The 72,089-nt window shown below is 39.3% G+C and overlaps 1 protein-coding gene across 5 annotated transcripts; it reads left to right on the top strand.

Annotated features, from left to right (window-relative positions):
* Window positions 1-16,536: 16,536 nt before the first annotated feature.
* On the top strand, window positions 16,537-51,846 carry LOC131253473 (vacuolar cation/proton exchanger 3-like). Of its 5 annotated transcripts, XM_058254472.1 has the most exons (14): window positions 16,538-16,702; window positions 26,877-27,005; window positions 27,176-27,275; window positions 27,519-27,779; window positions 27,915-27,982; window positions 28,089-28,117; window positions 37,085-37,281; window positions 37,378-37,590; window positions 40,035-40,166; window positions 41,816-41,932; window positions 42,031-42,084; window positions 49,412-49,528; window positions 51,135-51,231; window positions 51,372-51,846. In XM_058254472.1, exons 3-14 carry the CDS (start codon window positions 27,222-27,224, stop codon window positions 51,386-51,388), a joined length of 1,356 nt encoding a protein of 451 aa, XP_058110455.1. In that variant the 5' UTR covers window positions 16,538-16,702; window positions 26,877-27,005; window positions 27,176-27,221; the 3' UTR covers window positions 51,389-51,846. The 5 variants fall into 5 exon arrangements, with proteins under 5 accessions (XP_058110458.1, XP_058110455.1, XP_058110456.1 ...); XM_058254475.1 differs by lacking the exon at window positions 49,412-49,528 and having other exon boundaries at window positions 16,537-16,702; window positions 27,143-27,275; XM_058254473.1 differs by lacking the exon at window positions 26,877-27,005 and having other exon boundaries at window positions 16,540-16,616.
* Window positions 51,847-72,089: the final 20,243 nt, after the last annotated feature.

Raw genomic sequence — 72,089 nt, forward strand, 5'->3', positions numbered from 1 at the left:
ATTCTAAAACTTTTTAGTAAGTTTGTTTTTAATTTTTCGTGATACACTCGAGGAATTATCTCCTTTGAGGAATACAGGGTAATTATCTCATTGTAAAAACGGTGATAGATCCCACCACGTCACATTCATTCTGCGTCCCATAGCTTCTCACTACAACTTCCATTGGCCTGGGAACAGGTAAGTCTACCAAAGGGTGCAGCCCTTTCCGTGGGGCCCACCTTGATGTATGTATTATGCATTGCTGTCCATCTTTTTTTCTGATCATTTTAGGGCAGTATAAAAGAAATGAAGCATATCCAATTATCAGGTGGACCATATCATAAGAAACAGTGGTGACTAACCGTCCTACCATTAAAAACTTCTTAGGGCGCACCTTAATGTTTTCATAGTTTTTATTTACCATCCAATCCGTTGATAAGCTCACATAATCTTGGATGAAGTGATAAAATATATCAGCTTGATCTAAAACTTTTGTGGACCATTAATGGTCAATTAACACTGTTTCTTATTGTATGGTCTACATGATAATTCGATCTGCTTCATTTTTAGTATAGTACCCTAAAATGATCTGTTAAAACGTATGGACGGTGTGGATACATAATTTATATATCAAGGTGGGCCCCACAGTAACCCCACCGTGTCACCTAATCCGCTCTCGTACCAGGCGGGAGTTGTTGACTTGTCCTCCAACCACGTCTTTTCCGCCTAAGAAGCCACCACGATATCTCGTGGGAAATCAAATCAGGTCGGTATTCTCATCAATGGCCCACAGTATTGGAATCATTGGAGAATCCAGAGCGTTAATCAACATAAACGTACGGCCCACCTGATGAGCGGACCGGATTGATTTTTGTTACTGCGGTCTTCATGGTCGGGCCTATCTTAGCAGTGTGGACATGGCTTCGGTGGATCTCTGACTATGGGGCCCACCTTGATGTATTTAACTTAAATCCACGCCGTCCATCCGTTTTGAAAGCTCATTTTAGGTACGATATAATAGACGAATCAGATAAAAATCTCAGGTGAACCACACCAGAGAAAAAAGTAGTTATCTACCATTAAAAACTTTGTGGGCCGAAAAAGTTTTGGATCAATCTGATATTGGTGTGGTCCGTACATCAGGTCTTTGCGACCATATCAACAGGTTGGATGGAAAATAAACATTCTGGTGGCCCGAAGAAATTTTTAATGGTGGGTATTCAATCAACACCGTTTCCTCTTGTGTGTTCCACCGAGATTTAGATCTGCTTCATTTTTAGGACTATGTACTAGGCATGAGCTGTCAAAACGGATGGATGGCGTGATTTAAGGCACATACATCAAGTGGGCCCCACGGTCAGGGATCCACCGCGTCCTAGCACGTTGGGGATGTTGGCGGGAATGACGTGGTAGGACCGCAAGTTGGTGGATTTCCGTGGTACCATAGCTGTTTTCTACCCCCCGGAAAAGGACATGCATCCTCAACAACAACGGTTGTACACAACACCCGAGCTCTGTGAAGTGCTCTTACTCATGTGTGTGATCCTCTCCATTCATCAGGTGTGTCTTATCACTTTCACCATAAAGATAAAAAATATCGGCCTGATATACGACTCAGGTGGGCCTCAGAATGGGGATAGTGTAAAATCACCAATAAAACCACTAACTTCTTGTTGTGTGGGACTTTGAGTCTTGGATCAGGATGATTTTTAGTACATATCTTCAAGAAATTGAGGATCACCTGATTAACGGTTTGTATTAAATATATATACCATGTTTGCCCTATACACAAACCTAGGTCGACGTCCACTTATCATTGTTCTTGTTTATTGTCCCAACTGGTTTTTGGAAAGGAAGTTCTTTTGAATTGAGATAGTATTATCATAGATACACCTGATGAACGGTGTGGATGTCACACAGCGAACAGTTTGGGCCACAGATTTCAGGCGTTGTACCCATTGTGTACGAGAGGATTTCGGTCTCTGGAAAACCAGCAGCGAACTCCGCAGATATTAAAAGAAATTGATTTCGTTTAGTGTCTGTCGCGACGTCGACATCCACCGTATGTCGCTGCCCACAGGGGCCAACTAGATCCCAACCGTCCCTCTTGAGAATCTACTCTGTAAAGCATATTATAAGAAATTTAAGGTGCATAGACAATTGTGACCATCACCATATCTAGATGAATTAGAGAGAGCTTTCATTGGATCACATTCAACTGTATAAAATCAGAGGCCAGTATCATCTCTGAAGAATGATTACAATATTGTAATAGCTTATTGTTGAACTAAATAGGAAATGAACGGTTTAAATCATCGGATCACGTCAAAATATAGGCCCCAGTGAGTGGCGACACACGCAAAATTCTCAGTCTCGACGGAGGTAAAACGAACTAAAGAAAATGGGAGCAGACGAGCAGTACGGCCCTCTTTCGGATGGCATGATCCAAAAACGAAGAAAATCTAAATCTAAGGTGGACCAACCCTTTCCATTAACAACTTCCCAGGGCCCAGCTTAATGTTTCTGTAATATTTATTTTCCAAAAAAAAAAATCAGCTTGATCCAAAAAAAATTGTGGTATATTAATGGTCAATCACCACTGTTTCCTATAGTGTGGTGCACCTGAGTAGTGGATCTTACTTAGTTTTGGGATTATAATCTGAAATTATCTTTAAAAACGGTTAGACGGTGTGGATGTAGAATAATTGAATCAAGGTGGGCCCCACGAAAGGGTCGTATGGTCTTGGTGAGGCGAGGGCCGCACCTAATCCGCTCGGTTTTTCCCGGGTAACACGTTAGTGGGTGTGAATTAACCTCGGCCCTACCTTTATTGATACGTTAAATATCCATGTTGTCCATCCATCATTTTTCTAGATCATTTGATCATGGACCCAGAACTTAAGCAAAGTATATCCAAATCTGAGGTGAACCATGCCACAATAAACAGTGGTGATTGAATTCCTACCATTAAAAATATCAAAGGTCCAACCTAGTGTTTATTTTTCATCCAAATTGTTGATAATACATGAAAGTAAAATACAAAGATCAAAATTTTATGGCCCACGATAAGTTTTTAATGGTCAATTACCATAATTCCTACTGTCGTGGTCTACCTGAGATTTGAATCTTCGTATGATTTTGGGAGTATAGTCCATTAATCAAGGTGACTCCCATTAGGTGAGAGTAACACTTACAAGGTTTGGATTTTTTATGGTAATGGATTCAAGTTACTATGGAATTTAGGTTTTGACCTTTCTCCTCTAAACCTTTGTTTAATGACCCTAAGGGTGCTTTTTACTTTTTTATAAGATAAAAATGTTCATTTGCCAGTTGCTCCCTTGTATAGTGGTAGCTTGTCTCGGAAAATGAAAAGGTTTTTTGAGGAAGGGATTGTAGGTCTCACTACACCATAAATGGGCCCACTCCTTGGCTAATCTGATCTATTTATCTTAATCAAACAATCGTCAACCACAAAAGGGTATTTTTCAGTTTTCAAAGAGAAGCTCTCTATGGCCTACAATGGCATTAATGTTATTCGTTAATTCTAAATATTTCCTCTGACGTGGTTTAACCCTACCCACAAACTTTGACTGATGACATGAAAGTAAAACCACTTTGATGTGCACAGGTTGGATTTGCTTTAAGACAAGATAGTGGGCCCCATATAAAATTGTTGATTGATACGTTAAATATGTAAATCAACAGGTCTGTCGATAACAGCCCAATGCCATCGAGCAGACATTGATGTCATCGAAGGTAGTTCGATGTCATTGAAATAATCCGAAAATCTCACAATTTATTGTTGGACACTTTAGGTGTCCTGCTCGATATCATCGAAAGAGGTTTGATGCCATCGATGAGCCGTCGATGCCATCAAAGTGCCATCGAGAAAATCTGAAAAATAAATGTTTAGTCGTTGTAACGTTTTGGTATTTAGTTCGATGACCTCAAAAAGATTCGATGTCATTGAAGGTTGTTCGATGTCATCGAAGTGTCATCGAATGATCGTACAGAGTTACACATAATTGCGGGATTTATTTTCTATTTCGATTGTGATTCTCTTAGATGTTATATATTGGTGTGATCGGGAATACGGGGTATCAAAGAGCTTTCCAATTCGTTCTTAGGATTTCAAGGGTGTAGCTTGGGTGATTCAAGGTTTGTTCGAATCGGGTCTCTCTTGTAATTTTCTACTTTCATAGTGCATATTTATCGCTTTGCGTCATAGTTATTTTCTGCAAGGGTTTTTTCGCATTAAATTCGGTGTCTTTGTGATTGAGCTTAATAATGCTAGTGTAATAATACTTTGCTTGATTCATTTATGTGTGCTTCCATAGTCCCCCAATAAGGCATACATATTAAAATATCTTCAAGGAAATATAAGTACATTGGTCATCAATGCACGATATTTAAAAATATACATTTCCATAATGTAAAAAAACAATCATAGTTAAGTAAGTGAAATTAGTAGTTGAACCAAAGCTAATTAAGCCAAATATATTTATGGTACAAAAGAAAATGTATGATGCCAGATAAAACAAATAAGGTTATAAAAAAAGGGGGGGCTTTCTTCATTAAAAAGATAAATCGGTTAGAAGATGAATGGAAGACTATATATATAAAAGAAAAGATATCTTAATATCTGAATTACGTCAATTTATCACCAACTCATATCAAGAGGTGCAGTCAACCATGGTTATAGCTAGGGGTGTAAATCTAGTCTGTCAGCCCATGGCACAGCATGGCCTGGGATGGTAAAACTAGCCCGTGGCACGGCCCTACACAACTGTTAGGCCCGACCTGGCCCGGTATGGTGAAATAATGGTTTGTACCAGGCTTCAATATCCTGGCCCATGGCACGACACAAAGCATGACCCGTTAGACCCATCAGGCATGACACGCAACACGACCCATTTAACACAATTAATGATTAGTCCAACATAGCACTCAAACGAATACTTTTTCTGAAATTGATAATTTTATCCCCCTCCCCCCTAAATAGCCATAAACAAGTAGTTTATGGGAAAAAGTGATCATTTGACATTTAAAAAAACTATAAAAGGGGATTATCCCCTTCTTCAAAGCTCTCTCTCTCTCTCTCTCTCTCTCTCTCTCTCTCTCTCTCACTATCAAATTCTCTCCCATCATTTGACATTTAGAAAAACTATAAAAGATGATTACCTCCTTCTTCAAAACTATCAACCCCCCCTCCTCAAATCTCTCGAGTTATTTAAATATTCAAGCTCTTAGGCTCTCAAGTGATTAAGTCCACGGGTCTCAATTTTATAAAGGTTTCAAGCTTCCCAAATCAAAAGCTCAAAAATTCTCAAGTTTTTAAGTTATCAATATCTTAATTTCTCCAATACCAAAATTTATTAAACTTTAGTAACTTTCTTATTTAATTTGTTTCTTTTATATTTAAATTATAATATTATATAATTAATTCTCATTATTTTCACCATTCTTATTGTACTTAAGATAAATTTTCTATATATTTTATTTAACATATATTAGATATACACTCTAGATTCTTTAACAATAAAGAATTATATTATATCAACTAAATAATTTATAGTTATAGATCCATGGCTTCCTCGCCTCTCCCCAACCCTAATTTAAATCAAGAAGTTGGAGAGGAAAAAAAACCCGTAAAATTATTAACTGGTTCGAAAAGAACTCGTACTTTAAAATTTTGAAAATATATGAAAGTAACTAATTTTAAAAATAATGAAGGTCAAATGGTGTATAAGGCCATTTGTATTTTATGAAAAAGCCAATATTATTCTAATTCCTCAAGTGGTACTAGCTACCTTAAACGTTATCTAGATAAATGTTTGCGAAAACATGAAAAAAGGATCCTACACAAACCCAAATTAATCAAGCCTTTGAGAGAAGCAACTTGTCTACATTTAGTTTTAGCCAAGCCAATGCTTGGCTAGAACTCATCAAATTTATAATTAAAATTGAACAACCATTTACTTTTGTAGAAAGTAAGGATTTCAAACAAATGGTTCAAAATTCATTTACCCCCCAAATTTCAAAATTTTTAAGAAATACTATTAGAAATGATGCTTTGAAACTATTTATTTAAAAAAGAAAAAGAAAAAAGAATGATACTTTAATTAAAGTTTTTATAGATATTTTTAGAAAAATAAGTTTAACTTCAGGCTTATGAACTTTCAGTCAAGATCTAGGTTATATATATGTACAACCGCTCATTGGATAGATTCAGATTGGAGATTATAGAAAAAGAATAACTAAATTTTCTTTACTTGAATCCCCTCACTCAGGACGCAAAATAAGTTCGACTATACTCAATAGCCTTAGAGAATATAGAATTTAGAATAATTTTTTTGTATAAATTTAAATAATGCTTCATCTAACGATTTAGTAGTTAGATTTCTAAAAAACCATATCCATCTTAATGTAGTGGAAAAAAATTTCAAATACGATGTGCTTGTCATATCATAAATTTGGTTGTGCAATATAACATTTATTAGACCTCATATAACATTTATTAGACCTCATATAAAATGTATTAGGCAATTAACAAGTTTTATTTTTTGCTTCTCCTAATAGATATAAAGACTTTAAAGTCATGTGCACAACAACAAGTAAAAATGCTATAAAATTTTCATTAGATGTTAAACACCAATTGAATTCCACCTTTTTTTTATGTTAGAGGCTTCATATGACTTTAAAGATATGATAACCGAGTTTTGCTTAAGCAAAGATTTTCAGTATTCGATAACTAATATAAATTAAGACATTGTAAAAATAATAAAAGAGTTTTTTATAAACCTTTTTTAATGCAACCACAGCTTTGTCTGGTATTTACTATCTAACATTTAATCAAACTATAAATTATTTATATAATATAAGTTTAATTTTTTCAAATTATCGAAATATAGTTGTTTTTCAAGAAATTTGTGTAATAATGGAAGAATTTTTTTAAAAAATATTGTAAAGATATTCCTATAATTTTTTGTTTAACTTCTATTATGGACTCTACAATAAAATTACATGATTTAGAAGTTTTACTTGAGGAATGTAGCAAAAATATAAATAATGATAATTTAATCCATACGTCCATTATTAGGACAACATTAAATGAACATTTTAAAGAATATCATAACCAGTTAGGTGTTAGGGTGGGAATAAATTCTACCCCTACCCCACCAATAATTTGATCTGATCTATCTTAGTTTATTCTTAATAGAAAAATAGGTAGATCATCTATTAATTTATCCTCTGAATTATATATTTATCCTGAAAATGAGCAACTCATTTTTCATACTCCGAATGAAGCCACTCATTTCGATGTTTTGGCCTGGTGGAGGGGACAGGAAGCTAGCTTTCTTGTTCTTTCCGCCATGGCCAGCGATCTACTAATGGTTTCAGTTTCTACAATTACATCTGAATTGACATTTAGCATATGTAATTATGTGTTGGATGACTATGGGAGCAGATTATCGGCAGATATGGTGGAGTATTGTGTGCGCTTGGGGGGTTGGTTTAAAGTAAAGAGTTGAGAATAAAGCTTGATCGATGAAGATGCTCTTAGAGATGAAATCAATAAAGTAAAAATTTAGCAGTTTGTTTAATTTAGCATTATATGTAATATTTTCTTCTTAGTTATAAATTTTTTTATTTAAAAAATCTTATAAAAAAATATTATTATTAAATAAATTTTCTTTTCTTCCTGTCGATAATCATAGGTGAGTGGGTGCCAACCTAGTTGGGATGTATTCAACCAATGATGAATTTTGTAACATTCATTTTAACATTTGATTTACATATTAAATAAAGTATGATTTTTTCTGTATATCAGTGTACTTGCTTTGATTTTGAATGGATGGATCGGCACGACCCGTTAGGTATGGCCCGGTACGGTACGACCAGTTAAGCACGCAGGGCATGTCAGGCGTCACTTTTCAAAAAAAATGGCATTGCACGTACGACTAGGGTTGTGCATCAAGTCGAGTCGAGTCAAGTCGAGGTGGGCCAAGCTTGGCTTAGCATGTCCGTGCTCTTCTCGAGTTTAAGCTCGGCGTTGAGCTTACTATTGAAGCTTGGCTTGTTTGCCAAAACTTTCGAGTCAACCTCGAGGCGTGCTAATGGATCGAGTCGAGGTGAGCTTACCTCGAGTCGAGTCGAGCTTCCTCCCAACCTGACCCAACCCGCAACCGGCACCTGACGTAACCCAGCAACCCGACCTAACCGACCCAACCCCCAAATCAAATATTTAATTAATAATACACACACACACATATAATATTAGATAAAACCATAGATGATACTTTGTTGTTGATACTCTGAGAGAGAGAGAGAGAGAGAGAGGAGCTCGAGCTTGGTGGGTTAGGTAAGGAAAGGAAATAGTATAAGAGAGATGGATGGGTATGATAGGGTTTATGTTTTAATTTTTAAATATAATATAATATACATTAATATATAATAACAATAATAATAATAATAATAATATATTCGAGTCGAGCCGAGCTCGAGCTCGAGTTTCGAGCCAAGTCAAGTTCAAAGCTCAAGTCGAGTCGAGTCAAACCCCACTATGTTTGACCTTAGCTTATTTTCAAAACAAGCTGGGTCATATAAAGCTTGGCTCACCTTGATTCATCGTTCGAGTCGAGTTAAGTCGAGCTAAATCAAGCCAAGTCGAGTGAGCTTTTCGAGCTAGCTTGGCTCGTGTACAGCCCTACGTACGACACAACATGTTATCTAGTACGGCATGGCAAGCTATGAGGCACAGTCATGACCGAACTGTTCAGGCTTGACATGGCACAACATGGCCCATTTACACTCCTAATTGCAACAGTCTTGGATAAATTCTCCCTCTAAGAAATTGTTTCGACCTCTTCTTGTTCATAGAAGGCAAGTACTTGTTGAGATGTGGAGCCACATCTGAACAATGCTGCTCGACTGGCCGAGTGGCCCTCTCGACCAGTCTAAGACTAACTCGAGTCAAAGTCCAGTGAGCGTCAGTTTTTTGGTTATGAGGTGCTCGACCGGTCGAGGCCCATGCTTGACCAGTCGAACAGCCTGCTCGACCAGTCGAGGTTATACAGATTCGTTTCCGGATTTTACATGGACTGTGAATTTTTGAGTCAGTTTTCGCAGATGTGCGAAAGGGAAGTTATCTAAACTATAAATAAGGATCCCTAGGGCTTTTTTAGGGCAATGAGAGTTATTCTAAAGTATGGACAAAAGGTTTTCTCTATTCATCTAAAGGAAAAAAGTTAGTATATTGCTTGTAATATCATTTTCTTCATAGTGGAAGTTTGCACCCACGGTTTTTTTACCCTTGTTTGGAGTTTTTCCACATATATCTTGTCTTGTGGTTTGTTTGGTATACTTTGATTCTACTTCTAAATTATATTTCCTTCTGTTTATCGTTTATGGGTGAGACCGCATATTGAATCTCAGTTCACTGCGTTGTTGGCGTGCTGCGCAACAACTGGTATCAGAGCTATTGGTTTAGTTCTATTGAGAGCGATGATGGAAGAAGGGAAGTCTAAAATTGAGAAGTTTGATGGTTCAAACTTTGCCTTCTGGAAGATGCAGATGGAGGACTATCTGTATCAAAAGGACTTCTATATTCCTCTAGGAGGAAAATAGAAAAAAATCAGAAAAGATGACAGATGATGAATGGTCTGTATTGGATTGGAAGGCTTTAGGAATAATCCGAATCTCTTTGTCTAAGAGCGTTGCCTTCAATATATCTAAGGTAAAGACTACAAAAGAATTAATGGAAGCCCTAGCTACGATGTATGAAAAACCCTCAGCGTCCAACAAGGTTCATCTTATGAAACAGCTATTTAACGTGAAGATGTCAAATGGTGGGAGAGTCGCTGAACATTTAAATGAGTTTAATACAGTCACGAGTTAGTTGGAATCCGTTGGCATTGTTTTTTAGGACGAGGTCGGGGCGTTATTGATCTTGTCCAGTTTTCCAGATAGTTGGGATGGTTTAGTGATTGCTGTGAGCAATTCTTCAGGGTCAACAAAGCTGAAATTTAATGATGTGGCTGGTCTAATTCTCACCGAAGAATCTAAAAGAAAGGCATCAGAAGTTTCAAGGGATTCAGGGAATGCTCTAAACTTTGAAGGAAAAGGAAGTTCGCTGAACAAAGGAGGTAATAAACACGGACGTTCTAAGTCGAGGAAGAAGTCTAAGGGACTGAAAGACAAAGACGGGTATTGACATTGTGGTAAAAATGGGCAAATGAAACGTGATTGCAAGACGCTTAAGAAACAAGAAGGAAGTTCTCAAGGCGGGAAAGATTTGGTGAATCTATCTGAGGAGAGTGACACAGAGGCGTTGATCTTGTCTCTTGATGCAAGGAATAAGTCTTGGGTCATAAACTCGAGTGCTTCGTTTCATGCCACTTCGTGTAAGGAAGTTCTGTATGATTATGTATCAGGTGACTTCGGGAGAGTCTACCTGGGTGATGATGAGCCGTGTAGTATTGTTAGAAAGGGAGATGTTCATATAAATCAGAAAGACGGAACGACTTTGAAATTGAAGGATGTCAGACATGTACTGAGTTTGAAACGAAATTTGATCTCAGTGGGGCAATTGACCGATACCGGATATGTAACGACATTTATTAGTGATTTCTATAAGATTACAAAAAGTGCCTTGGTGATATCTCGAGGCAAAAAGGAAGGTACTTTGTACGTGACTTTAGGATCGTATAGTTTACTTGCAGTTGCATCAACAGGAGTGAATGAGCAGTTATGACATCAAAGGTTGGGACATATGAGTGAGAAAAGAATGAAAGTGCTATTGTTAAAAGGGAATCTACCAGGGCTGAAGTCTATTAACTTGGAATTCTACAAAGACTACGTGTATGGTAAGCGGAAGAGTGTAAGTTTCAAGAAGACAGGATGTGCTTCAAAGACGCATCTGTTGAAGCTTGTACACACCGATGTGTGGGGACCGGCACAAGTATTATCTCTTGGTAGCTCAAGTTATTTTGTTTCTTTTATTGATGATGCGAATAGAAAACTGTGGGTCTATTTTGTAAAGTATAAATTTGATGTATTTGATGTATTTAAGAAATGAAAAGTTATGGTAGAAAATGAAACAGGTAAAATAGTAAAATGTCTCAGATCAGATAATAGAGGAGAATACTGTGATAAGAGATTTAAGGAGTATTGTGTAGAAAATGGAATCAAACATTAGAAAATGATTCTAGGGACATCGCAGCAGAACAATGTGGCTAAGCGCATTAATAGGACCATCCTTGAGTGTGCCAGGAGCATGAGGTTACATGCAGGGTTGCCCAAGACATTTTATGCAGATGTTGTGAATACTGCCGCATATCTCATCAATAGAAGTCCCTTGGCACTATTGGATGGTGGGCTACCAGAAGAAACTTGGACTGGCAAAGAATTGAACCTTGCACATTTTAGTGTTCAGTTACACTTCATATGTTCACATTGATGCAAAGCACAGAAACAAGTTGGATGTGAAGTCCAAGAGGTGCACGTTTATAGGCTACGGGTAGCATGATTTTGGCTACAGGTTTTGGGATACAGAAAATAAGAAAATAATCAGAAGCAAAGATGTAGTCTTCAATGAAAAAGTGATGCATAAGGACAGTGTGCAGCAAAATAAGGTCGATGAGAAAGAATTCGTAGAGTTGGAAGAGTTCCCGGACGCGGGGTTACAATGCCACAGGATGATCATGCAAATAAGCATTATGAGGCAGAGCCACAAACATCGATTGTGAGGAGGTCTACTCGGGAGAGGAGACCCACGATCCGATACTCACCCTCCTTACATTATCTACTGTTGATAGATAATAGTGAACCAGAGTGTTTTGAAGAGGCATTACAGTAAGATACATGGGTTAAGTGGGAGCAGGCCATAGATGATGAGATGGACTCTCTTGAGTCTAATCATACATGGGAGCTAGTCACTCTACCCAAGGGTAAGAAAGCTCTTCACAACAAGTGGGTTTACAAACTGAAGGAGGAACATGATGGTTCGAAACGATACAAGGCTAGATTGGTTGTAAAAGGGTTTCAACAAAAGGTAGGTATCGACTTCACTGAAATATTTTCACCAGTGATGAAAATGTCTATGATTCGTATGGTCTTGAGCATATTGGCTATAGAGGACTTACATCTAGAGTAGATGTTAAGACAACCTTTCTTCATTGGGACCTTGAAGAAGAGATATACATGTATCATTCGACAAGATACATGGCACCAGGAAAGGAGAATAAGGTGTGTAGACTGAAGACAAGTCTATATGGCCTGAAGCAGGCCCCGAGGCAGTGGTATAAGAAGTTCGATAGTTTCATGTCAGGAAACGGTTTAGGAAATGTCATATAGACTACTGTTGCTATTTGAAGAAGTTTGATATGTCGTACATCATCCTTCTTTTGTACATTGATGATATGCTTGTGGCCGAATGAAGCATGAAAGACATCTCAGATCTCAAAAGACAACTGTTTAGAGAATTGCCATGAAGGATTTAGGAGCTGCAAAACAAATCCTAAGCATGAGGATAAAGTGTATAGGGAAGATAGGAAACTAGTTTTATCACAGGCAGAGTATATAGCTAAGGTACTTGATCGATTCAGTATGGGAGGTGCTAAGTCGGTTAACACTCCATTAGCCAACCACTTCAAGCTTTCTAAGGAGTAAGGTGCAAAGACGCAGGAGGAACGAGACTATATGGCTAAAGTCCCATACACGTCAGCTATTGGGAGTCTCAGTTACAGAAGATAGTATCTATCAGTACAACGGAAATAAAATATGTTGCAGCTACAGAAGCGTGTAAGGAGATGGTGTGAATGTAAGGTTTCATGGAAGAGTTGGGTAAGAAGCAAGTAGATTGTAAGCTGTACAGTGATAGTTAGAGTATAATACACTTGGCTAAGAATTCAGCATTTCATTCAAGGACCAAATATATTGACATCATATATCACTTCATACGTTTGTTACTGGAAGATGGATCGATTGCTCTAGAGAAGATTCATACAAGTGAGAATCCTACGGATATGTTAACCAATGCGGTCACACGGGAGAAGCTGAAGCTCTGTTCAGCTTTGATTGGTCTTCAGGCTTGAAAACGGGGAGGTGGTGCACTCCGGATGTAGAAGACGAAGGTTTATGGTAATGTGTCTTCAAGTGGGAGATTGTTGAGATATGAAGCCACATCTGAACAGTGCTGCTCGACCAGTCGAGTGCCCTGCTCAACTGGTCGAGTGGCCCTTTCGACTAGTCGAGGACTGGCTCGACTCAAAGTCCAGCGAGCGTTAGTTTATTGGTTCCAAGGTGCTCAACCGGTTGAGGCCTATGCTCGACCAGTCGAGGTTACACAGATTCGTTTTTAGATTTTGCATAGACTGCGGATTTTTGAGTCGGTTTTCACAGAGGTGCGAAAAGGAAGTTGCCTAAACTATAAATAAGGGTCCCTAGGGCTTTTCTAGGGCAATGTGAGTTATTTTAAAGTATGGGCAAATGGTTTTCTCTATACTTTTAAAGGTAAAAAGGTTAGTATATTGCTTATAATCTCGTTTTCTCCCATAACAGTACTATCATATGGATCTCTAATTCCATTATTAAGACTCAACTTCTTCCAAAGTTTCAATCATTAATAATGTTATGTGTTAGGTTGATTGAAGCACAATTCTAACTTCATGAAGATGACTTTTTAGTTATATAAGATAATATTTTCTTCTAACTTGACGTCTTAAATTGTTTTTAAGCTTAGAGAGCCGTTAGACAGAGTGCTGGGTATTATGGTCATCATGCGGAGGGCATCTGCAATGTCTTGGTGGGCGTTACTGTCTTCTTGCATTTATCTAAGATGTTCTCGATGAGCTTAATGATTATGAAGCTGTTGTGTTATCAAAATTTAAAAGTGTTGGGCCTTGTAGAATTCTACAAAAATGGCTCAAAAAATTCATAAAATGATGGCCATTTCCTGTGCAAAGGCATCTATAATTTCAAAAGGTTGGAGTTGTTAGAGATGTGCAACAATCTCTCCATCCCTTCGTGCAATACATGGAGATAACAAATCTAACTCAAAGAAATAAATTATGAAAATAATGGTCTCGCGAGCAACATCGAAAGCCATAACAAAAGATATTAATTTCTGCAAGAAGATTAGAAAGATGAAAAGATGGGATTAAGGAGGCTTAATGGTTATAAAAAACATATATAAGCAAAATGATGGTTGCATGACGAAGGTTTTCTTCTCGAGGTCGATATTTTCGTTCTCCAACGGATGTGTTCGAAAGTTGAAGGGTTTCTGTTTGTAGCACATTTAATGTATGCAACTGAATATTGACAATCTACAATGTTATTGATGATCTATAATGAATATTGACGATCCTCACTACACATTGGTGATTCACAGTGAATATCGGCAATCCACGGTGCACATCGGTGATCCATAATGAATATTGATGATCCACACTGCCTGACCTTTAAAAATAAACCCATTATAAAAATGAGATCCACTTTCCATGCATAAGTACCACCACAATCTCCTCACTTTCACATACTCCCACCATTAATATCTAAACGAAAGAAAAAACCATTTACATCGAAGTGCTCTTGGTTTTTACTCAAAGAGTGTATTGAGCTACGCGGGATCTTCATCAGAGATTGCTGTAGTCCCTTGAAAAGTGTGGTGGAGCTTCATACAACTACCAATCCTTATGGGTGTTTGGATCTTGTGTGGTCCCCTCGGCAAGGCCCCACCATAAGAACCCATATGAGATTTTATGTTGGGCCCACTGACTTGTCATGAAGCAAATCCAACCCGTCCATATGAAATGGATTTTAATTTCGTGTTATTGTCCTAAGTTTGTTGGAAAAAATCATCACGAATGAATCACATTGGAGGAAACCGTTTAAAGTTAACAAACGACTTTAATTAGGGGTGCACATGGAATCGGTAGAACTGGTAAACCGGATTGGAACCGACCAAACCGCATGGTTTGGTCTAGTTCCAAAGTGCACCGGTTTTGGTTCCGGTTTTGAAAATCAAAGAGCCGATTAGTTCGGTTTGGTTGTCGGTTTAGGGTCCTGTAGAACCAAATCAAACCGTATAACCGAACTTAAAATCGGACCGTAGAACCGAACTTGGAACCTAACCTGGAACTGGACCGAGTTTACAATATATTTTAGTTGTCTATTTTAATAGTTTATAATATATTGTAGTTGTCTATTTGACTAATGATCTATGGTTTACAATGCGCTCTTTGATTATTTTTGTAAATGTTGTTTTGCATACCTTACATAATATTTAGATCAATCGTCAAATAGATAACAACACAAATGGACATGGACTAGATTATTAAAAAAACATGCAATTGGGTTGGATTATAAAAAACCCATAACCGTAGAACTGAATCGGTTTTACGGTTCGATTATGGTTTGGTTTTATGGTGCAAACAGTCCAGTTCCGATTCCGATTTCCCCGGAACCGTTAGGAACAGTTCGGTTTTGATTTCACCCCAGAACTGGACCAAATCGACTCATGTGCACCCCTAACTTCAATATCATTGTGGGCCATAAAGGGCTTCTCTTTGAAAGAAAAACACTCTTATGTGGTTCACGACTTTTTTATTAAAATGAATGAATTAAATTGCCTGATGAGTAAGCTTATTTATAGTTTAGTGGGACTCACAATCCTCTCTTTAAGAACACCTTTTATCTTTATGGTAAGTTATCGTCACATGAGAAAGTATACATTGGATGAGTATTTTTGTTGTGAAAAAGAAAGTAAAAGTGCCTTCAAGCATATAAAACTAAGGTTTAGAGAGAAGAGGCCAAAACTTTAATTCCCCAGTGTTATGAGGCCATTGTCGAAGAAAAAACCAAAACGTTTGAAATGGAAAGTTATTTCAGCGGAGAGTAGCAACTCTCGATACCCATGCAGTAATGGGCGCAGATTTCCTGCGAAGCCTTTCGCGGCAAGTTCCTGCGCGGGGAAACCAAGCGGGGGCTGCTGTGATGTCTGTAGGAAATCCTCTCCGTCCATCCGTTCTGAGAGTTTATTTTAAGAGACCATGCCAAAAATGAACAGTATCTAATGCTCAACTAGGCTGAAAACGTGATAATTGAATGTCCGCAGTTGAAGTATTGGCCATGCAAGTTTCGAATCATGCTAATATTTTTGTTTTCAGTTCATCCCTACAGGAATGAAGTTATTAACGGTATGAATGGCATGTAAACATCACTGACGGAGTGGATTCCTTAAAAACATCAGGTGGGCCCCACCTAACTCACAGCCCAAAATCAGAATTTTCCAGTCAATCCTAAACCCTGCTTTGTATATCATTCATTTCCATCGGTCCAATAAATGTCCACCAATCAGATGGTCAGGTCACCAAATAAGCTTAATTTTGTATCATAATACATTTAAACTGGGTCCCATAAGAATTACTTGTATGGGCCATGTATGCTTTGTAGGTAATTTAAAAGCACCCGAGTATCATCAACCATGGTCGGCCAGAGTATCATATTTTATTGGCATTTCAAAACCGAAACTCCCTCGCGCCCGCGAATACGTGGAGAAACCGCTACGCCACGAAATTCCCAATCCTTCTGATGCAGGGGAGAAAAAGCCGGAGAAGAAGCAGAAGCGAAGAAAAACGGTACTCTCTCTCTCTCTCGATCTCGAAATCCCGATATTTCGAGGTGTCTCTCCCTCTCTCTCTCTCTCTCCAACAGATCTCCGCAGGTACTTTGTTTTGAATGTGTCCTTTTCATGCCCTCGTTCCTTTTCTTTTGTATGAAAAAATGCTGTAATCTCTGCATTTTTAGCATTTTAAAATGATTTTGTAGTGATTTTGGGAGAGGGATTGGTTCTGTTTCGGGAAATCTCAAATGGGCTTTGCTTATTTTCTGATTATTTCGCTTCTGGTTTGAGATTTATAGGATTTATTTTTTATTTTGTTTTTAGAGATTGTGGTTTGAACGTGTTGTTTTCGTGTTAGAATCTTGGAATATTTTCATATGTGTTTTTGTTTTTGGAGATTTCTGTTTTTTTCGTTTGTGTTTGTGTTTTTTTTTTTTTTTTCTTTTTGGGAGGGGGTGGAGGTGGTTTACATGCTATTTTGGATTGGAATCATGGAAAATTGCAAATGGGTTTTGATAATTTTTTCCTTATGGTTTGAAATTTCTAGGATTTTAGAGATGGGTATTCGGAGTGTGTTGTCCGATGATGATCAAATCTTGGAAGATGTCATGTGGGTTTCTCTCAAGTTATGAGACATAACGCATTTGTTTTCGTGTTGGAATCTTGGAGTATTTTCGTGTGTTTTTGTTTTTGAAGATTTCTGGTTTTTTTTTGAGGGGGTGGAGGTGGTTTACATGCTATTTTGGATTGGAATCATGGAAAATTGCAAATGGGTTTTGATAATTTTTCCTTTTGGTTTGAAATTTCTAGGATTTTAGAGATTGGTATTCCGAAGCATGTTGTTTGACTATCAAATCTTGGAAGATGTCATGTGGATTTCTCTTAAGTCATGAGACAACACATTTAATGAAAATAGGATGCGGTTTTTCTTCTCATGTACATTGAATCTTGCCACAGAATTGCCCATCTTCAGTTTTGGTTTGCATTTTATGTGGTGTGAGTGGTTTTGTGTAATTCAAATGCATCATGCTGCGTGTTTTCGCCTTTATATTGTATTTTTCATGAATTATTCTCTTTTCATTGTAATTGTTGATCTTGCACTTGTTGGTCTAGTTTCATGAGTTATTTGTAGTCTATTTACACTCTTTCTTTCAAATTGTTTGGATTTCCTGTGCATAACCTCTAGGAAGACAGTTTTTTGAAGAAAAGAATCATGTTTTTTTTTTTTTTTTTTTAAAATTTTTTTTAAGGTAATTTTTTTATTGATAATAAAAGTTTTATTAAAGCATCCTAAAGATCTAAAAGGAAACAGAGGATAGAGGATCCATCAAGGAAATGGATGCAATTCCCTTATACAAAGATATGATCTATGGACCCATCCTTAGTGACTCAGCTGTACAATTCGATTATCAATTTATGCATAAAAACTGATCTCTTGTGATCGAGAGAGGAGTCTCAGATTGTTGAAAATGAAAGCTAGCTTCCAATGGCGACGGAGAGCTTCTAGAGTCCCCAAGCAGTTGCATTCTTGTAATCTCCTTCAACTGTAAGCAGACATCAATATGATTCACAGAAACTCCAAGCCATCCTTTAAACAAGAAGGAATTCAAACCCTTTGAAGGAGATCTTGGTATAGGAAGAATAAAAAAAAAATGAATTGAGTGTTGTTGGCCAAATAGTGGTGGCAATTTGGTAAAGAGCAAGAGGCTTTGTGGAGACAGTTCATCAATGACAAGGCTGAATTTATGGGAATTCAAGATGCTAGTTAGTGTCTTAATCACTGCAAATGAGTTGGCGAAATATTCTATAAAAGGTGTAAGATTCAAAGTTGGAAATGGAGAAGGATACATTTTGTGGAAGATCTTTGGCTTGAAGATGAGACTTTGGTCAATGGATTCCCGAGGTTATATTCAATTGGCAGCGAAAATCTGCCATTCAAGAAGTCTTCAAAGTAACCAATGGCAAAGTTGAATTTATGGAATTTCGAGATGCTAGTTAGTGTCTTAATCATTGCAAAGGAGTTGGCAAAATATTCTACAAAAGGTATAAGATTCAACATTGGAAATGGAGAAGAATACGTTTTGTGGAGGATCTTTGGCTCGAAGATGAGACTTTGGTCAATAGATTCGTGAGGCTATATTCAATTGCCAGTCAAAATTTTCCATTCAAGAAGTCTTCAAAGTAATAAATGACAAGGTTGAATGTATGGAATTTCGAGGTGGGGATTGAATGCCTACCAGCGAAAACTTCTTGTGGCCACAAAGCCACACACACACACACACACAAATCTAGGTCTATGTGACCTTATGAACATGTTGGGTGGCAAATAAACATCATGGTGGGCTTTAGGGAGGTTTCAATGGTGGTGTCATTATCATCACTGTTTCCTATGGTGTGATCCACTAGAGCTTTGGATCCGCCTCGTTTTTGGGCTCATATTCTAAAATGATATGGCAAAATTGATGAACGACGTGGATAAAGCACGTACATTACGGAGGGCCCCACATAGCTCCTGCTAGGACCAAGTCCATCCTGGCTGCAATCTGCCTACCAAATGGTAGGCTTTGCACAACATTCGTGGGTTTTTAGTCCTACAATTGGGGCCAATGTATTGGTAATATAGACTGTTGGACTGTTTGTGTCCCATCTTGGATGGATGATCCGGTAGAAATCATTTAGAATAAGAACTGCTGATATGTTTCTCCTATCAAAGTTGTAGTTGTAGTCAACAAGTTCAAAGATTAAAATCAAAGGTATTTGGTAATGGTAATGGTGGCAATAACAACCACCATCGTTACCTTTACGATCTGAGTCGTAACGACTGTTATGGCCCCTACAACAACCGTTATGGTCTCTTTTTTTATTGAAAGAAAAAACCTAAAAAAATTGTACCTACCCTATAATGTCAAAAAAAAAGTCTGAAAACCTATATTTGCCCCATAACAGACCATTACGGGGTTGTTACGACATTTACAGGGGGCGTAACCAATGTTGTCAAAAGCGATCGCATAATGCGATCCATATGTCGCATATGCCATATGGATGGTATGCGATCGCATATCGGATAAAGCGATCACATATGCGATTATGCGATCGCATAACTTTCCATTTTTTTGTGATTTTTTTCATTTTTCATTTTTTTTTAATTAAAAAAAAGTTGTGCGATCACTTATGTGATTGTGTGATTGCATAAGCGATTGCAAAAGATCGCTTATGCCATTTGACAACATTGGGTGTAACAGGTCATTAACGACAGTCACATGTCATTTTTTCCATAATAGCTATTACGGTTGTTATGACCTCGTAATGTGTGATGGTTATCACCGTTACCTTTACGACACACCATGGTTAAAATTATACCATCAATAAAGCCTCTGTTAGTTTTGCTTTTCGCTTCTTCCCTTTCCCTTTTGTTTTCTCTTCTCCTTTGATTGAAATTTTAGTGATCTTTCAAAAAAAAAAAAGCGTTCAGTGCAGAATTGAGTTTCTCGTCCAGTGGATTTGATCCATAGTTAGGGGACAATACATACCAAAAGGTTCGAAGAAGGAATGCACAAAAGAGTATATACCCAACCCACCCTTCTGTATAACTTATTCAAATTAGTGAAGCAGCTGGATGCATAAGGGAAATGCATATTTGTGAGACCCAATGTTTTCAGTAACGCTGTAGCGCTACGTAGTGTAACTCCCTGGTAGCATAAGCTACAGTGCATGTAGCGTTCGCTACATGTAGCATAGCATAGTGTGTACCGTAGATAGTAGCACAAGCTACTTGAAATCTCATTTTTTAAGGTATTTTTTTCTATGTTAGTTTAACACCTATTTTAAAATGGTGATAACTTATACTTATGACACATGGCACTATATTAAACTAATCTGGACCATACAAATTGTGATCTATATCATGGATAGAGCACATAAATCAATCCGGACCATCTAAATTGTGGTCTATATCATGAATTTTTGATGTTTTAATAAATAAATAAAAAAGAAGTCACACTTAGAGATGTCTAAAGGCACAGAGAGAGAGAGAGAGAGAGAGAGAGAGAGAGAGAGAGAGAGAGAGAGAGAGAGAGAGAGAGAGAGAGAGATTTTGCATGGAAATTGCCACGCTAAACGCTACATGCTATTTAAAACACTAGTGAGGCCTTAGTATTGGGATGCATAGCGGAGTCAACCTTAGTCAGGATGCATAGGGGAGTCTTCAAAGTAATCAATGACAAGGTTGAATTTAGTGTCCTAATCATTGTAAAGGACTTGGGAAAATATTCTATAAAGGTATAAGATTCAACGTTGGAAATGGAGAAGGATACTTTTTGCGGAAGATCTTTGGCTAGAAGATGAGACTTTGGTCAATAGATTCCCGAGGCTATATCCAATTGCCATCCAAAATCTGGCATTCGAGCAATCTTCAAAGTAATCAATGAAAAGGTTGAGTTTATGGGATTGCGAGCGCTAGTTAGTGGCTTATTTCTTTCTAAAGAGGATGAGAGAATATGGGCTCAATCGTCAGTGGCTCCTTTTTTAGCCAAACTTTACCATGAGGTCATACAACCTTCAACCTTGAGCTATTTGAAAGTTTGGGGATTACATGAGCTTTCTTGTGTTGAAACTTTTTGTTGGGAAGTGATAGCTCACAAAATCCTAACTCTGGAATCTAGATAATCACTAAAAGAGAAATTTCGCACTTGTTAATATGTGCATGATGTTCCAAAAGGATTCAAAATCAGTCAATCATCTTTTCATTCACTGCAGTGTGGCGTGGAAATTTCGGGTGAATTCTTTCTCCTTTTTGAAGTTTGATTAGACCATGCCAAGTTCGTTAGGATTAATGATTGAAGGGTGTAATGTCAGTCTTATTAACCTTGAGTAAAATCCTTTGCCAGATGTTACCTTTAGCAATTATGTGGGAATATGGAAAGAAGTAGAAGAATCTTTGAACATTGCCAAACTAGTTTCGGGTGGTAGGTATTTAGAAGAATTGTGAGATCCTTAGGAAGCTAGGCTTCTGTTTACAAAGAATTCTTTAGGGTTAGATCATCATATTTCTAGAAGAATTGGAGGGAGGCAGTGCTCGATTGTCATCGTTGGCGTTAGTAGGTGAATTCGCTTGTCCACCTACCAATATGATAAGGGGTGTTTGGCATATATCAGCTTGTTATTAGCTAAATTTGTCTCAGTTAGAAAAAAAAGTGCCAGAAAAATAGAAAAAAATGGGGAAATAAAAATCTATGTCATTTATTTATTTATTTTGGACATGTATTTAATAGTGTAATGTGCCATTCTTTGGTAAGCATGCTGTTTGTCTGGCCACCTATTATACCAACCAATTTGATTTGATACTTTCCCATTTTTTCCCTTGTATGATACTCTTATGGGCGTATAATGCTCGATACTCTTGCGGTTAGAAAATTGGGCATGTGGCATATGTTAACTCAAAATTAACCAATTAAATTATGAAGTCTGTTGTTGCTAAGTCACAACCAAAAATTAAGTAGTTTGAATGATCTTAACCATTGATTTTTTTTATTTTTTTTTTAAATTATTATGGGAGGGATGTGCTAGGCTCATGCGAAAATGGAACGCACAGGGGCTTAGTGCAAGCTACTGTAGTGGCCCTCCCCCATAAGAAACTAATTTAATATCATATGAGCCAATCAAGGTATTCCGTAATGGCAACGATGGCTATAATGGCCACCATTGTTACTTTTATGATACGAGCTGTTATGGCGCCCATAACCGCTGTTATGATCTCTCTCTCTCTCTCTCTCTCTCTCTCTCTCTCTCTCTCTTTCTTAAAACACCCCCACAGCCCACCCCCCCGTAAAACTTATATCCGCCCCGTAATGTTGAAAAAACATATCTGAAAAATCTATATCTGCTCATGAATAGACCATTTTTGGGTTGTTACGGCCTTTACAGGAGGCATAATGGGCCATTAACAATGGTTATAGGTTATTTTTCTCCATAACAGCTGTTACAACCCCCTAACGTGTAACAGTTGCCACCGTTACCTTTACGTGATGGCCTCTACGGCCTCGTTACAACTTACAACCTTTATGGCACACCATGGAGCCAATGACCCATATATCTAATTGTTGTTTTGCGGATGCTTGTTTTTTAAATAGGACCATTGGATATTTTTCATTCTTCATTGTCTAATAAATGTCTACCGATTTGATAGTCAGATGACGAAATAAGCATAATTTTTTTCTCATTATATTAGTGGGATGAATGTAATAGAGTACATGAATTTGACGCCGATTTGGGGCATTGAGGGGTCCCCAAATCGGCGACACTATTAATCCAAATTTAATTTTTATTTTTTAAAATTTATTGGGGAAGATGATGTCAAATGGTTAGGGATATGCGTTAGTGGGATGGGTGCCATAGCGTGCATGAGTTTGGGCGCATTTGAGTGACCACCCAAACTGCAAAATCATTCATCTGAGTTTAATTTTAATTTTTTCTTGTAATTACCTGGGAGAGTGATATCAAATGCTTAGGGATATGCATTAGTGGAATGAATGCCACATTACATGAATTTCAAAACTATTTGGAGGCATTCGAGCGGCCCCTAAATTGGCAATATTATTCATCCAAATATAATTTTATTTTATTTTTCTTAATATTTCATAGGGGGAATGATGTCAAATGCTTAGGGATGTGCATTAGGGTGATGAGTGATATAACTTGCATGAATTGTGGGTTAATTTAAGATCAATTTAAGCCTGTTAGGTTAAAAAAATCATTAGACAAGCCTACTGTTACACCATTGTAAGCATGTTCAAAACCACAAAAGAATATATACTTGAAATCCTCTAAATATTCAAACTTTTCCCATATTTTTCAGTATTTTAGTGGATTTTTTAAACTGTTACGGGGGTGTACTGGTCATTACGCCCCCTGTTATGGGCCGTTACACCTAATGATAACGGTGGGGATTGTTACGGCCACCATTACCATTATAATGCACCTTTATTTGGATGGTTAGTTGGAAAAAAAAGAAGTGCTTACTACCGTTGGCTTGAGGAACAAACAAATGATCATCCCAAAGAAGTGAGGAAATCCCAACCCAAGTCTCTTTACATCATAAATGCCAAAGAGTTTGAAAAAGAGACTGAGGAGGATTTGACGGTGTATGCCCTTGTGGCTAGGGAGATGACACCCGAAGTGAGAGTAGAGTTGCCATCTGAGGCGAGTGCGGTTGTTAAGGTGTTCAACGATGTCTTTCCTGATGACTTACTGGATGAGCTTCCACCCATGAGCATTTAACATACCATTGATCTTGTCCTTGGGGCGAAACTACCAAACCTTTCTCATTATCGAATGAACCCTACATAGTATGTAGAGTTGAAGCAGGTACATGAGCTCCTTAGGAAGGGTTTCATTCAAGAGAGTTTGAGTCCATGTGCCGTGCCATTGCTTCTCATGCCCAAGAAAGATGACACTTGGCGCATGTGTGTGGATAATATGACCATTAATAAAATCATAGTCAAGTATTGGCTTCCTATATCGCGTCTTGATGATATGCTAGATATGATGACCAATGTCACAATATTTTTGAAGATAAACCTTAAAAGTGGGTATCATCAAATACGTATACGCCCAAGAGATGACTAGAAGACAACTTTTAATACGAGGGATGGGCTATATGAGTGGCTAGTCATGCCTTTTGGCTTGACTAATGCCTCGAGCACATTCATGAAAGTGATGATCCATGTGTTGAGACCATTTTTGGGTAAGTTTCTTGTTGTGTACTTCGACGACATCCTTATCTATAGTACATCAAAGGAACGACCTCTCTACCATCTGAGGCAAGTTTGCGGGGTCCTCAAAACTAAAAATCTTTATGTCAACCTTAAGAAGTGCAGATTCATGTCAGAGAGCATTATTTTCTTAGGGTTCATAGTATCATTTGAGGGCATGAGAGCGGAACATTCATGAGGTTTGAAGCTTTCATGGCTTAGCAACTTTCTATAGGTGGTTCATTAGAGGATTTAGTTTCATCATGGCTCCCATCACCGATCGCATAAAGAAAGGGGAGTTCACATGGACTAAAGCAGCCTCTAGAGTATTTAAGGAGATAAAGGACAAAATGAGCGAAGTTCCCGTCATGCGTCTTCCAGACTTCTCTAAAGAAGTCTTTGAAGTTGCGTGTGATGCATCTGGTGTGGGTATAGGTGAAGTGTTTAGTCAAGAAGGGCATGCTTACTTTAATGGGAAGTTGAATGAGACAAAGCAACGGTACTCTACCTATGACAAGGAGTTCTATGCGGTAGTCCAACCCTTGAGACATTGGTGACACTATTTACAACGCCTCAAAATTTCGGTTCTCGTGTATCACACGATGGGCCGAGTTCCTGGGTGTTAACTTGAATATGTTAAGGACATAATCCCACATATTCCTTTCATTCACACGCAATCACAATTCTCATGGCATTCATAGCATAATCGATGGAAAGTAAAAATCTTATTCCATTACAAGTTCGAATCTACGTTCCATCACATAGTTCTTAAACATCTAAATAATAAAGTTCAAGTATTGTCCTCCCATTGAGGGCTTATTACATCTTTAAACAAAATCAATCCAAACCTAGAATGCAAAGGAATAAAATCTCTCTTAGGCCGGATCGGCTTCATCATCTACCATTTGTTGCCACGACCCTTCATAGTCCTATTCTTGAGGCTCAATCTCTTTTACCGGATTCTCACCTGCGTCACCCATGATTGTTTTTTCTAACAAGAGGAGTGAGTTGCCATGGTTCAACTCAGTGAGGGCACCCCTCTAAGATTATCACAATAATAGCATATTCAATTCATCATAACAAAACAAAACATCCATGTAAAGTCTTGATTAATGCAATGCATGATATGCATGCTCTGATGAAGGCACCTTGGCTAAAAATAAGATGGTGAAGAGAGAACCCCCCATTACAACTTCAACGTTAGCCCCTACTCATCAGAGTTTGTGAAGCGGGAACTCCCCATTATAACTTTGCATGTGAAGAGAGAACCCGCCCCGCCCCCTCCCCCCATTACAAATTCACACTAAAATACCCAACTAATGAAAGCGGGAAACCCCCATTACAACTTCCATTAGATAGTGCACAACTGGAAGTGAGAACCTCCCATTACAACTTCCATTGTAACACCCACGGGACTGATCCACCAAGTCAGATCCCAGTGAATGCATGATTAGTCTCACCTTTAATTAATTTGATTTGGCATCTTGCCGGTTTAATAGTGCACACAATCATCAAGTCACCACTTCACCCCATTCGATGGTCCACCACACCCTGGAATAGCCGTTACCCTTCGCACTATGGCCACTAGTGGAGGGACGTACATACCCTAGCCGTGATGCTACACATGACTCTAATCCCACATCATCCATACATGGATCCAAACAATCCAACCATCAGATCCTCCACAATACACCACAATCCATGCACATGGACATTCCATTTCAATTCAACAATATAAACCACATGGGTTTCACAATTCCATATCATGCTCCTAAACACATGGGATGAGGGGTTTCCTTTTGATGTGGCATTCTAAATATATATGTATATCGTCACCACATCACATGGGCGTGCCATGTCCATCATCATAGCATATTCAACATGAAGGCATACATATTTTCCACATTGTTTCGTCATGTACACAATTTCATCTACAATTCCATGTTCCAACGTCCAAACATGTAACATTCTCATGTTTAACAAAAAGTCTAGCAACATATCATCACAAGGGCTATTGACAATTGGGCCAAAGCCTGGAGATCATATTCCACTTTCCTCTTACATTAATAAAGAGATGAAAGAAGGGAAGTACTCTTCTTTGAGCCAAATTTATCTTGGCTTCTACTCCACTAAATTTCTTCACATCTAAGGATCTAATTATAATCTCTGTTTAGATTCTTCCTTGTCTGTGAGTAGCTTTGCTTCCCAAGTGTGTGTTATTCCGCACATTGTCTTGCTCTTCAAATATCGGATTTTCTTCATGAAAGTGAGGCCTTCCCATCCATTGTATCTGCCTTCATCCCACCACTCTGCCACAAACATATAGAATCTGGAATAAACTAACAACATGTTTTCAAATCTAAAAGGAAACGGACCTTTTACTAATCCATGTCAATCCAAAATAATAATCAGACAACAGCATTGGAAGGATGGAAGCTGATGATTTTGGAAAGTGTTCGTCCCTTTGTTTCAAAACTAAAAACTGATCTGGCTTGCATTTCATCACCTTCGATTGCTTGTTTAATCAGGTATATGCCCCTGGCGCTTCGTCACCTCCATATTCGAAAACAGCGTCCCTCACTTCATTTCAAAAGGCCTTTCTGACCAGTCAGCCTTGTTGACAGGAACGGAATTAAAAAAAAAGGAAGCCATCCAAGGTAGCCCTCTTGCCCTCTAAGTCATAGGGCTCTCTCTTAATATTTGTCTTTTCTTAGCGAACCTTACACCATCATTTGTGGGCAATATTACTAGTCACCATTCTTTCAAACTGAGATTTTTGTTTATGTTTATTTAGATGCCAGATTGCTGAAATGTATTTGTCCCACAGCGATATCCTTGCTTGGAATGGGTTGTTCGCTACTCTCACATAGCAGATGGCTAATGGTGGTGACAAGTCACACATTGTTGCAGGTCATTCTCATTTTGAAGTGAGTTCTCTTTCTGTTTTACTCACGCTTACAAGCATTGCCATGTCAGTCAACCTGCGTAATATCAATTTCCTACTTATGCTGGGAAGTTGGGACTTTGGGCATTTAACCCAATCTCTGTGATTAAAAAAATATACTTCTGATTATCTGTGAAAAAAAAATAAATTCATTTTCTTGATTGCACCTTTCCTTCTTCTCTGATGCTGCTTGGTGATGTTTCCTAATGGATACTGGCAAATGCAGATGGGAACCCTAGATGGCAGATCAGAAAATGAGTTCGAGGATGAGAGTCTTGTTAGCCCTGTGTCACTTGCTAGAAAGATGCATGGTTTTCATATAAGCCAGCACATTTCCTTTCCGGACTCTTCACAAGTATGGAGCATCGAATATATGAGGACTAGAATATTCAGGAGCCTGAAGATTGTAATGTTCTCGTCCAAAATTAACTTGTTGTTTCCTTTTGGACCTCTAGCAATCTTGGTCCATAATCTGTCTGGCCATAATGTGAGTTCAACTATTCTTTATTTGGAATCTTTGTCCGCTCGGGTCAATTGTGTGTTGGCAAAGACGTTTGTATTTTATTTGTTATTGGAATTTAGATGCTCTTTGGGTGGTTGGTTTATTCTTAATGGATTGCAGGGATGGGTATTCTTTCTCAGCATGCTGGGTATAACTCCTATGGCTGAACGTTTGGGTTATGCTACTGAGTAAGGATCCTTTTATTCAACTGTCTCCCTGATCTTATGTATGTATTTTCGCTTTCATGGATCTTCACAAGTTCCCAAGACTTATCGTTCTCTTCTTCTAATGCAGGCAGCTAGCTTTCTTTACTGGACCCACAGGTAAATCTTTTATTATATTTTGATCGGTAGGATGCAGTTTTTATTTTGCTATAATACCATGCAGTTCCTATAATAGTTGGTGTTAAATAGCTAGTGAAAGTGGCACTAGTGGTTCATGTCAGTGATCATGGGGTGCATTACACTGTCTTTGTCAATTCATTTTTTCATTTTTATTTTATGAAAGAGGGATTTATTATTGAAGGAGTCAAGACAAGCAAGTAAAAGAAAATGAAATTGGAAAGGAAACAGAGGTTAATCAACCAAGCAAGTAAAATGGTAGAGACACTTGATATAAAGATTTCAAGTATCTTCCGAAATCATTGTGTTCACCTGTATGTACTGGTATCTTCCATAGATGATATGGCTATATCAGCCCGATACAGGGCTAAATGGGATGATACGACCCCTTGTCGGTGGTGAATGATATGATGAGTCGACATCGATTTTTAAACCACGACTTGAAATTGGTGGCCATTAGTCTTTAGTGATGTATGCTAGATAGTCAACTAATGAGTGCACAGAGTAACTGAGAGTGACGACTTCAAGCCTTCTAACACATAGTTAGACCAATGGATTTTAGTCTATTATTATCATTCATCATTAGTTATTCTATTGGCTCATTGCATAGTGGAATTATTCTTTTGCAATGAGAAACTTCTCTAGGTAGGAGGAAAAGAGGGGATCGGTGGAGGCCAAGCATAGAGGAGTTGCTTGTTGACATCATATTTTAAAGATGATTTTATTTTTTGCTACTTTAGGATGCTTCTTAGAAGTTGTCTTTCATTTTTTTGCACACAGCTTGTAACTCACATCTAATTGCTTATTCCATTAGACAACGAAGCATGGTTTTACTGGTTTACATTTTATTTATGAAAAGCTACCATTGTGATTCATCTCACTGCACCCACACTCCACCCATCTTTTTTCATGGATTTTCAAACAATCTACATCTTCACCATGTAAAGTGCGTGTGGGTGGGTTTGTGTGTGCGTGTGCGTGTGATCATATAGAGTACCATACTTTAGTTTCATGACAATATGAGGGTGTTAGTCATTAGAGATAACAAAAGTGACAATCATGCCCTAATTCTCTTTTCCTTCTCTTTCCTTTCTCTTCCGCTCTCACTTTTTCCTTCTCTTCTATCTTTGTTCTCTTCTTCCCCCTTTCTTCTTTCTCCATTCTTAGTTTAATGCAGGGGCATTTTCACATCGGGCTTGAGTGGGTTAGCCTGTGGGATGCGGGGATACACTCGGGGTGGGCGGCTCGTGTGAGGCGATACCCATGTGATGTGGGGCCTACGAGGGGGCTCGGCTAAGGTCCTAACCCATGTGATGTGGGGCCCGAGTTATGAGATAGATGGATTAATTCGCCATGCTCTATCAATTCGAGCTTTTAGAGCAAGTGGTTAATTGTCCTGCATCAAATTGGTATCAGATCAGGAGGTCTCGTGTTTGAGACTCCTCACCGGGGGTGATTAATGCAGGGACATTTTCACACTAGGCTCGAGTGGTGTAGCTTGTGGGATGCGGGGATACACTCGGGGTGGGTGGTTTGTGTGAGGCGGTACCCATGTGATGCAGGGCCCACGAGGGGGGTTCGGCCGAGGTCGTAACTCATGCGATGTAGAGCCTGGGCTATGAGATAAAGGGATTAATTCGCCATGCTCTATCAGTTCGAGCTTTTAGAGCAAGTGGTTAATTGTCCTGCATCATAGTTGCTACCATGAAGAGGTATATATGGCTCCTACCTTTCTCCCAATTGTTGGCAAGGGGGTTGTGTAAGCTTCACACAACCATCTATAGTCTCAAGCAATCCCCACAAGCATGTTTCCAACGCTTTCTTCATGCTCTGTCGAAGTTTATAGCTACTCTCATAGTTGTGCTGATCATACTCTCTTCTTCAAAGATATGCTGTGGGAGTTTCTATTGTCATTGTTTATGTGGATGATATCATGATATCATTGCAACAGGTGATGATATTAAAGTCATTAAGTCCTTCAAGTCTCTTCTTGATACAAAATTTGATTTTAAAGATCTCGGCCCTTTTCTCTATTTATGGAGAATTGAGGTTGCCAGGTCAAGCATGGGATACTACACTCTTGATCTCCTCTGAGATAATGGATTACTTGGGGCTCAGCCCATCGACTCTCCCATTGAGCAGAATCACGGTCTATAGCTTGATAGTGGTGACTTTTTGGTTGACACCGACATGTATCAATGGCTAGTTATCAAACTCATCCATTTGACCATTGCTTATCGTGATATTGCCTATTTAGTGAGTGCAGTGAATCAATTCATGAACGCGCCTTGCACCAGTAACTTAGAAGTCATTTATCGTATCCTTGTATCCTGACATTACTCAAATGGTCACTTGGTTGAGGAATTCTCTATTCCAATTATCACCATCATCAATTTGAGGCCTATATGGATGAGCACTGGGCGGGCTCTATTTTTGGTCGGTGCTACATTTTTGGTTATTGCACTCTAATGGGTGGGAATGACATGAAAAAGGAAAAAAATAATATGTTGTGGCCCAAGCTAGTGTTGAAGCCGAATATTGGGCTATGGCTCATGGATTGTGTGAACTCCTTTGGTTGAAGACCTTGCTGACTAAGTTAGGTCTTCTTATCTCTTCACCTATGAAGCTTCATTGTGATAATCTTGCTACTATTTACGTTTCCTCAAATTCTATTTATCATGAGCATACCAAGCACATAGAGGTTGACTATCATTTTATTTGTGAAAAGGTGCCATTAAAGGATGTTTGCATGTCATATTAGAAGTCTAATGATCAACTTGCTGATTTGTTAACCAAAGGGATTGGTTGTCATTATGCCAAGTTGGGCATGTTTCACATGTGTTCCAAGTTGGGCATGCTTCACATGTCTTCCAAGCTGGGAATGATTGACATTTATACTCATGTTTGAGTGGGAGTGTACAAAAATATGCGTTTGTGTGTGTGCGTGTGTGCATGTGTGTTCCTGCTGAGTACCATACTTTCATTCCATTATAATATAGGAGTGTTATGGGGCTTACCAAATGACTATTGTAACCTAAGTGTCTTTCCCTTCTCTTTCCTTTTTCTTCCTCTCTTATTTCTTCTCTTTTCTCTTCTTCCTCCTTTCACCATTCTCTATTCTTTCTACTCACCATAAGCATGATTAAGGGCATGCATGTCATTCCTGTAGGCCGTTTTCTTATTTTCACTTGGTTGTGCACCATACCTAGTTGGGGGTGTAGGAAGGGATTACATTAGATGTTTATGATATTTTTAAACTAGGTGTTGTTGACGTTAATTTAGTCCCATGACAAAAAATCTTTGATATTCATACTTTATATCATCAACATACCTAGTCAAGCAACAAAGGGATGTTATTATTGAAATTAGTGGTAAATTGGTAGTGGAGATGTCTTAGACACAGTTAGACCCAAAGGAAAGAAGGTACTTCACTGTGAAAAAGAAATATTAACCACATCTTGGTGATCTCTTGATGTTTGCACTCAACAATACCATTTTGTTGAGCATCCGGACGTGACATGACAAAGAATCCCATGAGCACATAAAGAGGTTTTGTAAGAAACTCACTAGCACCTCCACATTGAAAGATTTTAATATGGCAATTAAGTTGATTTTCAACCATGCGATGGAAGTTTATAAAACGAGAAAGATAACATGATTTATGCTTCAATGGATAAAAACAAGTATATCAACTAAAATCATCAACGAAAATTACATGGAAGCAAAAATCAAAAGGAGAGGAAACATTCATAGGGACCCATAGGTGACAATGTACAAATTTAAGAAAAGAATATAATCTTTAATTATTAACTGCAAAAAGAAAGTTTTCAACTTCTTTCCATGTGACAACTCGTACATAGGGAAGAAGATTGGGATTAACACCAAAAACATTTTTGGACCTAAGAAAATGAAGAGAACAAGCCACAGGATGACCAAGATGTTGATGCCATATGGAGGACGAAGTAACTAACAAAGAAGACGATGCAACAGAAAGAGTAGAATCAGTTGATCGAAACATAGAGGTCACTAGATCTAGTTCCCTAACTAAGGAGTAGACCGATCTTCATATCCTTAACGAAGTCACCACCAGGAGTTAATTTAAAGCAATAGTGTGAAACTTTGGTAAGTTGAGAAACATATATGAGGATCTTCTAAGGAGAAGAAACATGTAAAGCATTTGGTACAAATTATTTTTTTTTGCAACACGCACACACACCCCACACACTCACGCTAGTGGAATTTCACCACCTATGGGTACTCGAACCCTTGACGGGGTGTTGAAACTCTTGAGAGTCTACCACCCGAACAAGAGTAAGGACCCAAGCATTTGGTACAATTATCCGACAATTAGTTGAGGGAATTAGACCGGATCTAGTATGAGAGACAAGAAGATAAGTACCTTACCAAAAATATCAAAATGTGAACCATTGTAAGGAGTAACTGAGAAAGCACACCGGGTTCATTGGTCATGTGAGAAGTAGCACCAATATAGGGCTCCACTTTGGCTCAAACGAGAAGCAAGAGATATTTTGAAAAGCTGCAAGTGCATGTAGTAGCTGGCTGGAATGTTAAGATGGATCATAGCAGGTGGCATGAGCTTGTGAGGGTTGATAAGGAGAAGTAACTAGTGAACGTGGGCGACAACATTGACAAGCCGAGTGAGTAGGGAACTGGAAAATCTCACAAATGATGGAAGGGGGTGCATTAAGAAAGCTATTGGAATGGAAGTAGATCGGCTAATAGCCAACACGATCTCTGGCTGGACATCCACATCGTCCCATACCAAACATGGCCACCACCTTGGCCACGGCCATCTTGCTAAGCATTGAAATCTGAACCACTGCTACAAATGTATCAACCACCGCTATTACAACTACCACCACGACCACGTTGAGAGAGAAGAGTTGAAGTCTGACTGGGCTCCTATGCAAAGCATTGTTGAAGATGAGCTTCTTACTAGAGAGAATGACATGTAACTCAGTATGGCAGAGTGTCAATAAATGGCTCATATTTGGGTCTAAGACTATTGTATATGTAGTTTAACTTGTCAATATCAAAGACATGATCCTTAATGGCATTAAGCTTATGTCCAAATGCTCTTGATATCACGCTAGTCAAAGATGGAGGAAGAGCCACGACAGAGCGACTGAAGTTGTTGTTTTCAAGGTTTAAAGTATTGTTCGAAACTAGTATGTATTGCCCGATACGTACCGATATTGGCCCCGGATTGGCTTGAAACAAGTCAATACAGAGCAGTACTTGGCAATAGGTAATGGTATTGGTGGTGAACGATATGTTTTGTAACACACCCATTTCAAACATTGGTTGAGCATGCATGATTGGGACTGGTGAGTAATGGTGGCCTCGGGCAGCTTGTGAGGTGTCTAGATCGAGAACCTATGCAAGTATTTCCTCAACAAGAGCGAAATTAATACATACATTAGGATTTGATCCACATATGCCACTTTCAAAATTTTGGGTTCTTCGGAGATAAGTCATGTAAAAGACAGGGAATTCAAAGGGAATGATCAATCAATTTCTTGGGTCTCTGCAAGTGCAGGAGAAGAAAAAACTAACCTTTTCACAAAAGACAATCATGTATGTTAATTTTATGGAAACTAAGTTGGTAACATTTGAAAGAGAGAGTAGGAGGTGGAAATAAAATTGTGGAGGAAGTGGTAAGAAAATCAGAGGGAGGAGTAGAAAAGGGTTAGAAGATGGAATAGAAAATTTATATTTTTTAAAATTTGTTTTTGAAAGATGGAAGGAAAAAGTTTTTTTTTTTTTTTGGGTACTCTTTAAAAAGGGTCAAGAAAGAAAAAGCTGTTCTACCCAAGGTTTGGGCGAACGCCTAGCATTGTGGGTTTGCTGCCCACAGACGTGGCTTCGATTCCCCTCCTCGTGCTTTACCCAGTGCATGTGGTTTGTGGGTGATTGTGTGTATCCGCAGGGAATAGTCTCGCCTTCAAAAGGGATGGAGACACCCTGTTGTCATGAAAAAAAAAAGAAAAGAAAAGAAAAGAAAAAGATGTTGAAGATGGAGAGAAAAGGAGGGATTGACTGGGCAAGGGTTCTTGAAGATAAGCTTCTTGCTGGAGAAGAATGACATGCAACTCGGTGAAGATATGTATGGATGGACGACATACAGAGAATTAGAGTTGTACATGAACTGAGTTAGCTCGATTAACTTGCTCGACTCGACTCGAAAAAGCTCGATTTGACTTGGTTCGATACTGAGTTCCGAACCGAGTCAATTTTTAGCTTGCCTGAGCTTGACTCGACTTGGATCGAACCTCAACTCGAATCGGCTCGGTGACTTGGTTATTTTGATATTGATGCTGCTCTCCAACTGTTTGATGAAATGACGCAATGAAGTGTTGTTTCGGGTGCATACATTCTTTGCGGGATCGGCTAGTGGCAAGGAAGGAATGGATACGAAACGAATCACTAAAAAAGAAACTCACATTATAAAACTGCCCTCAAATCATGATTTTGATGTGTGTTTGATGAAATACCTGTATATTGCTATTACTGTTTTGCATTGTGTGAAAAATTGAAGATGCACCATGTGTTTGAGAAAATGTTGCATAGGCTCGAACTCGCCTCAAATTGGCCCGCGCTGCTGACCGAATTGAGCCGAGCTGGCCAGACAGGCTCGAGGACCGAGTTGAGCCGAGTTTGAGCTGGGGTTAGCTATTGGCTGAGCCAAGCCGAGCTGTGCCAAGCTAGACTCGGTTCGACTCGTGTACAACTCTATAGAGAATAGGCTTGTTTGTAGTGTGGTAAAGGAAAGGAAAGGAAGCGTCATTTCACACGTAACTACCTTTGCTTTGTTTGCGAAACTTCTTTTTCAGTAAAGGCATTTTCCCATAGCACAAATTTTCTTGGAAAATGGTTCATTTATTTTCTCTACTCCCCCCTTAAGAAATGGCATTTCCAAAGAATGCTCTCATGCGAATAACACCACTGTTTCTCAAAACATACACCACAATAGTTCTTAGTAATCATTACCAAGCCTTTCCAGTCGATCTAGGATTTGAACAGTCCTGATCCATTAGAATGTTCATCCAACACTACTAAGAGTGGTTATTCAATTCTAGCACAAGTGCACGCGTGTCGCAGGGTTTAAACACCATCAGTGTTTCTAGTAAATATGTTGTGTTTCAAGCATCTAATCCCAATTTCCTGCATGCCCAATACAAATCCAGTGCTTAAAATGAATTTCAGCATCTAGAAAACAGTTTGCAATCTGGAACAATTTCCAGTGATCAATTAGAACTGAAACATACCAGATATCATGGAAGTATGGCTATGATGGAGAGGCGATCTTCAGTCTGAGTCAGAAGGTTCAAATAAACATAAGAAATTCTGAAACATATTCCCATTTATCAGGTGTTTCAAGAGTAAAAAGAAAGTTATCATATCCCTCTCCAACATGGGTGGTAAAAGCCTCTATAAAGTATAAACTCTAAAAAAATCAACCTTAAAATCTATAATATCTGAGCCATGGGCTGGCTTTAAACTTGGGGAGAGATCACTACTAAGAGAAAACCCTAAACAATACTACTAATTAAGACACAGTTGGGCCAATGGGAGGACTGAAGTGAAGCCTCCTGAACCTTCTTGTAGGATGGGAGTCATCACTATTACGAGTCCTGATTAAGTAGGTGTTGCTGACATCAGCATATCGGTGATGTCATACCTTATTCTCTTCCTCCAAACTGTATGTACAACCTTTCTATGGCTGCGGCTACTGTTGGGCTTTGGTGTGTGGCCCATTTTGGGGCCATTCTGGACCCACTTCCAGTCCTCTATGGCTGTTAGTTGTGTTGGGCTTGGTGTCTAGCCTGTTTTGGGGCCGTTTTGGACTGACTTTTGAGTCTCTACTTTTTTGAGTGGCATCCCACTTCTTCTAACCCACATCAAGCAGTACTCCCGAAATTCAGATAATGAGGTGCAGTTGTGTAGAGCTTTGGACATCATTATCTCTAGGATATTTGTTATTAATGGAACTTTTCATGCATTCATGCTCTGCCTTTGATTGCCTTCTCTTTGATTGCAGAGAACTTGCTCCGATTGCAATGGTAGTTTAGAAGTTGAGCAAACTCTGTAGTCTTATTAGTAGCCCTTCTGAGATACTCTCTCAATATTTTGGTGGTGCTCTAGAAGTTTTCATATGGGAGGAGTTGTCATCTGACTCATCTCTTTAAAGGTAAGAGTAAAATTTTAAGATCTAGGTGAACTGATTATACTTGACTGGATTTTATGGTCTCTTCCAGTGCAGATTGAAACGTGTACTGGTTGGAGACTGTTGGGGATTTTTTTAACTTCTGTTTAATTGATTCAGGACTGTTTTTAGAAAGATTTTAAGTCATTAAGTTGGGATAGGAAAGTCCAAAATGACGTCCGGGAAACTTCAAGTAGTTTTAGAAAGTTTTGAAGTTTTACTCAATGTTTGATTTCTAGAGAGTCACTATTTGCTGGAAATTTGAAGGTTGCTACAGGTGAGGATTCTACTTTGTGATCAACTAAAATACTGTTTGGATCTGTTGTTTGAAGGCTGATGTTAGCAACTTTGTATTTTAAGATTTATGGGGAGTTGTCTGTGGTCTCTTGTTTTTTGGGAATGATTGTTGCTGTTTTGAAGAATGTTTCTGGATGACTGGTTTGGTTGAAGACTTGAAGGAAATAGTGTTTAGAGCTTTCTATTGGTACTCTTTTTTTTTTTGGTTTTGTTTTGTTTATGTTCGATTCTGACTTCATGATGGGATTATGTCCATTCAAGCACAGAATTTGATTCAACCTTGTATTAATATTATTCATGTGGCTCATACTTTTGTTTTTGTCATTGTTCAATTATAGATTCACATGCAAATTTGGTTTTTTTGTGTTCTACTCCTTGGGCTTTACTGACTTGAATTATTTATATGTTTCAATTGCCACTTGCAGTTGGGGGTCTTTTAAATGCTACGTTTGGAAATGCGACAGAATTGATAATATCTATACACGCATTGAAGACTGGAATGATACGCGTTGTTCAACAGTCACTCTTAGGGTCGATTTTATCAAATATGTTGCTGGTGCTTGGATGTGCTTTATTCAGCGGCGGGCTTGTTTTCTGTAAGAAGGAACAGGTTTTCAACAAGGTGCTCAAAAGTTCTATATATAGTAGATTTCTTGTTTTTGGTGTCCGTCCTGTTGCAGGCAATGAATCTTAGAATGGGTAATTGATGTGTGGGCAGGCGTCTGCTGCAGTGAGCTCAGGATTGCTGTTGATGGCAGTCATGTGCCTACTGTTTCCTGCGGTCCTCCACTCCACGAACACTGAGTTGCATTTTGGGAAGTCAGAGTTGGCCCTTTCAAGGTTTAGCAGCTGCGTTATGCTCGTGGCATATGCCTCCTATCTCATTTTTCAATTTAAGAGTCCAAAGAATCCTTATGAACCCATTGACGAGGTTGGTCTTGTTAAGGATACTTTCCGCAAAAACATATATTGATTGATATATATATATATATATATATATCTGCTAAAACCAACCAATGTTGTGTTTTGTTGATCTGATTTAAATGTAGGCTAGAAATTTGTAAGGACTTTGTTTGTTATTATTATTTTTGGATCTCTCATTCCCAAATTTAGATGTAGGGCCAACAGCTTTGGTCATGGTTTGCTCCCCACATACACGAGTTCGAGTCCCTCCCTATGGATTACCCGATGCACGTGGATGGTGGGTGATTGTGTGCATCTGCAGGGAATAATCTCGTCTTAAAGGGGCGGGTACACCCTGTCATCATCAACAAATTTAGATGTAGGGCCTGTTTGGATTTGGGCAAAGTTCTGTTGCGACTAGCAATTCGTGGCATGCTGTGAAGGCTAGCTGTCATGGACATGCTGTTTCTGACTAGTTGTTCCATTCCTTGTTTGCCAACACTCGGATCATGGATGGGACAGATTGTGCACATGTGGGTAAATTAAAATTTGCTGGCAACACACTTTCACATGTGCATGTGCACATTTGACATGGTGCTTCAAGGTTGATGGTGGCACATATGCATGTGCAATGCTTGGACGGCTGCAGATGTGGCACATTGAAACATGTCAAGCATGTGCATTGTGCATAGATAAATATGATCCTCGTGTGCACCAAAACTATGAAGTGTCATTTACAAATAGTTCTACCTCTTCACTATAGACATCAAATCCATGCTCTAACAGTCACGTATCCATGACCACTTGTGCATTGGTTCCCATGCACAAGGGGCTTGGGGGGTTGAAAAACCATGGACATGTATGGCTCTCCATTACTACTAGTTGGGACACAACTTTGCCCAAATCCAAACAGCCCTATAGTTTAATCATATTATTCTTTGTGTGTATCCAAGAATGTGGCCATGGACAGTAGTATGTTACTTGGAAGTTTGTCTTTTCGGTTGCTTCACTACATTTCTATGATATTATGCTCAATTAAGTCCTCTAAATAATAGCATGACTGTGCATCAATCTCCATAATTAGTACTTTTCAGCTCAGCACGCATAGTTAAAAAGGCATTAAGATTAGTCCTACAATTAGGGGTGGCAATTGTTGGACCTGGACAGGTTCCATTCCCAATTTTTGAAGGTGGCAGGCCTATCCAGCCTGGCCTCTCCAAATTGGTCATTTGCTTAGCTTGGGCCAACCTGTTGCTAGCCCTACTTCGATTCATACATCGACCTATTCTCTTTCTCCAAAGCGACCATAGCTGCTCTGATCTTTTTAGCTGATCATACAAGCCCACTTAGGCAGTGATGGTCTTTTGAAGAGTTAAAAGTTAGAAGATCTTGCATTTTTGGGCAGACTTTTTGTTCTTTTGGAACTACAGTTGTTTTCCACTGATCCAGTGGTTAATATCCTGCATATTTGTTTGGAAACAGAGCCAGTAATGGTTGACACTTCTGGCTCAATTATGGCTTTATTTGATGCTTGAATTTAAATGTTTGGCATCAAGTATACAGGAAGTTTTGCAAGGAAGCTTTAGAAACTCATTTTAGTCTAGATAGATCTATATTGGGGATCTAAACACAAAATTTGATTGGGGTCGATGAGTTGAAGCAGAATGGACCCCATTTTGGAGGAAAAAAAGTTGGAAAAAGGGGTAAATCATCATCATCATCATTGTTATTGTTTTTGTATTCTTTGTTATATTGCAAATCATGCTTGATTAATGTTCAATTAGGCATTATCGGTAAAATTTTCAGTGGGTCAAGCCGACAAACAACAATCTTACTAAGATTGGTCTGATACACCATTGAATACATGTTAAACACATGGAAACGATAGATTCTGTTCTTTTACATTTTCTCCTATTTTCCCAATAAATTTTCGTTTTTTTTGGGCCCAAAAAAATAAATAAATAAATACAAGTTTGTATGGGTCCATACACGTCAGATATGGTCCATTACCCCTATATCATGTTGTTTTTCTGCCCGCCCAATACCCTACCCTCATATTCAGAACCTTGGCAGTAGGACTATTGAAGTCATGGTTTTTTTTTTTTTGTTTTTGTTTTTGTTTTTGTTTTGTTTTGAAGCATCTCTATCTTTATATCCTGAAAGATTAGGCCATTATGTACAAAGACTAGATCTATGGTTTGTACTGGTTTAGTTTTGAACTTTAGTAGTGTTCTAGTGAGAGATTCATTTTCATTGAACCGAAATATAATAACTAAAGAACCCAATATTCTTGGGAAACTGTGAATTCTGGGCTTATCAGCTGCAAGCCATGAAATGTTTGATTGAGCATGTCATCACCTAGGTTTCATGACAATGTACTTGTAGGTAATTTTTAATCTTATTATACAATGAAGATTATTGCAAAGATAGTTTAGCATGTTCAATGGATTGCTAACTGATGTGTGATCTTAGGGGGGAAGTCTGACTGATGATGGTGATGATGATGAAGTTCCTGAGATCTCTAAATGGGAAGCCATCACCTGGCTTGCAATTATAACTGTTTGGATTTCATTCCTCTCAGGGTACCTCGTTGATGCCATAGAGGTAACCTTCTCCTTCTTGAATCTTTGTTTCCATTTTTTCTTAAGTTATCTTCTCCTTGATTGCCTAGCTTAATTCCATACCTATCTATTCTATCATTTGTTCCCATACTTTGGGAGACCAATCCGTTATCTTGTTCAGTAATGGTTCCATGTTATAACAAATCTATGCGGTTATTTGTCACAATTTCAATATTAGGACCAACATCTTCCAAAAAGCAAAACTTATTGGTCGACTTTTTCTGGATGTAGCTATTTGTAATTGTTAATAGGTCACTTTAGCATTTATGCTATTTTGATTTGATACTTCAATGACTCATGGTTCTGAATGTCGTTATTGGTCGGCGTATTGGCGCGGTGGAAAAATGATACGATACGGCGTCGCGTATTGGTACCTAGACCGTATCTATTTGTATTAGTCAAAATACTTTTTTAAAAGCAAAAAAATATTGAAAAATAGAAAAAAATAGAGATCCAAGAATTTATCATTTTTGTTGTTGTATTTTGACCATGTATTCAATGGTGTATCAAACCATTATTTGATGACAATGTTGTCTGTCGATTTGAATTGTTGAAGGTCAACTAAATGGGCCCTAATTTAACACAAATCACGCATGATTTGGTGAACAATGGCTCATTACATTGAAATACAACAAAAAGAAGATGAAAATATAAAAAGAAAGTGAATGTTTATCATTCTTTCCGATTTTTCCCATAATGGTCCACTTCGCTTTGATTTGTCGAATCCCATTCAAATCATTTGTTTGATCCCAAAATAAGTCTAGATCTAGCTTAAAATAAGTTTTGAAGCTTCTTCCATGGTTTAAATGAAAAAAAAGAAGTAGAGAAGACGTGAAATTTTGAAGGGGGAAAAAAAAAAAAAAATAAAATCAAAATTGGGCTTTTAAAGGCATATCTGCATGTATCGGCCCTGTATTGGTGCCGATACGCCCTGTATCAGTCAATACAGGCCAATACAGGTTGATTTTTTCGTATTGGACCGATACGATCCCGTATCACATATTGGATCGCGCCGATACAGATACGATACAGCCGTATCGGCCATACGATACCGATATTCATATCCATGATGACTCCAAAGAATGCGAAACAACTACTATTTCGGAGCTCAGGGCTGTTAAAACTCTGGACCCAGTTGGATGGGCCGGATTTTGAACATCCTGGGATGGTTTATGGATTTGGGCTTATTCCAAAATTTTATTTTGCTAGGCCCGTGTTCAGCCCATTGACAGCCCTGCCTATCTTGCTGGAAACTATGGTTAAAATGGTCAAAAAAGAGTTTTTTCCCCCTTTCTATAGAAGTGTTTTGGCTCCAAAGTTGGTTCTGACATTAGAAATTGCTGATTCTATGTAGTTGTATGTCTTTTCTCCCTTGTAAAGACCAATACATTATTACCATAAAAGCATTCACTGAAGCAACCATGCATGATCATTCGGCTGATTCCCGGCATTAAAACTGGACTGTTTATTTCTTGCAATCGAATGCTTCATTTTGCATCTTTTCTCAAGAAAAGGTACATGACAAAAAGAAGCATTTGTGTGGTGTTCATACATCTTTTCTATTGGATTGATCTTATTGGTTGCTATTTGGTTCATCATTACATGATTTTTCTGGCTTGGATTGTTACACAGGGGGCTTCTCTTGCATGGAAAATGCCAGTTGCATTCATTAGTGTGATCCTGCTTCCGATTGTAGGGAATGCTGCAGAACATGCAAGTGCTATCATGTTTGCCATGAAAGACAAGCTTGTAAGCATTTCTATGGCTGTTTTATTTATTTATTTATTTATTTTTTCAATGCTTGTGTTCTATTGTTTTTTATTCACTCAACTGAATTTCTTGCTTAGGACATCTCTTTGGGAGTTGCAATTGGGTCATCAACACAAATATCAATGTTCGGGGTAGGCATTCAACATTTATTGCAAATAAGTTTTTGTGTTTGCTATCAACACAAATGCATTAATCTCTCTAAGCTTAAGTATGTTAGGCCTTTTTGCATTATGTTCATAGTAAAGTGAGCTATTGAAAACTGTTTTGAATCACTTTAAACCATGCTATCCAAAAAAAAGTTACATAATGGCAGGTACCATTACACGTTATGGGAAAATTGCCCATAATGGTCCGTTATAGTTAAAAATAGGGTTATGGCCAACAGTAACAACGGTGGCCGAACCTTACTTTTAACAATTATCTTTTGTGGATGAGTCATGCAGCATATGTGTGTGTGGTATATATTCAAAATCTCTGATACTTTGATCCTTCGAATAGTGTTTCAAATAGCGCTTTTAGCGTAGCTAAATAACATAAATCGCTACAGGGGGTGTCATAGTGTACGCTACAACTACGTAGCATGTAGCGTATGCTAAAGTGTATTTTTTATTTTATTTTGGAAAGTGATGAGAACATTTATTTATTTATTTTTATTAGTTTTGGTTGTTAAAAAAATGGTGTAAAACTCATATTATAAATAATTAAATGTAAAGTTAAAACCAGAACTTTCTCTTGCTTTCACTTAAAGTTGGTGGGAAACTCACATGCTTAAAAAACTAACTTAAAAGGAAAAGAGTTTCAAAAGAGGGTTTTAAAAAACCCCTCTTTGTATAGATGACATCACTTGTTTATTCAGTGCCCTTTTGCTAGAGAATCGTGGGCGTCGATTGGGTTTCGCCAGGTTCTATGGATAAATTTCTTTTGAGTTGGCATGGTGGGTGTTATAAGGAAGATTGGGAGGAAAATTTGGCATCTTTCTCTTTTAGTAGGTCTATGGGTTTTATGGTTCAAGAGGAATGATCAATGTTTTTGGAATCGTAAGAGGGAGGCAAAGAAGCCTTTTGTAGAACAAAATTTCATGTGGTGAAATGGCGCAATCAGCTAAGATCCTTTCCTTTTGTAGGATTGATGGAAAGTTTTTTTTTTTTGTCCTCTTGTATATATGCACCTTCGACCCTCTTCGAATAAAATTATCAATTAAAAAAGAAGAAGAAGATGACATATATGTTGTACTTAATACTCTTAGCCTGTGGGATTTTTATTTCTTTTCATACTTGTGAGTTGTGATTCGTAGTTTCAATTAGGCATTATTAATTAAAGTGATTAGATTAAAAAAAAGTGGTTTGCTTAGAAAGTTGTTGATGTGATAATTATTTGATTTGATTAATGACTTTATATGTGGATTGGCTTTTGATAAATGATAATTAATAACTTGTTTGAATATGATTATATTCGAAAAAATGAATCATCTTTTATGCATTTTTATATTGTTTGTTCTTTTCTTAATATTTGATGCAGGACAGAATGATCTAACCTAATATGATGCCATGAAATTAAAAGATGTTAACAAGAGCAATGAAACGATAAAATAAAGCTAATTTACCATAAATTCATAAATTTCATATTCATCACATGTCCAAATTCAAGCCTACGACAGTCCCACAATGCGAATCTTATAAATAATCAATTAACTAGGATGTATAGGAGATAGAATGATGCAGGGACATGTCATGACCTAATCCTAAATGCATGTATAATCAGGTTAAAGAATATTCAAATAAATACACCAATTAACTAACCATTTCCAATCAAAGGGATCAGGTAAATCTCAACACAAAGATGAGATTATTCCATTAGGATCATGCCCCTTAGCATAAGATCACATAAATAGTAAAAAGGGAGGACCTAGGGATATGAGGATATCCCAGATCTAGCATAAGTTAGTTCAAGGTCAAGTTTGGATCTGATCCTACTGAAACCATGTCCCTTTTCCTTTCAAACTAGAAATGGGGTATCCAGAGAGGAACGAAAAGGGTGAAGAACGAGGGGTTCGAGATGAAGAAAGTATGGGTCCTTTTATCGTTAAACGAAAAGAAGGAAGATGATTCTTACATTTTCCTGCACCTCGAAGATATAGAAAGAAGGAAACCTGAAATCGAGGTGTAATCCTCAACACCCAAGGGCCAATCCTGAAACCCCAATCTCTTGAATAAAGAGGAAGAAAATAGACGAATTTCTATTCATTCAATAATAATGAAAATAATATTTCTCATAATATATATAAGCTATGGAAAAAGTAAAAGTGCACTAAAGCCTCTGGAAATAAGAAAAATAACAAAAAGACGAAAAATAAAGAAAGTTGCAATAAAGCCCCTGAAACAAGAAAAATAACAAAAAAGTCTAAAATTAAAACACCCGTGTAGTAGGGTGTGAAATCTGACCCATGGATCTATGGTCGGGGTGAACACCCATGTGGTAGGGTGTGAAATCCGACACATGGATCTATGGTCGGGGTGCGGTCATTCCCTTCCTGCACTCGTAGCGCGTCAGAAAGTGGGTCCAATGGACCCATCGTCCATCCACATCAACTCATCTGCTCTGGTACTCTGTCGGCGATGCCTCCTCCTCTGGTACACTCTAAAGTGTGCACCACTAATGTCCGCATCATAGAACCCCCATCCTAGCATTTGGTTAAATTTGAATTCAATGGAAATCATGTGTCTTGTACGAGTTTTGACGTATTAGGGCTATTTAAAGGCTAGGGAATGTAGGAAAAGGGGTTTGGGGTATCTATGCTAAGAGGAATTAGGGTTGAGGTTTTGGGAGGTTTCAGGTTAGGATTTCAGATTTGGGTTTAAGGGATATAGGATTTAGGGTTTCTAGAATTGGGAATATGGGTTTCAGGTTATATGAATTAGGGATTTATGATTTGGTCAAGGGATTTTTAGATTTTGGGGATTGGATATCTAGGTTTTTGATAATAAAGGGGTTGAGAAGTAGGATTTTGAAAATCAGGGTTTGTGGATTAGGGTTTGGTTGAGTAGGGATTGGAATGGGTTAAGGTTTGATTGAATGTGGGTTCTAGGGAGACAAAAGAAAAATCAGAGAGAGATTGGGGAAAGTAGAGAAAGAGAAAAGAAAAGAGGAGGATAATACCTTGATGAGAAGAGAGAAAAGTAGAAAATATAGCTAGGGAATTGCTCATCGTGGCTTCGCACCAGCAATCCAATCACAAGATGAAATTCTGCTCAATCTCAAAGCAAAAGGAGAGAAATCTCGTTCATTCATAACATGCGTAATGGCTAGGGGGGACGTTCAACCCTTTATATTATCAGAAAGGATCTTTTACAAAAAGCCGCTCTCAGTTAAGATTCTCAGCATAAAGATGCTTAATAAATTAAAAGTTGTTCCTAACTCCCTAATCTCAACACAATATACCAAAAATAATGAAACATGTAAATAAACTAAACAACTAAATTATTTTATGGCTCATAAGGGTTCACGATCAAGATGTCTGATGATGATGATCCAACGGTCCGATCATCATGTCCACTTGATCCAATGGTCCGATGTGTCTATCAAGCTCCAATATACAACCCACGTGCATCTTTCTATTGTGTGGTCTTCAAAAATCCATAAATATGAACGTGGGGTCCTCAACGTTGTTAGGAATGTGAATTGGACCAGGCGGGTCCCATGTAATGGTTGTCTAGCCATAAGGAGCCTGGCTCAACCCTCCTATGGTACGGTGCTCAGATGTTCTCATCAATTCCCCTCGTCTTAGGAGATTTTGCTTATGGCGAAATAAAGCTACGGTGACACTCGAGAAAATCTAGGTCTTGTCGCTGAAGCTCTGCCTCTGTGATCCACGTACTGTTTGACTTTAGTTTGCCTTTGCACTTGACGAGGTACTCTCGGTAACCTCTATATTGTATGGAAACAACTCGCTCATCCCAGATATCCTTTATCTTTTCTTCCTTATAAGGTGTGTATGGAAAAAGAGGTAGATGCTGGGAAGAATAGTCGGGTATAGGCCAAGGGTCATAGGACAGGTCTGGAGGGATATAATCAAGATCAAGATGATGGTCTGAATAAAGGCTGGTAGATGTAGATTTTGGACCCTTAAAAGACACAAGATCTTCCACATTGAATGTAGATTTAATACCCATGTTAGGTAGAATATCTACAACATATGCATCGTGTCCCAAATTATTCAGTATCTTATAGGGTTTTACACTATGGGCTTGTAGTTTTTTAATGGTCCCTTGTGGATACTGTTCAGGCCTTATATGAACCATCACATAGTCACCTACTTGAAACTTTCTGAACTTGTGATGAGAGTCATCACATATCTTGTATGTTTCATTGCTCATGTTAATCCGTTTTCTAATTTCAACATGCGAATCATGGATATCATATGTAAATGCATCTGTGGACTCTGACGACCTATGTGAGACTAATGTGGGAATAAGATCTATAGGCTTCCTAGGCTCATCTACTTGCCTTTCCAGATTCGCTTCCTCTGCGGGACTCATTTAATCATGAGGAAGGTTTAGTAGAGTTAACCTGGGGACAAGATATAGGGCATGTTGAATGTTCGGCACGGGTGTAAACTCATCTGGTATGTCCTCTGGGATAACATCACTAGACTCCCCCAATATCGGACTCACCTCAGGTGGTGATGTTACACTACCTTCGAGTGTAAACTCAGGTGGCATTTCCATACTAACCTTAGATATGACCTCACTTGCCACGTGGGCATACACTGTCAAATCAACTTTAGTCTCCCTTTCAAACTCTTTGGCATTTATTATAGGGAGAGACTCAAGTTAGAATGTTTTCATATCTTTAGGATCACGTTTCTTGACGTCCTCCCTTTTCGGAGTGCTTTTGGGCGGGAGAGGTTTTAACTTTATCTTCTTACCTTTATGCATAAATGAACATGTATTCAAGCGACCGAATATTGTCACATCGTGATCGTACAACTAGGGTCTGCCCAAAATGATGTGGCCTATATCCATAGGCAAAATATTACACCACAAAGTGTTCTTTAAGGAACCAAACTGGATAGGAATGAGACAACGCTGACAAACCAAAATCGAAAATGCATCAACCCATGAGACTCGATAGGGTTGAAGGTGAGGGACGACTATCAAACCTAAGTGATCCACAATGCTAGTAGAGATCACATTGGTGCAACTGCCACTATCAATGATCACCTTACATTTCTTGTCACCACACTTGGCATAAGTGTGAAAAATTGAATTCCTGCGCCAATCATCACTTTCTATAGTCTGACCTAGGGCGCGTCTAATGACCGCAAGTGGTGCTATCTCAACTCATTCAACTTCACTTCCCACTTGAGATTGACCATCTTTCCCATTATCGGGGTTTGCCTTGAGGGAAACTTCCAATTGGTTCATATGAGTGTCAATCTCATTCCTGATGATTGCCAGTTGGTTACCAGTGGCTCTACTTTGAGCCTCGATGGCCGCAAGGCGGTTATTGATGACATTGAGAGCTTCGACAAGCTGTTTTGAATTCATTATGGGGGGTAGACCAAAGCCACGCACAATGCGAGTGGGCATAAACCGGGGATATAAAAGGAAACTTAGGAATTAAAGACTCTAAATGCAATGTGATAAGAATGTGAAGACTACTAACCCTAAACATGGCAATATGAAAACCTAAACTAGATGCAACATGAAAATCATATGCTAAACCTAGTCTCCGATACTAAAATTTGATGCAAGACGGAATGATCTAAGCTACCTAATATGATGCCACGAAATTAAAAGACAATTTAACTAGAGCAATGGAATGATAAAATAAAGCTAATTTACCATAAATTCAGAAATTTCAGATTCATCATATGTCCAAATTCAAGCCTATGACAGTCCTGCAATGTGAATCTCATAAACTACTAATTAACCAGGACCTATGGGAGATAGAACCCCCATCTTAACATAGGGTTAAATCTGAATTCAATGGAAATCATGCGTTTTGTAAGAGTCGTGTTAGGGCTGTTTAAAGGCTAGGGAATATCGGAAACGGGGTTTGAGGTATCTAGGCTTAGAGGAATTAGGGTTTGTAAAATTAGGGTTGAGGTTTTGTGAGGTTTCGGATTAGGATTTCAGATTTTGGGGATTGGATATTTGGGGTTTTAATAATCAAGGGGTGGAGAATTAAGATTTTGAAAATGAGGGTTTATGGATTAGGGTTTGGTTGAGTAGGGATTTGGATGGGTTAAGGTTTGATTGAATGTGGGTTCTAGGGAGACAAAAGAAAATATAAAGAAGAGAGATTGGGGAAAGTAGAGAAAGAGAAAAGAAAAGAGAAGAATGAAGATAATGCCTTGATGAGAAGAGAGAGTATAAAAGATAACTGGGGAATCTGTTGGTGTATCAGGGTTATGGGAAATGATGTTCAGAGAGCACCACATAGATGAGGTCAAGGTTTGAGTAATGGTATTGGCTGGTGTATTAGTCTATATGGGGCCCCAATAGGCCGATACAGCCTTGTAATGCCCAATTTTTTATTTTTATTTGGAAAAATATCAAAAAAAATATATTGGCAAATTTCTAAAAATTGAGAAGATTCCAGATATGTAATTCTTTTTTGAGTTTTCGACACGTATTTGATGGTGTAAGGGGCCAGTGTTTGGTAAGAATGTTGTCTTTTGGGTAATTTCAGCCTGACCTTCTGAAAGTCAGCCAAATACACCCTAATTGAACACAAATCAAGCATGATTTAGTGGATTAGTGCCTGTTACATATAAATAGAACTAAAAGAAATGATGGAAACCTTATTTTCTAAAATGGTCCACTCCGCTTAATCAAATCCCACTCAAATCTTGTGTTTTGACTTTTGATCTTCAGAATAGGAGTGGATCTAGTTTAAAATTAGTTTCTAAGTCTCCATGGTTGTAAGAAAGAAAGAAGTGGAAAAATGAGAGTTGAAAAAATATATATATTTTTTCCAAAATAGGGCCTTCATCGCCATATCGACTTGTAATGGCCGAATTGGCTCCATAATTGTGCTGATGCAGGGTGCACCGCATGACGGGGTTGACTGATACAGTTACGTAATGCTGATATGGCTGTAACGCAATTTAAATGCTTTTCAAAACCATTGATGATGTTGCTAAAAAAATGTAGTTTGAACTATGGCTCCATTTCTTTTCTTGTAAGGAAGCTCGAAAACTGTTATTCAAAGCCTTCAATATGAGAACCATCAAGTGTTTGGTTGAAAAGTTAGTCTTGGTTATCAATTGTAGGACTTGGGAGTTTTAAGATGTTACAGTAATAAGCAGTTCTGGGAAGCATGGGATGTTCAGCTTCAAGCTTGCAATTTCTATTGTTCGTGATATTTTGTATTTACAGTTGTCTATTATCATTTCCTTCTCTCATTCTTTCTACTAACCTCTCTCAATCTCTCGTGCGACTTTTATTTCTGCAGATTCCCTTCTGCGTAATTGTAGGGTGGGTCATGGGATGTCCGATGGACTTGAATTTTCAACTTTTTGAGACAGCTACGCTTTTTATAACTGTGTTGGTTGTTGCCTTCATATTACAGGTTTGTCTTACGAGTGATAAGAGGAAATCTTCTTTATTATCATTTTTAAAGAAACTGGAATGATAATTAGCCACTTCTCAACACCCCCAAAGTGAATTCATGTTATTATGAATGTTTAACAAAGGGCTTGAGTCTCCTCAAATGTAGCACTGATGACCTTTCAGATTGTGGGTCCTATTGTGGGTGAAACATATCTCTAAAATTACAATGATCAAGCAATCCTATCCACTCAATTAATGTCTATCAATGGATGGTTATAAAAAGTAGTTTGAGGGCAGGGAAAAGAAAAAGAAAATCAGATGGTTAATGTTAACTTTCAGTGCAGTTTTTTGGTTGTGCTCCATCCACAGCTGGTCAACAATTCAAACGGTCTCAATTACCTTACAACATTTTTTAAAACGGTGCAAAACTAACAAAAGAGTCTTACCCATTTGACAAATATTCCTTGTTAGAGTTTGAATGTGCAAGCTAGATGTTCAGCTAGTCATTACCATTATGATATGGGTTTCTTCTTTGGCCCCGTAGCAGACTGTTACGGAACCGCTACAGATCAATTTTTCCATAATGGCCGTTATGACCCTGTAACATGTAAAGATGACCACCGTTACCATTATGTAACTGTTTTGGAATACCTTGCTGTTTAGGTGTTTATTTGCATAAGCTGGCAAGGTGGCCCCCACCAAAAAAAAAAAAAGAAGAAGAAGAAGAAAAGAAGAAGAAGAAGCTCATCTCATTTTGGTTATTCGTAATTATGCATTAGAGATGTTGTATTGTTGGTAAGGATTAAAAACAATTTTTTGGTAACCAAAAATCATTATCTCTAACAAAAATAGGTAGATTATTAAATGCAAACGTTTTCACCAGCCTCCACAGTGATGTGTTAGGGATATCCATTTGAACCATTTTGCATCCCATCCCTGGTTTAGCCACGACCCAATAATCACGGTGATCCATACCTTTGGCAGGCCATGAGGGCAGAACATTTGAGAGGGGACGCCCACCCTTGATTTTCATAGAAGGTCCACTGTTGTGTATGCCATTCTATCAATTCATATTATACAACTGCACCAGATGATGGCGCGCATAAAAATTCACATAATTCTGAAACTTGAATGGGGCGACTGTAAATCAATGGTGGGTGTCCCCCTACTAACTGTCCTACTCGTGTGTGTTCCACTATGGTCCGAGTAGCTGTAATCAACGAATGACAGTGGGGCCCACGGCAATCTTTTGGACTATAATTATAGTGAAAACATTTGCACCGGGTAATATCCCATATAATAAGTATTGTTAACTAAAATAAGACGCTCATTTTTTAACCGTCTGACTCCAAAACAATTAAATTCCAAAATCCTTCCAGTTTGGTTGATGTAGAAGGGGGAAGGGGATTTGAGGACATGTTGGAAGGGAGGAGATTTGAGAAAAAATGTTGTGTGAGGGAGAAAATGATTCCCCAACTTATAATGAACATGCATCTCTCTCTCTCTCTCTCTCTCTCACACACACACACACACACACACACAAATTTGTTTTATCTTTTAAGATGGAAGATTGCAAATACCTTCTGCATTGTGTTGTTTTTCATGTTCTTGTTGTTTTATTGCAGGAGGGAACTTCTAACTATTTTAAGGGCCTAATGCTCATATTCTGCTATCTGATAGTCGCCGCCAGTTTCTTTGTACATGTTGATCCTTCTGCTGTCCGTAAGTTATCCTCATTTACAGAAACTCTGCTCCCACCCATTATATAATTCGAAATATTTTCTCACTATGAAAAATATCTTTTCCATTGGATTCTCTTTCTGACTACTTGCAACGTTCGCTGATACTGCATGGTTTTGCAGAAGATAAGCCTAACTGATCTTAAGCAAGAAGTGAAAAAGGTTTACAAGTGCATGAGCTGAGCACAAGAGCATGGAGCCCATGGTTTTCAAAAATGGTTACGCAACAGCCTTAAAGTAACGGTAATGGTGTGTACCATTATGCGTTACAGGCCTATAATGACTGTTACAGCCCTGTAACTGTAATGGCCATTATAGCCCTGTAACGGTCTGTTACAGGCTGTGACATTTTTTTTAACAGTAACAACACTGTTACCGTTATTGAATACCTTGATGGAGCCTACTGTATAGTTTCTTTTCTTTCTTTTTTTTGGAAGGCGGCTATATTTTGGAAGAGATGGCTAGCTATATAGTAGGACAGCTTGTTTGGGTAAGTGGGGGTGATTTGGATATATGGGGATTGGTAATGTAAGAAGGCGGTGAAACTCATGTAAGAATTTGATTCCTCTTATTGTTATTCTTTTTTAGCTCTCTTTCATTTAAGGGCCTGTTTGGGAGCGTTTGGAAACTTTGGAAGAAGAAAACGGTTTCTATTTCCGAGGATTCCATGTCGGTTTTCCATGTCCATGATTTTGGTCTCTCTATCCATATGTAGAAGCATGCCGTCTTTTGTGTCTGATGGTCCCATTTGGACGCGGCTTTTGCAAATGGGGTTTTTGAATTGACCCGCCAAAAATCACTTACCGCAAAGTGGGCTTTTTAGCCACTGATTTCAGTGAGTGAGGTATCAAACAAGGTTTGCCAAAGTGCATCCAAACCCAGGTGCTAAACTGAGATTTGGCTCAAAATGGCGGTCGAGGGTGCGTCCAAACGGGCCCTAAAGATGGTGCCTTTATATTTCTGAGAGTGGCATCACCTGCCTTTGGTTAGGTGCTAGTGGGCCCCACACATCACCTCATATATCAATTAATAACCAAAGAATCTGGTCACATACATTGAATAAAGGAAAATGATCAAAGTGCAAACATTTTCACCACAACTGTAGTGCAAACCTGTGTGCCCCACCATAATGTGCGGTTGGTATTCACTCCAACCGTCATGTATGAAGTCTATGTTTGGCCATGGGCCTAAAGTTCATCCCAATCCATGACTCCAGTGGGCCACACCATAAGAAAACACTTGTGTGGCCCACCCAAGTCATGGATTGACTTAATTTTTGGGCCCCTAGTCAAAGGAGGGATATCCTGCATGATTGTGGGAGTGGTTGTCATGAACAAATCATGGTGGGGCCACACGACTTGTTTGCACTAGGTCATGGTCCTTGAATCCAATGAGTGTCGGCAAACCGTCCAATTGGAAATCAGATAGTGTAGTTTTTGGTCTATGAGCCATTTTAAAAATTGGGACCCATGATTTGGACGGTCGGATTTAACTCACCTATCTATCACATGTAAAATTTCTAAATGGCAGAGTATCAAAGTTCTATAGAATAACTTCATGCATGTACGGTTGCCTACGCAGCCTACCAGATGCATTGAACTAGCTTTCCTCCCATGTCTCATTTTTATTTACTGTGGACCATGTGTCATCCAATTGGCGCCCACCTTCTAAAGAAACTTATGGTGAATGGATAATCCTAACCATCAATTTATAGTTCACTTTCAACTACACAAATTGATGGTCAGGATCATTCTTTATGTGTGGTTATTGCATTATGGCCCATCAAAATTAGCATTGATTGGGATTGACGGGTCCGATCACCCGACCATGTTCAAGTGTGGGACCCCAAGGCAATGGATGTTGATGTCACCAGTCACTGCAGAGTGCAAATAGACTCCATTAAGTACCTTTAATTGGGACCAGATGCTAGGGGGTTTTGAGTAATTATAAGCACGTGATAAATAAAGCTGAGATTTTGAAATCTGCTATTTTTCTATCGTGAGATTTTAAAAATGAAGGCTTTTTTATTTTAATTTTTGCAATATTATCACAAAATCATCCTGATATTTATCTTTAAAAATTGGAAAATTGAGAATCGAAAGGTCTACTTGTTGTAAAATAGATGTCTTAAATCTTGGTTCACCGCGCTGCTCTACTAGTCGAGGGACTGAATAGATTAGTCGAAGGTCCCTTCGACTGGTCGAAGCCTGTTTGACTCGAAGTCTAGCGATGATGTATTTGAGATTTCCGGGTCTTTCGACCATTCTAAGCCCAGGCTTGACTAGTTGAAGGTTACGCAAATTGTACGCGGACTGCGTAAATTTGAGGCGGTTTCAGAGATTTGCATAAGTGGAGTTTCCTAAACTATAAATAGGGGTCCCTAGGGTCTTTCTAAGTAATGATAAGGCTTTCTAAATGGTTCCAATGGTTCCTAAAAAGGTTTTAGGGTTTCTAAAGGGTGTAGCAAGGGTGAGATTCAATGTTGTTCGAATCGGGTAAGTTCTTTCTCTTTGTAATTTCTATTTTCATAGTGGAATTCTGTCGCTTTGTGCCGTGGTTTTTCCCGCAAGGATTTTCCACGTTAAACCTTTGTGTTCTCTTCTGATTGCTCAACGCTCTTGGATTACTATCCTAGATCCAAATCTGTGTGATTCTATAACACAAATCCCAACAAGTGGTGTCAGAGAAATTGTTGGAGCACAAATTTGAATATGAGGGATAAGCAATAATGGTAAGCACTAGGTATGATATAGAGAAGTACTTAGAGAAAAATAACTTTGAATTATGGAAGATCAAGATGATGAATTCCTTAATCCAACAAGGTGAAGATGGTGCTCTTGAGGAGCGAAAGTCTATTATGACTGATGATGATTGGAATACTCTTGATAAGAAGGCCTTATCATTGATCCGTTTATGTCTCGCGGATGAGGTTTTCTACAATGTCATGAGGGAGAAAACTGCGAGTAAGTTATGGGCAAAGTTAGAGGATATATATACGAAAAAATCCTCTGAAAATCGCCTACACTTGATGTAAGGCCCGTATCATAGTCCGTACCGTTCCATAGGCATCCGCAATCCTTCCAGTTGAATTTTGACATTCCTCGACATGTATCTAATGTTTGCGCGAGATCCCAAGCCGAGTCTTGCATATCAGAGTTGACTCGACTCGAAACTTATATCCTTGTGACCGCGCCGTCGCTGCAGTTTCAACGCCGCGTCTCGCATGCCGAGGCGATACCCGGGCCAGGAGATGTGGGCCCCCCGTTCAGTTCGAGGAAAACACCGCGTGTTGCAATTCCGAGAGAATCTCTACGACACGTCACATCAATCAATCAAAGTACAACTTATCATTCCATCCCATCCCCATGTACAACCATCCTCCCCAAAAGTCAACACTCTCTCCTACATAAGTACATATCCATCACTCACTCACCCATCACACCCCATCACTCACTCATCCCTCTCTCTCTTACACTTCTCTCTCTCATCTCTCTTCATTACTCTCAAGTAACGCATGAAAGCCTAACGTCCAAGCTCCATAAGAAGAGCTTGGTGTGGCCCATCTTCCTACCCCCACATCTTTCATCCTAACCCTCCAAACCTCATCATCCTCCGTCAAAGTCGAAGCCGAGGAACTAGGGATTCCATCGGACCGAGAAGATCGAATGGTGGATGCTTTTATTTGTTGATTTTGTGATTTGAGGGCCCACATATGTGGGACCCATCTTGATGTATGCATGTATAGGGAGGGCCCATAGTGGCGTGGCCCCTCCCCTCTCACGATCGTCTCTCTCCCTTTTTCTTTTTTTTTTCTCTCTCTCTTTTCCTCTTTGTTAGGTGATGGTGTTGATGAGGTGTGTGGCCCACCATGTTGAGTTTGATCCACACCATTCGATTGCGGGACCCACCATTGCTACCCATCCATTTGGACAAGCCTAGATGAAGGAAAATACAAATATCAAGATGATCCAAAGATTTGGTGGGCCACCGCGTGGACCCACCTTGATGTGCGTGTGCTGGACACCCATGACGTGTGTCCCACATCCACACGTCCATCCATTTTGTCTAGGCCACGGGCCCACCTGATCCTGACCGATCAGGCTTAGGCGTCCAGCAGCACTGCTGCTGGGCTGTATGAAAGGGGAAAAAATAAATATTAGCTCGGTCCCAAGCTGTGGGCCACGTGCGTGTGGGACCCACCTTGCCATATGTATTTGGTCTGCACCGTCCAAATGTGCTGGACGGTGGACCACCTAATGTAGTATTGTATTTACACCGTCCAGTCTTTGGATGGTGGAAACCCACCCTGTTGTATGTACCTCACCTACACCGTCCAGCTGGACAGTGTTGGACGGTGCTGTGTACTCCACCATGATGTATGTTTTGGACGCACACCATCCAGCTGTGGACCACCGTGATGTACGGGTCTTATCCTCACCGTCCATTACTTGGACGGTGGGACCTACCCCACGTGTAGGCTACACCTTGATGTGTGCATTCGTCCAGGTCGTCTAGGGCTTGGATGTTAATTTAATATTATATATTTATATATTATATACATATATTATGTATATCTGTGGGTCCCACCTGCTTCATCCACGCCGTCCATCTGTGGGACCCACCCGTTTGATTGGCTGGGGTATCTCACACCAGCTATATAGCTGCTGTATTGACGCCACCAAGTTTTGTGGGTCCCACCTGTTTCATCCACGCCGTCCATCTATGAGACCCACCATGGTGCATGTGTTGTATCCATACCGTCCAACCATTTTGAGATATCATTTTATGGTTTGAGAGGTAGGATGAGTCAGATCCAAAGTTTAAGTGGACCCCACCATTGTAGTAGTGAGGACAGTGATATCCACCGTTCAAATTTCTAAGGGCCACACAGTAGTTTCCAATTAAACTGATATTTTGTTTTCACTTCATCTATCACTATGTTAACTTATGAATAGGTTGGATCTCAAAATACATCACGGCGGGCCACACCGTGATGGCTGCATGAAGTCCAGCCATTGATCAGGTGGACCACACTGTAAAGACCAGTGGGGATTAAACGCCCACCATTGAACCCCTTTTAGGAGTATAGAAGTTTTGGATAAGTATGAAATTTGTTTTTACCACTTAATTCAGGTCTTTGTGATCTTATGAACAGACTGGATGGGAAAGAAATGTGATGGTGGGCCTTATGAAATTTCAACAGTAGAAATCATTATCTCCACTACTATTTGTAGTAAGGTCCATATGATCTTGCGATAGGATTCATTTTTAGCAATAGTGTGGCCCTATGTGTTGTGTATGAGGCTCGTTGGTGCAGCCCATTGATGTAGCCCACTTGTTATATATGAGGCATGTTGGTGTGGCCCATTGAAGCGACCCACCGTGATATGTATGTTATCCAGGCCGTTCATTGGCTGGACCGTTGGTAGGCCAAGCTGTGATGAGTAGGCCTACTTGCTGCATGTGCAAGGCCCACCTGTGATGTATATTTGAGGCCCACCTGTTATGTATTAACGTCCTATATGTCGTGGCCCATTGTGATATATTTTCGACCCATACGATTAGGCCCATTGTGATGAGATGAGACCCGATATGATGTATATGTAGCCCATGTGATTCGGCCCATTATAATGTATTTGAGGACCATGAGTCGTGGCCCATTGTGATGTACATTAGGCCATTGTGTGAGGTCAGGGGCCCATTATATATTAGGCCCTATATGGGCCACTCCTTGGGCAATGATGGTTAAATGTCCACATTGTGACCTTCTGTTGGGCCTGGTTAGGCCCATTTTCATTATTCTCTAGTGGGTTAACCCAAATTATTGGGCCCCATTGATATTGCCTGATCCATCATCGACCTTCCATCTATAGACCTCGCCCTGCGCCGAGGCCGATTTCGATTGTTGAGGCTGATTATTGAGGCCGATTATCGATTCCGATTGTCAAGGCCAATATTGAGGCCAATTCCTATTGTCGAGGCCGATTCTGATTGTCGAGGCCGATTTCGATTGCCGATGCCGATTTTGATTGTCAAGGCCGATTCCGATCTGTTGAGGTCGATTCCGATTGTCGAGGTCGATTCCGATTGTCAAGGCCGATTTTGATTGTCGAGGCCGATTCCGATTTGTTGAGGTCGATTTCGATTGTGAGATCGATTATTGAGGCCGATTCCGATTGTCGAGGTTGATTATCGATTTCAATTTGTCGAGGCCGATTCCAATTATCGATTCCGATTTGTCGAGGCTGATTCCGATTTGTTGAGGTCGATTCTGATTGTCGAGACCGATTATTGAGGCCGATTTCGATTATCGATGCCGATTCTGATTGTCGAGGCCGATTATCGATTTTGATTTGTCGAGGCCGATTCTGATTTGTCGAGGTCGATTTCGATTGTCGAGGCCAATTCCGATTGTCGATGCCGATTCAGATTCTCGAGGCCGATTCCGATTTGTCGAGGCCGATTCTGATTTCTCGAGGTTGATTCCGATTGTCGAGGCCGATCCCGATTGTTGTGGCCGATTCCGATTTATCGAGGCCGATTATTGAGGTCAATTGTTGAGGCCCATTGTTGAGGCCCATGTGATGTGGCCCACTTGATGTATATAAGGCATATGTAATGAGGCCCATTGTAGTGCATTTGAGGGCCAAGCGATGGAGCCCATGGTGTTGTATATTACGCCCATGTGAGAGGCCCATCGTGATGTGTATTAAGCTCTTGAGTAAGGCCCATGATGTTGTGTATTAGGCCCTTGTGCGAGGCTATGGGTCTATTATATGTTAGGCTCTATGTGGGCCATTCCTTGGGGGCAATGTTGGTTAAATGTCCACATTGTCGAGGTCGATTGTTGATGCGATTATTGATACTGATTATGAGTATGTAACAGCATAACATCATGATACATGCCCATATGCATCATTTATATGTTTGTTATGAGATGTGGTTGACCATTGCATATGTCATTGGGCATGTTGTTATGAGACTCCCTGATAGGCTGAGATTATCTCACATGAGTACATGATATGCGTAAGATGGATGCATGATTGGATTGTATGACTCATGTATCTTGCATTGTATGTTGTGATTACTGTACGCCCTAACGACATTAAGGACGTAGCCTCCACAGGCATATTGTGGATGGCCAGATGAGATACCGAAAATCTGTTATTAGCATCGGGCTGCCATAGATGGCCTTGAGTGAAAATCTCTAAACTCTCTTGGTACCAGAGGACTCCCCAACGTCGAGACCAAGTGGATAGATATATGAGCGCATGAGGGCCATATACCAGTAGGCCGTTTCTCCCACTGTGTCATGGTTGGTTGAGAGGGGGTGTGACTTTACCCGCCTGAGAGAGTAGGCATAACTAGGATGAGTCTGACCAGCTCCTAAATGGGTCCGCTATTGACGAGCCGGGTAGACATTGGTATACTGCTGACAGGCGGGTAGTGAGGTCTTTTTCATTCGCAGGGCTGCGCGGCCTGCAAAGGCGGTAGCCAGTTTGGAGTGTACTAGACCCCGGTGATGATCCCAGAGATGTACAGTAGTGATTTGTGGAGCAGAAGTTGCATACTCATTAATTCATTCATTCACTATCCACTCGGGTTGGTGGTGCGCAACTATTTGTTATGTGTACCTTCGTAATAGCCAGGATTTCGGTCGGGGCGTGCAACTAACCTGAGATCAGGAGCTTACCACATTGGGTCTATCTATCCAAATTTAGGTATGAGACTGGTTTGGATAGAAGCCCTTTGTGATAGGCCCCATAGCCTGTGATACCACGTACTATCATCTCGACTTCACACTGCAGCTTGGTCATTTCATTCGCACCACATATTGTATATTGCATTACATCCTCAGCATATGACATTTTGAGCTGCTATGTTTCTTCATTCATATGACCTAAATGAGGCTTATGGTATACGCAGCTTTTCCGAATTGCATATTGTATTGCATCCTCGATATCTGATATCTGGTTCATTATGTTTTCGTATTACATAACCGATTTACATTACTTTATCAGTATATGACATTGGCTTGCTATGTCTTTTCACCGTATATCCTATATGAGGTTAATGATATTTTTATGGGCTTATTAGTATATCTGCTTACTCTGATATCATATGATTCATGACCTTGTCAGTATTCCTACTTATTCCAATATTGTATGATTTATGGCACTGTATTGCATACTTGATACTTACCTTGTGCATACACTTACACCACCCTCTAAGCTTTCTATAAGCTTATGCACGATAGATGCGTGCAGGTAGCGTTAGGTTGCAACAACATTGAGCTTGGAGCGTGTAGCTGTCTTCTGGAGCTTTGATTTTCGATATATGTATTTTCCCTTTCAGCATTATATTCAACTGTTTATATTAGTGGATATGTGATGATGATGTTGACTTTGTGATTTAGGTAAACTTGTGGTTATGCTTCTTATGAGACAAATGTACGTTGAAAAATCCTCCTTATAGGATCCCAAGATCGAAATTTGACGAATGGGCGCTAGGAGCCGAGAATGGGGTACTACGGAGGCTATCGGCACCGGATTCGGCAATCAGAAAATTGGTGAGCCCGATTTCTGGGTTTGGGGCCTGACACTTGAAGCAGCAGTGATATAACTTCAAGATGTTAAAGGGTGGAGATCTGGAGGCTCACATTAGCGACTTTAATAAATTGGTTTGCAAATTGCTGGATATGGAGGAAGTGATGAAAGATGAAAAACAAGTATGTATGTTGCTGAATTCTCTTCCGGCGTCGTATGAGTCATTTAAGGACATAATGTGCACCACGAATAAAACCTTGAGTGTCGACACTGTTATCTTAGCCCTTCAAGGGAAGGTTATGAGAAAGCTTAACGTCGACATGAGGATATCTTCTGATGCACTGCTTACAAGGGGTAGGAATTATAAACAAGGTACGGGTTCTTCAGGATCTAGATCCAAATCCAAGGGTAAGGGCAACGGAAAGGTAAAGTGTTGGAATTGTGGGATGGAATAACATATAAAGAAAGATTGTACAAATCCTAAATCTAAGAGGGAAGAATCTGATGCTTCATACAGGGAGGCCAATGTTGCCAAGTCAGATGCATCGAGTGGATGTGATTGTGATGTTTTATATGTATCTACGATCAAACACTTTTACGATGATCATAAGGACGAGTGGATTTTAGACACAGGGACATCTTTTCATATAACTCCTCATCGGAGTTGGTTCGCTAATTACAAAGAGTGCAATGGTGGACAGGTATTTATGGGCAATGACATTGCCTGTATTGTTGTGGCCGTTGGTACGGTATGTGTCAAGATGTTTGATGGGACAGCGTACCCTGACTGGGGTGAGGCACGTTCCTGACATGAAGAAGAGTTTGATTTCTCTTTGTGTACTTGAGGCAATGGGCTGCAAGTTCACAAGTATTGATGGTGCTCTTAAAGTATCTAAGGAGCACGAGTAATCATGAAAGCGCAACGACTCGATAATGTTTACAGGTTGATCGGGAGCACTTCGAAAGGTGGAGCTGCAATGGCTATAGCGGATTCCACCTCTACACGTGTGTGGTATGTTGGACATGGCCATATGAGCGGGCAAGGTAAGAAGGCTGAGACGCGCGGACATGGATACAGAGCAAGTGGAGCAGCCACCTGTGAGAAGAATCACACAACAAAATCGCAGGATATCGGCGAGGCACATAGACGAATCCAATTTCACAGGGGATCCATCTTCTATTCAGATGGCTCTAGGTGAGCCTGGTACTGAGAAGTGGAAGGTGACAATGGACGATGTGATGGACTCGTTGTACCAGATCGATACATGAGAGCTGGTGGAGCTTCCAGTGGGCCGAAAAATGGTTGGATGCAGGTGAATCTTTATGAGGATACAACGTAGATACAGAGCGAGGTTGGTAGCGAAGGGTTATGCTCGAAGAGAAGGGATCGGCTTCTCAGATATATTCGCACCAATGGTATAACATGTGTCTATTAGATCCGTGATTGGCGCTGGTTGGCTAATGCGATCTTGAGATGGAAGGATAGATGTGGAGTTTGCACTTATGTACTGAAAATTGGAAGAGTGGATCGACATGAAGCAACCAAAGTGGTTCGAAGTTAAAGGGGCTGAGAAAAAGAGTTTACGGGAGGTTGTGGTACGACCTGTCACCTAGGTAGTGGTATAAAATTTGATTCCTTCATGGCGAGTCAGGAATTGTAGGCTAATGACATGTATATTGCCAATCATGACATGTAGATCGCTAATCATGACATGTCTGAAATCAATGATAGATTCGGTTAAGTGGGACATTCAAGATGAAGGATTGGGGGATTGCAAAGATGGTTCTCGGCATTGAGACTGAAAGAGGAGTACGCTTTAGTTATCTCAGGAAGAATATCTTGGGTAGGTATTGATCAAGGATGTGATGGACCAGGTAAAGCCAGAGAGCGTTTCCTACGTGTCTCTCCTCAAGTTTTCCTCAGGACATGTCCCAAAACAGATGAGGAAAAACAAGATATATCTCATGAGTCGTATTGGAATGCGGTTGGCAGTGCATACCATGGTCTGTATTAGATCGATTATTTCATAGGCTATCGGTGTTGTGAGCAAATACCCCAGCAAGCAATATTGGGTAGTGGTGAGATGGTAAGAAGACTACGTGATAGGAGCAAAGGTGGTTGGGCACGTGGATTCTTATCCAGCAGACATGCTCACCTAGAAAGTTCCTGCAGAGAAGTTCAAGTTCTGTGCAACTTCTTTGGGCTTGGTGATGATGAAAAAGAAGGATGAAGTGTGCACGAGAAGTAATGATGTGATGCAGAAATAAGAGAAGAGGTGAAGAAGCTACACGGTTGAAGATTGAAGACATGGTTGAGATTGTTGTAAAACAGATGTCTTAAATCTTGGTTCACCGCACTGCCCAACCAGTTGAGGGACTGGCTCAACTAGTCGAAGGTCCCTTCAACTGGTCGAAGCCTGCTCGACTCGAAGTCCAGCAATGATGTATTTGAAATTTTCGGGTCCTTCGACCAGTCGAGGGACAGGCTCGACCAGTCGAAGGGGTCCTTCGACCAATTGAAGCCTAGGCATGACTAATCGAAGGTTACGTAGATTGTGCGCGGATTCTGCGCGGACTGCGTAAATTTGAGGCGGTCTTAGAGAGGTGTGTAAGTGAAGTTTCCTAAACTATAAATAGGGGTCCGTAGGGTCTTTCTAACTAATATTAAGTCTTTCTAAAGGAGTTCCAAGGGTTCCTAAAAGGGTTCTAGGGTTTCTAAAGGGTGTAGCAAGGGTGAGATTCGAGGTTGTTCGAATTGAGTAAGTCCTTTCTTTTTGTAATTTCTATTTTCATAGTTGAATTCTGTCGCTTTGTGCTATAGTTTTTTCTTGCAAGGGTTTTCCACGTTAAATCTTTGTGTTATCTTGTGATTGCTTGGCGCTCTTGGATTGCTATCCTAGATCTAAATCTGTGTGATTCCGTAGCACAAATCTCAACACCACTTGGTATATGTTTGACATCAAAACCGTCCACCAAATGAACTCACGGAACCTGTCATGATAATCAAACAAGCTAAGTCCATTGGATCTAATTATACGGTCAGCTAAACTATAAAAAATAATATAAACCATTCTATGTGTGGCCCATTTGATGATTCGATTAGCTAGGTTTTTTGTTCATGTCATTAATCATATGTTGAACATCATATGTTGAACGGAGGACTTAAATTCTCAATTTCACTACTTATTAAAGAAAAAGACAAATGATGCCATTCTGGTAATTTAAACCTTCATAAGAATCTCTTGGAAATTTGTTTGTCCATAAATAATTTGATTATAATGTGAATTTCTAAGAAATTTTGTAGTAAAAATCTCTTAATTATATGATTATATATTTAAAAATTAAAGATAATTTATTTATATTAGTTTTTTTACAGGGTTCATCTGATAAAACCCTCAAATTTTGAAAAGTCTCCTAAGAAATTTTAGAGTGCGAGATTTGTCATCATAATCTTAATAGCATTTAGGTAATTTGGGATGAAGCCGATCTCATCTCATTATAGAAAGAAACATACTTTTTACAAAACACTTTTATTCTCTTTTTATCTCTCTTTTAGAAGTTTAATAATAGCTAAGTTAGGGCTAGGCCAAACTCTATTCAAGTCCAGCTTGCATTGCTTACTGTAAGCCCGAGTTGCATTGTTCAACATAGGCCCATGCCCTTTGGGTGAACCAAAATAGTCCCACCTGAACTCAACCATAAATATTTTAGATTGGACTCAAACTTAAGCCCAAGCCTAAGAGTTGGTCTGGTTATACCATCTAAAATCAGCCGTTAACGGAACTCAAGTGGGCCATACCATCTAAAATCATGTGAAGACATTCCTAAAACATATAAAAGCACTTGGTGGGGCTCACCTGAAATTTGGATGCATTTGAAACTTGGTCTGATCCCTCATCCCAATGTGACACACATAATGGATGGGCTGGATTTGTGAACCACATCTCGGTGGGTCCAACAAATGATTATGAATGTTTTAATGGAGGGTAACCCCTCTCAAGTTTTGTACGTGGTGTGGCCCACCCTAGTCACGGATTGACTTGATTTTTAACCCCTAGGCCCACCATGGAATGGTGCATATGACTGATGGGGTAGATGTTCGACATGCATCACGGTGGGTGGCCCCACACAACTCGACCTCATGGGAAGTTCCATGAGCTTGGATTGAGAGAGCAATAAACAATGAGAAAATGACCACTGTAGACAAAACCTTTTACCCAGCGGTTTTTATGAAGGAATACAAACTTAAGTTACCAACTTAGACTAGCACGTGCGGACAACGACTTTGAGGACGAAACTACCTCTCCTTTTCACTGCGAAGATGAGTGCTGACGCTCCTCCAACTGAGAGTTGTACAAACGGCTTAAAAGAGATCAAAGTTACATGGCCCCACAGCTATGTATTTATTATATCCACAATGTTCATCCATATTTCGAGATCATTTCAGAGCATTATCAAAAAAAAGAAAATCATATCCAAAGATCAACTGGGCCACACCACACAGAGCAGCGGAAAATTGATTTTCATCATTGAAACTTTTGTAGGGCCCACCATAACATTTATTTTCCATCCAATCTATTCATAAGGTCACAAAGACCTGGATGAAGAGGAAAAACAAATTTCATAATGATCCAAAACTTGTGTGGCCCCTAAAAGGGTTTCAACGGTAGACGTTCAAGCAGAATGGTAATGGCGTATGGATAGGGATACGGATATAGCTACGGTTATAATCCGTAGCCATAACAGTGGCTCGGCGATCAATCACGGATCCCGTGATTCCACTGTAAGTCGCTGTCCCTATTGGCGATTAATCACGGATTCTGCGATTCCACCCCCTGATCTATGGCTACGGATTATAACCGTAGCTATAACCGTATCCCTATGCACTTTCTTTTTCCTTTTTTCTTTTCTTTATTTTTTTACATGGAGAATTTTAATCTACCTACATTTTTTTCTAACACATATTTATATAAATATGTAAATATAAGCATATATAAAAATTTTTTTCTCTTTTTTTTTCATTTCTTTCTTTATTCATATAACAAGAATATTTTCTAAACCAAAATTAGTTACTTGATGTACCATATATAATTTTAGGGTTGAAAGTTGGGTGGGCTCAACCCGACCAACCTGTGACCGACCCGACATTGGGTTGAGCTTGGTCAGGATGTATCGGGTTTGGTCTTGGGGTTGGGCCATACAAACAACAACTCGATAAAACTTGGGTTGGGCATGGGTTGAGGTCTCGGGAATTGCCAGCAAATGACCATGAAATGCATGAAAATGATCGTGAAATGAAATGGAATCACCGGGATTGACCGTGAAATGCATGAAAATGACCGTGAAGTGAAAGGAAATGACCCTGAAATGCATGGAAATGACCGTGAAATGAAACGGAATCGCCGGGATTGACCGTGAAATGCATGGAAATGACCGTGAAATGAAACGGAATCGCCGGGATTGCCCGTGAAATGCATGGAAATGACCGTGAAGTGAAGGGAATTGACCGTGAAATGCATGGAAATGACCGTGAATCAAAACAGAATCGCCGGGATTGACCGTGAAATGCATGGAAATGACCGTGAAGTGAAGCGAATTGACCGTGAGCGAGGGAAGCTAGAAACTGAGCGAGGAAACCTAAAAATTGAGCGAGGCAACCTACGAATTGAGCAAGGAACTCTGGATATTGAGCGAGGCAACCTACGAATTAAGTGAGGGAACATAGGATTTGAGCGAGGGAAGCTAGAAATTCAGCGAGGCAACCTAAAAATTGAGTGAGGTAACGTAGGAATTGAGCGAGGGAAGCTATGAATTGAGCGAGGGAAGTTAGGAATTGAACGAGGGAACGTACGGATTGAGCGAGGCAACCTAAGAATTGAGTGAGGGAAGTTAGGAATTGAGTAAGGGAACCTACGGATTGAGCGAGGCAACCTACGAATTGAGCGAGGGAAGCTAGGAATTGTGCGGGGCAACCTAGAAATTGAGCGAGAGAACATAGGAATTGAGCGAGGGAACCTAGGAAATGAGTGAGGCAATGTACAAATTAAGTGAGGTAACCTAGGAAATGAGCGAGGAAACCCGGTCAACCCCGCAAATGGCATTCACACCCCAAACATTTGAGATCATTTTTTGTTCCTCTAATAATTAAAACAAGGAGAAACAAGTTTTTAAAATAAGGCAAAAACCAACTTTGGTGTATGTGAAATCTTTTCGTATTTAAATTTTTAACTCAAGGTCAAGGGCTATTAATAAGCATAAACTGGAAAATGAGCGGGCCAAACTGGAAAATGAGCGGGATAAACTAGAATTTGAGCAGGCCAAACTGAAATTTGAGCGGGCCAAATTGGAAATTGAGCGGGCCAAACTGGAAATTGAGCGGGCCAAACTGAAAATTGAGCAGGACAAACTGAAAATTGAGCAGGACAAACTAGAAATTGAGCGGGCCAAATTGAAAAATGAGCGGGCCAAACTGGAAAATGAGCGGGACAAACTGAAAATTGAGCGAGCCAAACTGGAAATTGAGCAGGATGAACTGGAAATTGAGTGGGCAAACATGGAAATGAGCGGGACAAACTAGAATTTCAACTGGACAAACTGAAAATTGAGGGGGCAAACATGGAAATGAGCGAGACAAACTAGAATTTCAGCGGGCTAAATTGAAAATTGAGCGGGCAAATATGGAAATGAGCGGGACAAACTAGAATTTCAGCGGGCCAAACTGGACATTGAGTGGGCAAACATGGAAATGAGCGGGACAAACTGAAAATTGAGCTGGACAAACTGGAAATTGAGTGGGACAAACTGAAAAATGAGCGGGCCATCCACGTCCAGAGCCATGAACAGACCTGAACAAGGAGAGAAGGGCTAGCTTTGCCAACTTCAACTGCTCTTGGGATTAGTTAATAAACTCTAAAAGATTGAAAATCCATTATCCTTACACAAATGTGCAAGTCCTGAAACATGACAAATATCAGATTGGTCATCGCATTTTTTTAGGTACGTTAGAACTGTGCTTTGACATAATGAATATCCTGGGAAATAAGCCACTTTTAAAATACCCACCAATATAACTTCTCCAATTTTACCAATTATAAAGGTAAGTCTTTAGAATTTTAAGAAACAAAACTATGTGAGATTACTTCAGGATCATTTGAATTGGGGGCATCTAGATGCATTGGATATTTTAATTACCAAGCATTGCAATGCCTGGATGGTGTAACTGCTAGCAATTGAACATAAAACAATGAAAAGCTGAAAAGCTGCAAACATAACATAAAATAATGACTCTTCAACATAAACACGTAAAACTTGTAGTAGAAGACATGGAACATTGTGTGGATGTTCTATGCACAATGAAGCCAAAATGTGAACTATTTAGACCACCTAAGGTGGATCCCACATTTATAGGGCCAGGGTATATCCAAGATTCTTCATCAGTTATAAGGGATGCGCCTAATAGAAGTTTCCAACAACCTAAGGTATATTTACCAGATTACTCAATTTTTATGAAAATGTTCCTCAAACGAACATCCTAGCTTATCCTCTTGGGGCCGCATGCCTCCAGAATGCCAAGAATATCTCCTGATTGCTGAGAAACCAGTTCTGAATGGTCTCTCAATTTAGTGCTGGATGTCTTGGAGGGACCAAACATCCAACCTTTTTTTATTCAAATCCTTTCGGATGGAAAATCAGAATAATATTGGGATACTCCATTATGAACCAACCCTATTGGTTCATTGATTAATCCGTGACCACTTCTTTGTTAATTGTGTAGTGAATTGGTTGTAGCATCACCCGTGGAGGATTATTTTATATACATTGACGATCTCCCATGTCCTAATAAGACTCCTCAGCTCATTTGCCAGTGTTGTTTCCGCCCTTTTCTTAGGATTATACATCATATGTTGTAGGAAGAATTTCAATCCTTTTATGAATAAATTCCATCCTTGTTGGGAGTATTTGAAATTTTATTAGGGTGAGAAGTTGGGGTTTTCTATCTTCGAATTGGTTGTGTGAATAATAGTACAATACCTTGTTTGCTTTTAGTGCTTGTATGTAACGGTTATGGGTTATCTACAAATTTGATGTGAAGAGTTGGTCCAAATTACTTGTCTTCCTTTTTTAGCAACTAGCTAAGGAAAACGTACCTAAATAAGACTTTAATTTCACTACTAAACTATGGAGGTGTCCCAAAAGAATACTTTATGGATTTTTTGAGGAATGCTTTGAATGATGCTCAATTTTCAGTTTATCTCGCTCATTTTCCCAATTTTTAGTTTGACCTGCTCAATTTTCAGTTTGTCCCGCTCAATTTCCAGTTTGGCCCGCTCAATTTCTAGTTTGTCCCGCTCAATTTCCAGTTTGGCCCGCTCAATTTCCAGTTTGGCCCGCTCAATTTTTACTTTCCGAAATTCCTCCATGCTATAAGTTCTCCAAATGTAAATAACTGAAAAATTATGAAAACATGTCTCTCGTAATGTTGTTCTGTTTTCTTTACCGGCCCACCCAACACTTACACATCTGCCATAGAAGCCCTGCCAACCGTGAATTTGGGAGTGCACTCAAGCACACCCAAAATAACCTTTTGATGGCGGTGTATGGTATATACGATGATCAATGTTCAATATTTAATTGTGTTGTGGTTTTTTAGGTCATATTGTTCGAAGGTTCGATGCTTGGTTTCAAACCTCTACCAAACGAAGTTGTCAAAGCAGTTGACCCATAGGTTAGCCCTTGAAAAAGGGATCTAGCGCTCACATCTGTTTTATATTGCATGTGCTTGGTTAGTGTATTTTTGTCAAATGCATGTTTATTGTTAGTTAATCAATTTGGCTTTTATGCATATTTATTGTTAATTCATCAGTTTGGTTTTTACTCATATCATAATTCATATTCCAGTTGGAGATCATAAACAAAAAACTTGAAGCTTATTATGATGCATGGGATAAGTTCGTACAGTCGTGGATAATTATCAAGATCAATAACCCAAACTGCATCTTTCGGTGGCGGTTGCAGGTTTGTAACATTTTCATGAATGAAAGTTCTGACAGGGGAAAAAATAAATCTAAATTCCTCTATTTTTCCATCCTGCATCAAGACAATCATCATTCTCATGGCTGCATTTTTTTGAAACTTTGTCGCCTGTATGACATCGTAGGCCGAGCTTGCTATGAGGGTGGAGGGCAAACCTGGTATATCTGATGAAGAGGTATGTTTCTTTATCCGACATTTTCTTCTATCTTCTTTTAATCTTGCCTCGTATCCCCTAATTATTTGTACTTGGGCTCATGTAATTACCATTCTTCCTACAAATGGCTAATTTTAACTTAGACCTCTCTATTTAAATAATAATGTTTGAAAACTTGAAACCTGATTCGTGACTTGACAAGTCCAGTCAACTCAAAACCTGATTGAGTCCTCAATCGAGATTTTCTGGGTGAATTGAGCTGACTGGGTGATATTTTTGAATGCCCTGTCAAGATTCTCAACAAGTGTCCAAGGACATGCCATACACTACAAAAAGTGAGAACAGTGATATCTTGGCCAAATTTTTGCCAAGTGACCCAACTATCATTTCCCTAACAATTTGTGCCATTTACCTTTTACTTCTGCTCCTATTATTTTCACATTGCCCCTGTTGGTATTAAAAGAAGTTATTTTGGCACTCCATTTTGCATATCATACGTTTTTTCCTTTATGTTGAGGAGAACCATGGAAGGCAATTGGCTTTTTAGTTTCTGAGTAGTGTATGTTTGTGGTGCTTTAAGCAAATTAAGGTCCAATTTGAGGCCCACGTATCCAATCAAATTCCATTGATTGGACTTGGTCCCACATATCCAATTGACAGCCTTATTGTTGGGTTTATGCAAACAACTATAGAGTATGGGAGGGTCTCATACAGCCGTACACATATCCAAGCCCATGTGGTCGTACATAGAAGAAGTAGCTGAGTGGGTTTTCGGAGTCGGGAAGTTGGTTTCTCTTGTCTAATTTTCTTTCCTTCATGATGGATGGATTAGTTTGAGGGCCGATAGGATTTACTTTTTATAAATATGTGTTAGAGAAAACTTGCATTCAAATTGATATCTGTTAGAGAATAAAATTCTCCATGTAAAAGGGAAAAAAAATTGAGATACGGTTATAGCTATGGTTATAATCCGTAGCCATAGATCATTGAACCTAACAACGAGTTAGGGTGGAATCGCGGAATCCGCGATTGATCGCCGATCGTCACAGCGACTTGCGGTGGAATAAGAATTATCTCTTTTTTTCATTTCTTTCTTTATTCATATAATAAGAATATCTTCTAAACCAAAATTAGTTAGACATACCATATATGAATTTAGGGCTAAAAGTTGGGCGGGCTCAACCCGACCAACCTGTGACCGACTCGACGTTGGGTTAGGCTTGGGCAGGATGTATCGAGTTTGGTCTTGGGGTTGGGCTATACAAACACCAACCTGATAAAACTTGGGTTGGGCTCAGGTTGCCTGACCCAACACGAACCTGATTAATATATAAGTTCCTTATAAATTAATTATAATTGAGTGTAGATCATTTGTATTGAAGGCAAAGGAAATTCCAATGCCTTCCCTCAAGCTAACAAGATATCCTGAATTTCCCTCTCCCAAATAAATTGCTTGATACAAAATACGACTTGTAATGGATACCACTTGTAATGGAGTAGTAATCCTATATTTTAGCTTGTTTGTTTAGAAAAAAATGCATGGAAATGATCGTGAAGTGAAGAGAATTGACCGTGAAATGAAACAGAATCACCGGAATTGAACGTGAAATGCATGGAAATGACCGTGAAGTGAAGGGAATTGACCGTGAAATGCATGGAAATGACCGTGAATCAACACGGAATCGCCGAGATTGACCGTGAAATGCATGGAAATGACCGTGAAGTGGAGCGAATTGACCGTGAAATGCGTGGAAATGACCGTGAAGTGAAGGGAATTGACCATGAAATGCATGAAAATGACCGTGAATCAACACGGAATTGCCGGGAATGACCGTGAAATGCATGGAAATGACCGTGAAGTGAAGTGAATTGACCGGAAATTGAGCAGGACAAACTGAAAATTGAGCGGGCCAAACTAGAAATCGAGCGGGCCAAACTGAAAGTTGAGCGAGACAACTGAAAATTGTGCGAGCCAAACTGGAAATTGAGCTAACCAAACTGGAAATTGAGTGGACCAAACTGGAAATTGAGCTTTGCAAACTGGAAATTGAGTGGGCCAAACTGGAAATTGAGCGGGCTAAACTGGAAATTGAGCTTTGCAAACTGGAAATTAAGCTTTGCAAACTGAAAATTGAGCGGGCCAAACTAGAAATTGAGCAGGACAAACTGAAAATTAATGCTTACCTCGCTATCAACCCACGCATCCTTCATCCATATCGTACTAAACCATTTCCATGCTGGCATGTCCTTGCTTGCTTTATACCAGTCTTCTGCCTCTTTCACCTCCTGCGCGGATAATACTCTAAAAGGATCTATATGTAGACAAAATGGTATCGAAGAAGTAGCAAAAGCGGTTGCTTGGTTGGGTTCGGGAACCGCCCCATGGGTTGTATCGAATGCAGACAGGGACAAGTACGGAGACATCTTGTAATATGACGGCTTCGGTATCCTTTTGGTTCTTCTTTCATAAACGGGATGAGAAGTGGATGTATTCAATACATTACCTTTGGCATTACTATATGATTGCACATCCAGATCCCCATATCCAAGTTCTTTATCGTCAATACCATTTACTTCCCCTCTCTTCCGCAACTCCTCACCCTCCTCCTCCATCACAAAACGTCCCTTCTGTGTACGACTACCTTCCTTCTCCTTATTAAACTCCTCCCTCTCATTCGCTAACTTTTCCTTCTCCTTAAAAAATAAATCCTTCTCCCTCTTCAATTGTTCTTTCTCTTTCAGTAAGGTCTCCCTCTCATCAAACATTGCTTCTTTCCTCCTTATCTCTTCCCTCTCTTTTCTCAATTCGTCCCTCTCCTTCTTCAATTCCTCTCTCTCCTTCTTTAACTCTTCCCTCTCAATCCAAAATTCCTCCATAAAAAGAACATCCTTATCTCTTCAGAATATTTGTCGCCTGCAGAGATGAATTGAAAAACATATCAAGCATAAAATTCACAAGATAAACATAGCGGACAAAATCAGACATAATTGAAAACAATGTATGTATGATCTTATGAATAGGTTTGATAACAAATAAATAAGTTATCCCAATGAGCATGTTATCCATGTTAACACAATGACCATGGTGATGTATTATTGACATCCTTA

This window comes from Magnolia sinica, chromosome 8 (assembly GCF_029962835.1).
Source record: "Magnolia sinica isolate HGM2019 chromosome 8, MsV1, whole genome shotgun sequence".
Lineage (NCBI taxonomy): Eukaryota > Viridiplantae > Streptophyta > Magnoliopsida > Magnoliales > Magnoliaceae > Magnolia > Magnolia sinica.

Bases quoted from the DNA above. Each gene is read 5' to 3' on its own strand.
- LOC131253473 (XM_058254472.1), top strand. From the start codon at position 27,222: ATGGCTAATGGTGGTGACAAGTCACACATTGTTGCAGGTCATTCTCAT. The intron at 28,118-37,084 runs GTAAATCTTTTA...TGCCACTTGCAG, and splicing joins TTTCTTTACTGGACCCACAG to TTGGGGGTCTTTTAAATGCT. The intron at 40,167-41,815 runs GTAACCTTCTCC...ATTGTTACACAG, and splicing joins ACCTCGTTGATGCCATAGAG to GGGGCTTCTCTTGCATGGAA.